The sequence below is a fragment of the Dendrobates tinctorius genome, unplaced genomic scaffold, assembly GCF_039654945.1.
Source record: "Dendrobates tinctorius isolate UK_male_01 unplaced genomic scaffold, ASM3965494v1 ptg000347l, whole genome shotgun sequence".
NCBI lineage: Eukaryota > Metazoa > Chordata > Amphibia > Anura > Dendrobatidae > Dendrobates > Dendrobates tinctorius.
Window position 1 is genome coordinate 166,578 of NW_027362013.1, and position 72,089 is coordinate 238,666.

The following is a 72,089-nucleotide window of genomic DNA, read 5'->3' on the forward strand; positions in this document are numbered from 1 at the left end:
ACCACATTCAAACAGGCAACACTCGATTTCAAATTTGCCCTCACCTCTGCTAAACAGGCCTACTTCACAACCCTCGTATCTTCCCTATCTTACAACCGCAAACAGCTATTCAAAACTTTTAACTCCCTCCTCCGCCCACCACTACCTCCTCCAACCTCCCTCATCTCTGCCGAGGACTTTGCCACACACTTCAAAAACAAGATTGACCAAACAAGGCAAGTCTTCATCACTCAACCACCACAACCCCTTTGTATACCAGACCAATGCCCAAACCCCATAACCTCACTCTCCAACATCACTGAATGGGAGCTTAGTCGTCTCTTCTCCAAACCGCACCTCACAACCTGTGCACTCGACCCCATCCCATCCCACCTCCTCTCCAACCTCACCACCACACTTATCCCATCCCTAACCCACCTCTTCAACCTATCACTAACGTCCGGTACCTTCCCTTCTGCTTTCAAACATGCCACAATCACGCATATCCTTAAAAAGCCAACCCTCGACCCAACCGCTATGTCCAGCTATCGCCCAATATCGTTGCTCCCATTCGCTTCCAAACTCCTGGAACAGCACGTCCATGCTGAACTTTCCTCCTACCTATCATCTAACTTGCTCTTTGACAATCTACAATCTGGTTTCCGCCCCCATCACTTCACTGAGACAGCCCTGACCAAAATTACTAACGAACTACTTACAGCCAAATCAAATGGACAATACTCTATACTCCTGCTTCTAGACCTGTCCTCTGCATTCGACACAGTTGACCACTGCCTCCTACTACAGATCCTCTCCTCCTTTGGCATCAAAGGCCTTTCCCTAAATCTGAACTCATCATCTTTCCTCCATCTCTCAGATCTTCCTTACCCGACCTAGCAATAAAAATTAATGACACCACACTTTCCCCAGTACCGGAAGTCCGCTGCCTCGGAGTAACCTTTGACTCTGCCCTGTCCTTCAAACCACACATCCAAGCTCTTTCTACCTCCAGTCGCCTCCAGCTCAAAAATATTTCCAGAATCTGTCCTTTCCTCAACCCTCAGTCTACTAAAATGCTTGTGCATGCCCTCATCATCTCCCTCCTCGACTACTGCAACATCCTTTTCTGTGGTCTCCCTGCTAACACCCTCGCACCTCTCCAGTCCATCCTTACCTCTGCCGTCCGACTAATTCATCTCTCTCCTCGCTACTCCTCCACTTCTCCCCTCTGCAAATCTCTTCACTGGCTCCCATTCCCTCAGCGTATCCAGTTCAAATTACGTATACTGACCTACAAGGCCATCTATAACCTGTCTCCCCCATATGTCTCTGAACTAATCTCCCAATACCTTCCCTCATGTAATCTCCGGTCCTCCAAAGACCTCCTTCTCTCCTCCACAGTTATTCGCTCCTCACCCAACTGCCTCCAAGACTTCTCCCGAATAGCCCCTATTTTCTGGAATTCTTTGCCCCAACAAATCCGACTATCAACCATATTTGGATCCTTCAGATGGAAGCTGAAAACCCACCTCTTCAAGAAAGCCTACAGCCTGCAATGACCCCGCTACCTCCTTCTCTCTCACCACTACCGGTGATCTCACCTCAACCAACACCGAAACTGCTGCAATCCACCAACCTACTGTCTCCTTGCCCACCATCCTGTAGCATGTAAGCCCGAAAAGGCAGGGTCCTCTGTATCAGTCTATGATTGTTAGTTTGTTTACTGTAAGTGATATCTGTAATTTGTATGTAACCCCTTCTCATGTACAGCACCATGGAATCAATGGTGCTAAATAAATAAATAATAATGAAAAAAAAAATAATAATCAATGACAACCTGTTTGACATATAACTTGTGAAGGGCCGCTCCTTCTCATTTGAGGGGTTTTCGCAGAACGAGGGTAGAACAATTTCTTGGTAAATACAAAAGGCGCTCTAATTTTAGGATTATACGGTCATCCCAAATCTGAAGATATGGGTCCCGAATGGACAAGGCCTGAATCTCCCCTACATGTTTTCCTGTAGTACCAGCTACCAAAAATGCTGTTTTTATGGTATGCTGTGAAATGGACATCTTTTCCCCAGGGACATAAGGATTCGAACATGGGGACATAAGGACCAAATTAAGATCCCAGGAGGGAACTGACCACCTGATTGTGGGGCACAGACGCTGGATTGCCCTGACAAACCTTATTACCCATGGGTGAGTGGCCAGAGAGTAGGCAAAGAAAGTGCTTAAGGTCGGGGTCAGACTTGCGAGAAACTTGCATGAGTCTCACATCTCAATATCCGGCACTGCCACCAGTACTCGGGACCGGAGCACTCAGCTGCATGTATTTCCATGTAGCTGAGCACTCTGGTCCCACGTGCCGGTAGCAGTGTCGGGTATTGAGATGCGAGACTCGTGCGAGTTTCTCGCAAGTCTGACCCCGGCCTAACATCGCTATCTGGACTTTTAAAGTACTGGGTCTAAGCCCCTTATTAAAACGAGCCTGAAGGAAGTCTAAAACGCTTGGGATATCGGGCTTCCCCGCAATAAAGTCAGAACTGGCACTCTAAAAACAGATCTTCCAGATCTTATAATATATTGCAGAAGTAACTGGCTTTCTACTGGCCTGGATTGTGGTTATAACCTGGTCTGACAGCCTCCAAGCTCTCAGGATGTCCTGCTCAGGGTCCAAGCTGAAAAATGAAGCCTTTCCGGATCCTCATGGAAGACTGGGCTCTGATAGATGAGGTCTTTACTCCATGGAAGCAGAACCAAGTCTTCTAATGCCATAGTTAGCAGCAGCAAAAACCAACTTCTTTTTGGCCAGTACGTGGTGATCAGAAGTACCTTCGCCTGATCCTCCTGTATCTTCCGGAGGATGGCAGGAATGAGTGCTATGGGGGGGGGAAGCGTAGGACAGGGACCGTCTCCATCTCTGACTTAATGCGTCGACGGCTTCTGGATGGTATGATGAGTTCAGCGAGTATAATCCGTCTGTCTTTGCATTTTTCCTGGTCACGAACAGATCTATCTGAAGCCTTCCCCAGAGATGACAGAAGTACAGGAACACCTCGTTTAGCTCCCATTTCGTTGCCAGACCTTTCATCTGCTCAGGTAGTCCACCACAACATTTTGAGACCCCCTCGAGATGAACTGCTGTCGGAATGTCTTCTATGCCCATGAAAAAAATCTCTTTTGCCATATCCTGGAGCATTCAATGTCTGGGACCCCCTGGAGACACAGGAAGGACACCGCCGTCACATTGTCCGACAGAATCTTGACGTGCTGGCCCCTTAACAGTGCTCGATTAAATCTTAGGGATTACCAGCCATGAAGAGGCAATCCAATGAATTCCCACTTTTACGTTTCCTGGCTGAATCCACCAAAGTAGTGACCTCCTTTCTGCCGGGGATAAGGATGTTTTTCTGTCAAGGGTAGACTGTCGTCAATCCCAGGCTGACAAGACCTCTCTCTGCAGGGCACGAGTGAAACTGTGCCCAATGAACACAGGGGATACAAGCCATCATGAGGCCCAAAACTCTCATTGTGGATATGATGGAAACGTGACCTTTCAGGAGCTCTCTCATTCTGCTCCTCACCGATTTCTGTTTCTCTACTGGCAAGAAAGATGTTCTGTGACTGGAGTCCAGCAACACCCCTTAGAAAATCTTCCTTCTCTCTGGTGCGAAATCTGATTTCTGTCTTTTTCTGCGCAAAAGAGGGAACCAGTCAGGGGCTGTGATCAGAGGCAGCGGATTGCGCACAGCGCCCTTACCCCTTCCTGCTCAGTCCTGCCCGGATTCTCCATTGCACTGCTGTTATTCTGTCCCCCGCGAGATTCAGGGAAGGCACCACCTGTCTTGCCGAATTCCGTGTTCCTTTTTGGAACGCACACCGACCTTTTGCCCCGACGTCTTGCTCTGACGTCACTGGAATTGCGACGGCCTTCTCCACCGCGCAACTTCCGGTAGTAGCGATGACTTGCCGACCGGTATCGGAGCCGAGAGCCTCCCTGTGGGAGGAAGCGGCTCTTCTGAGGAGCCTCGTCCGCTCACTGATCTCCAAGGCTGAGGGACTCCCACCCAGGGAAGTGTCAGTCCCGGATTCCTTGACAGGGGGAAGGATTGGACAAGCTGCATGATCCCCCTGGGCCCATCCGGTAAGCAAACTTCCCCTTGTGCATTCCTCCATGCAGAGACAGGAAAAACACTGAGGGAATTGGGGTGAAGAGGGGCCTTTTATCCTCTTGTGTGCTTTCCTGTCCCTGTCAGGAGGAGGAAAACCTCCATGGTGCTGTCAGGAGGAACGTCCTGGAAAAGAACAATTTTACTTTCATCAGTCCATAAAATGTTTCTCCATTTCTCTTTAGGCCAATTGATGTGTTCTTTGGCAAACTGTATCCGCTTCAGTACATGTCTTTTTTAACAGTGGGACTTTGCAGAAACTTCTTGCTAAGATATTAGCTTCACTCAGGCGTCTTCTGTCACAGTGCTCACAGGTAACATGAGACTGTCTGTGATCATCTGGGAGTTGATCATTGGCTGAGTCTTTGCCTCCTGGCTTTTCTTCCATTTCCTTTCACGTCTCTCTGGTTTGGCTTTCCATTTTAAAGCACTGGAGATCATTTTAGCTGAATGGCCTATTATTGCACTTTTTCATAAATTTAACCCTCTGCAATCAACTTTTTAATCAAAGTATGCTGTTCTTCTGAGCAGTCCCATATTTCTTTGGCTTTCAAACAGAAATACATGTACAGTGCTGTGCAAATTAATTGGGACAAAGCATTTTTTTAAAGTAAAATCGTAAGTTGGCTACCAGTCAGTGATTCAAACCAGTTTTAACTGCTTTGAACTGGCACTCACACCTGCTCAAAGCAGTTAAAACTGGTTTGAATCACTGACTGGTAACCAACTTACGATTTTACTTTAAAAAATGCTTTGTCCCAATTAATTTTCACAGCACTGTACAACATGTCCTGGCTTGACCCTTAAATAAGGAAGAAAAGGGGGAAATAGGGGAAGGGGAGTTGTTAATAAAATTGTCCTTTATTATAAATCAAATTAAAATATTAAATTTAAATGAAATTATCATACATCATAAGATGTACATTGGATCATAGTATTTATTTTATAAGCACCACTATGATCACTAGTTCCCAAGTGACTGTCTCAGAATTATGATATGATATCCCAGCCACTGATCCTATAATAATAGGCTGGGTTTCAATTTAATATGGGCATTAAGAAGATCCAATGGCTTGATGTTGGATTGCCATCATTGATGTCACACCCTAAACGTTCCCGTTATTGTATTAAATTCAGAGGCTTGTATTATGCAGCACTTGGATAATTATTATTATGTATTACCTGCAGATACATAATTGTGGCACTGTAAAGCTGTGGGCAGAGAAGTACATCGGTGTCGGCTGGGGGTATCATCGGCACTGCAACTCAAACCACTCTGCTAGTTGCACAACTGCAAACTAAAGAAGATAGGCAATTGTGCCGCCGTCTGCCAATAGTGTAGTAAGTATGAATGCCGGTGATCCCCGATCCACCTGTCGGTGTTAACTACGGGGATCGTCTGCGCTGCAATTAAGATCGCTCTTCTTCATGTCTCGTGTCAGGAGACCATGTGAGGATTGATATCAGCCCGCCAGTCCCTAAATCTCATTACCCGTGTCTCAATCAGAGATCTGACGGGGAGTAGCGTGGCGGTGGATATACGAATAGTGCCTTCATTAGTCTGAGATAATATTCTACTTGGGATGAAGTCACTGACGTGCATTTCGCCGGGGTGGCCAGCTTTCTCTAAGGGCGGCGCTCATAGCAATACGGCAGTGACAATCATAGATATCTACCGGAGACCTATGGTAGTTATGCCAACCCATCGGTGACCCGCAATCACGTGACGGGGGTCACCGATAGGCGGATTTCCGGCTCGCTTGCCGAAAGTGCGTGTTAAATGCCGCTGTCAAGAGTTTGACAGTGGCATTTAACGGGTTAATAGCCGAGGGTGGATCGCGATTCCAACCGCGGCTGTTCTGGGCACATGTCAGCTGTTCAAAACAGCTGACGTGCTGGAAAAGAAGTGGGCTCACATCAAAAGGAGGTTGTCTGACATTGGCGTATTATTATGCCCAATGTCGGAAAGGGGTTAAGGACCAGGCAGATGTGCGGCAGCTTTGCACAACTCAGAGCCTGTGAGCACAAGCCTGGATTCTAATGCAGAAATTGTGTTCTCTCATTTCCAGATGGACAATTATAAGGATCTGTTGCAACTAAGACCGTTCTTTCTATTTAAACGGTAGCACCCTCTGGTCTGGGTGTCAGCTAATTTGCCAACAGATCACAAGTTGGATTCATTTGATATATGTTCTATAGGAGTGTATAAAATCATGGGTATTCATCGTGTATATAGTCCAGCCTGATGAAGGGGCTAGACCGTCTCCGAAACACGAAGCAACGATGAAAGCTTTTATACAATGACCCCAGTGGTACATCACCTCATCATCCATGGCAGCACTGAACCAAACCCCGATTTTTCTCCCTTCCTTGGATTTCTGCCTGGATGTCAGAGTCCAGCAGGTGGAGCAACAGAAAATCAGAATCGCCTCATTATTCCTCAGCGCTGTGCCTGCTCTGACACAACAGGCTCAGGTAAAAAACAACACAAACTCTGTTTTTTCTTACTACGATCTGCGCAAGGTACGCTTTCCTTTCTCTATCATGTACTCAGATGGACACTTCTATTATTTTTGCACCACCTCAGTTCTCTGCCCGTCATACATGTGACACTTACTGCGCAGGACAGAGTATTTTAGCTTTTTTGAACCTGACACTTGGAAACATTAAGAAACACTGAAATACACCAGTTTATAGAAGCATTTTTTAATTGACTCACCTTTCCAAAATATAGTATAAAAAAAAACAAACAAAAATATTCTTTACAATTTGTCCTTCAGGTCACGTCTGCTTCATTGGCGCAGGGATATTGGCAGAGGCTTGCTCCAGGAATGCCAGAGGCCCTTGTGGCATTTCGCTTGGCTTCTTAGGCGGACCATTAATCTCCTCTAGGACTTGCTGCCAGCTCCGTAGCTTAGCCAGGTGCTTCTGAATGAGCGCTTCCTTCCTCTGCAGCTCGCTCCTCAGTTCTGTCACATCCTATCAGGAGCAAATGTAGAAAAAAAAAAAGGCAATTTATATTGTAGCAAGGGTTTGATGATGGCAAACAGCAAACAATGCTTCCTGGCAGGAGGAGGTTTGCTGTTATGTCTACCAGGGCTGTGGAGTCGGAGTCGTGGTCGGTGCTCATTTTGTTGGAGTCGGTATAAAATGGACCGACTCCGACTCCTAAAATATATAATAAATTGGGTACAGTAGTTCAATGCAGAATGTGCTGAATATTTTTTCATAGGAATTTGGGAAAGTTATGAAATGTCCTATAAATGGCTGTTCTATTCCTGATCTAAGGCTACATTCACACACAGCGTTTTTCCAGCGTTTTTTGAGGATACGTTTTTCAGTTGCAAAAGCAGATCAGCTTCTTAAAAAAACCGCATCACGAGCTCATAGATAATGTTTTCAATAGCAAAAGTAGATTAGAAATCTGCTCTATATATCCATTTATCCATATCACATCTGTACCAAAAAGAATGAACGCTGGATAGCACACAGACTACACTCCTTTTTTTAGCACCAGTCAGGTACATCTCATAGCTGCCCAAAAGGACGCCCAGGACAGGCATTGCTCGTCTTCAGTAACATCAACTGATAGTTGGAATAAATAGACTGCATTCATCACCACATCTTCTTAAGATGCAGGCTTTATTTTCAAGTGTAGGGGTGTGAAGTATGAGGTTCTGCAGCAGCTGAGGTGTGCAGTATGAAATTCTGCGGAACAGTATGAGATTCTGCCTCCCCCCCTAGGTTTGATCCTGGCTACGCCCATAGTGTGAATGAAGCCTGAGGGTCTAGGGTTTCTCTTAGCCGAGATAAGTCATAGTGTGTGTGTTTATTATATATATACACACACACACACACACAGTACAGGCCAAAAGTTTGGACACACCTCAATCAAAGCGTTTTCTTTATTTTCATGACTATGAAAATTGTAGATTCACTCTGAAGGCATCAAAACTATGAATTAACACATGTGGAATTATATAATTAACAAAAGAGTGTGAAACTACTGAAAATACTGTATGTCTTATTTTCTAGGTTCTTCAAAGTAGCCACCTTTTGCTTTGATTTCTGCTTTGCACACTCTTGATGAGCTACAAGAGGTAGTTACTGGAAAAGGTTTTCACTTCCCAGGTGTGCCCTGTCAGGTTTAATAAGTTGGATTTCTTGCCTTATAAATGAGGTTGGGACCATCAGTTGTGTTGTGCAGAAGTCTGGTGGATACACAGCTGATAGTCCTACTGAATAGACTGCTAGAATTTGTATTATGGCAAGAAAAAAGCAGCTAAGTAAAGAAAAAGGAGTGGCCATCATTACTTTAAGAAATGAAGGTTAGCCAGTCCGAAAAATTGGGAAAACTTTGAAAGTGTCCCCAAGTGCATTGGCAAAAACCATTAAGCGCTACAAAGAAACTGGCTCACATGAGGACCGCCCCAGGAAAGGAAGACCAAGAGTCACCCCTGCTGCGGAGGATAAGTTCATCCGAGTCACCAGCCTCAGAAATCGCAGGTTAACAGCAGCTCAGAATAGAGACCAGGTCAATGCCACACAGAGTTCTAGCAGCAGACACATCTCTACAACAATTGTTAAGAGGAGACTTTGTGCAGCAGGCCTTCATGGTAAAATAGCTGCTAGGAAACCACTGCTAAGGACAGGCAACAAGCAGAAGAGACTTGTTTGGGCTAGAGAACACAAGGAATGGACATTAGACCAGTGGAAATCTGTGCTTTGGTCTGATGAGTCCAAATTTGAGATCTTTGGTTCCAACCACCGTGTCTTTGTGCGACGCAGAAAAGGTGAACGGATGGACTCTACATGCCTGGTTCCCACCGTGAAGCATGGAGGAGGAGGTGGTGTGATGGTGTGGGGGTGCTTTGCTGGTGACACTCTTGGGGATTTATTCAAAATTGAAGGCATACTGAACCAGCATGGCTACCACAGCATCTTGCAGCGGCATGCTATTCCATCCAGTTTGTGTTTAGTTGGACCATCATTTATTTTTCAACAGGACAACGGCCTCAAACACACCTCCAGGCTGTGTAAGGGCTATTTGACCAAGAAGGAGAGTGATGGGGTGCTACGCCAGATGACCTGGCCTCCACAGTCACCAGACCTGAACCCAATCGAGATGGTTTGGGGTGAGTGAAGGCAAAAGGGCCTACAAGTGCTAAGCATCTCTGGGAACTCCTTCAAGACTGTTGGAAGACCATTTCTGGTGACTACCACTTGAAGCTCATCAAGAGAATGCCAAGAGTGTGCAAAGCAGTAATCAAAGCAAAAGGTGGCTACTTTGAAGAATCTAGAATATAAGACATATTTTCAGTTCTTTCACACTTTATATAATTCCACATGTGTTAATTCATTGTTTTGATGCCTTCAGAATGAATCTACAATTTTCATAGTCATGAAAAGAAAACTCTGAATGAGGTGGTGTGTCCAAACGTTGGTCTGTACCGTATACATGTACATGTATACAGTGTATTACATATTTACAATTTATTACAGTTTTTTGTGTTCTAAAGTTGTATTCCAATAAATATTATGTTCTAAATATCTTGATTATTGGATCATAGAAATGATTAAATGTCTGATGTTCACATTGTACTACAATAAATTTTTCACTTAAATATAAGCAATATATGTGGGAGTCGGAGTCGTGGAGTCGGTGTAAGGGAAATTGAGGAGTCAGAGTCGCAGGTTTGGCTTACCGACTCCATAGCCCTGATGTCTACTATGGTTATATTTAAAGGGGTTTTCTAGGATCTAAAATACATGGCTACTTTCTTCTAGAAAGTGTCATATCTGTCAGCCAGGAATGTCTGGTACTCCAGCTCAGCTTCGTGGAAATTAACGTGGACAGCTGTTTCTGGAATAAAGCAGCCATGGTTTTCTAATCCTTCTGGACAATCCCTGTAGGATATCTCCATGAATAGCAGATTTGCATTTGATTCTTCTGCATCTTATCAGTATGTAACATGAGCTGTTTTGTTGAGAAATTGAAAAAGATTTCAGACTATGCGTTGCAGAAAGTGAAATCTACAATTCCACAACACGGATTAACGCGTCAATTTCTGCACAAAAATGATCAGCAACGTACAGTTTGGTCCATATATATTTGGACAGAGACAACATTTTTCCAATTTTGGTTCTAGACATTACCACAATGAATTTTAAACACAACAATTCAGCTGCAGTTGAAGTTCAGACTTTCAGCTTTCATTTGAGGGTATCCACATTAAAATTGGATGAAGGGTTTAGGAGTTTCAGCTCCTTAACATGTGCCACCCTGTTTTTAAAGGGACCAAAAGTAATTGGACAATTGACTCCAAGGCTATTTCATGGACATTTGTGGGCAATCCCTTCATTATGTCATTCTCAATTAAGCAGATAAAAGGCCTGGAGTTGATTTGAGGTGTGGTGCTTGCATTTAGGATGTTTTGCTGTGAAGGAAACATGCGTCAAAGGAGCTCTCCATGCAGGTGAAACAAGCCATCCTTAAGCTGCAAAAACAGAAGAAACCCATCCGAGAAATTGCTACAACATTAGGAGTGGCAAAATCTACAGTTTGGTACATCCTGAGAAAGAAAGAAAGCACTGGTGAACTCATCAAAGAAAAAAGACCTGGGCGCCCACGGAAGACAACAGTGGTGGATGATCGCAGAATAGTCTCTATAGTGACGAGAAACCCCTTCACAACAGCCAACCAAGTGACCAACACTCTCCAGGAGGTAGGCGTATCAATATCCAAATCTACCATAAAGAGAAGACTGCATGAAAGTAAATACAGAGGGTTCACTGCACGGTGCAAGCTACTCATAAGCATCAAGGATAAAAAGGCTAGACTGGACTTTGCTAAAAAACATCTAAAAAAGCCAGCACAGTTCTGGAAGAACATTCTTTGGATAGATGAAACCAAGATCAACCTCTACCAGAATGATGGAAAGAGAAAAGTATGGCGAAGGCGTGGTACAGCTCATGATCCAAAGCATACCACATCATCTGTAAAACACGGCGGAGGCAGTGTGATGGCTTGGGCATGCATGGCTGCCAGTGGCACTGGGTCACTAGTGTTTATTGATGATGTGACACAGGACAGAAGCAGCCGAATGAATTCTGAGGTATTCAGAGCCATACTGTGTGCTCAGATCCAGCCAAATGCAGCCAAACTGATTGGTCGTCGTTTCATACTACAGATGGACAATGACCCAAAACATAAAGCCAAAGCAACCCAGGAGTTTATTAAAGCAAAGAAGTGGAATATTCTTGAATGTCCAAGTCAGTCACCTGATCTCAACCCAATTGAGCATGCATTTCACTTGTTAAAGACTAAACTTCAGACAGAAAGGCCCACAAACAAACAGCAACTGAAAACCACCGCAGTGAAGGCCTGGCAGAGCATCAAAAAGGAGGAAACACAGCGTCTGGTGATGTCCATGAGTTCAAGACTTCAGGCAGTCATTGCCATCAAAGGGTTTTCAACCAAGTACTAGAAATGAACATTTTATTTACAATTATTTAATCTGTCCAATTACTTTTCGTCCCTTTAAAAACAGGGTGGCACATGTTAAGGAGCTGAAACTCCTAAACCCTTCATCCAATTTTAATGTGGATACCCTCAAATGAAAGCTGAAAGTCTGAACTTCAACTGCATCTGAATTGTTTTGTTTAAAATTCATTGTGGTAATGTCTAGAACCAAAATTAGAAAAATGTTGTCTCTGTCCAAATATATATGGACCTAACTGTATAAATGAGATTTATCATGTCAGTTAGCTGGTACTGTATTACTTTCTGGATTTCCACATGCAAATCCACACGGGACATCAGCCACAAACATGCAAAGTGTGGACATAACCTTTAGTTCCCCCACAGCGCTCCATCAGCCTTACAATGGATACTATTGCCACCTGAGCGACCATGTTGTCTTACAGTAAGGTCTGTTAGGGTACACAGGTAGATAGATAACCCTCCAGGTAAAGTGATATACGGTTTTATTTCTTGGGCAGGGCTGGATGGGGCCGCACATGTCTTATATAGCGTGTTATGCCTGTAAGGCTAAGTGCACACGTACCGGAACTCTCGCGGAAATTACCGCGAGAATTCCGGAATTCCAGTCCACGGGAAAATCGCATTTTAAATTCCCGCGATTTTCCCGCGGAAAAACTAGCATTTTGCAAGCGTAATTAGCTTGCAAAGTGCTAGCGTTCTCCAAGCGATCTGTAGCATCGCTTGGAGAACTGATTGACAGGTTGGGCACACTCATCAAACATAGTGTTTGACAAGTGTGACCAACTTTTTACTACTGAGGCCGCCTATGCAGCATCAGTAGTAAAAGATAAAATGTAAAAAAAAAAAATAAAAAATGGTGTTATTCTTACCCTCCGACGTCCCGCGCATCCGTTGCCAGTAATCCTTTGCGAAAATGCCCGCGATGACGTCAGTTCTCGCGGGATCGTGACGTCTCGCGGTTATTCGCGATGACGTCGCGCGAATGACAGCGAGACTTCGCGATCCCGCGAGAGCGGACGCCATCGTGGGCATTTTCGCAAAGGATTACTGGGAACGAGAGCGTGAAGAGAAGCGGGAAGACTGCGCGGGACGCCGGAAGGTAAGAATAACAATATTTTTTATTTTTAAATTCTATTTTTTACAGGACAGTCTCCTCTACTCTGGACCGTGGGTACCATCCGCAAATGCTCTGCTTACTTTCCGCATGGTGTGCACAGCCACATGCGGAAAGTAAACGGAACAATGCATTCCTATGGGTGCGGGATCGCCGCGATTCCGCAAATTAATGAGCATGCTGCGGTTTTTACCACGAAGCGATTACGCCGCGGTAAAAACCACAGCATTAGTACAGCATTGCGGAATCCCATAGGAATGCATGGGATGCTTATTTTTCGCGTTTTCGCGGCAAAATCGAGCGGTTAAAACCGCCGCGGAAACGCGAAAACAACGCCACGTGTGAACTCAGACTTAGTGGCACAACTCCCTTATTGCAGCCCTGTACATACAAGTGTGGCGGTGAATGGGGCTGCAGCTTTGGCCCTTTCATAGCACTAATCAGTACGGGCCCTAAGGACAGGTCATGAATGTTTAAAGGGAATCTGTCAGCAGAGAATTACTATTCTGATGTGGCAAACAGTCCCGTGCAGATTCCCACCTGCTTGTTTTCCCCCATCTTCACCCCCTCTATTTTGATTGACAGCTCTGGCTTTATAAAGTCAGTAAAAGGGCGCTGATAAAAGTGAAAACAAGTATGTGAAAAGGTGCACTGAACTGTTTGGCCACACCAATGGTGCACCAAGCGCCTGTTCATGGTTGGAACAGCCTTCAGCGCCAACAGTCTCTTTTTGAGCAATCATTCAGATGGCAGACATTCCAGCCGCCTCTCTCATACACAAGAGGCGCGCGTCCCGCGTTTTCTATGAGGGAGCCATCGCCTGGCACGTCTGGCTGCAGATTATCTCAGGGAGACAATGCGATCGGCAGGCCAAAAATCAGACCTTCCATTTCATTATGCCCCCCCAACAAACTGTCAGAGGAATTCCAGACACAGACTGTGGGACAATCCTGGAGATATCAGTGGGCTCAGCTGACATTAATCAAATGTGTATGGGGTTTAAGTCCTGGAGACCTCTTTGAGATAAGCCAGTTTGCTATGGAGACATCATCCTTAGGAGTAGTGAGGAGATGACATGGTCCTCACAGTAGGATATTCACCTCCTTAATAACCTGCTCCGGCTTCTGGACAGACAGCTGTAATCTCTTCTGTAGGAAGAAACATTCTGTTTGTCTGGCCACATCCAGGAACTTCTGAATACACTGTTCAACACCTGAGGAGGAGAGAAGAAGACCGGGAACGTTTCAGACTGGTGCTACCACATAACAGACACAGCATGGACCCCTGGGCTGGGGCTGTAGACAGACATTTGCAGTAAAGCGCTTTCAAAACATTTCAGCAGTAAGGGGACCGTCTGCTACGTCTCTGTGCCTATCTGGAATAACGGACACTTTCAGAAAAAAAAAAAAGTATAAATGGAGCTCACATGAGTTTATGGTGATTTATCTAAATTCTCTCACAAATGCAGTCACATTTCCACGCTCCTGGCATTTATTCCCTCCTTGTATTGCGTCCAGTACGCTGTAATCTCCCCACCATCGAGTACAGGCCGTCACACATCATAAACCTCTCATTTCCACTGATCCCACATCTCTCCTCAGCCTCCATGTCTCTTAATGGATTGTGTTTCTCAAGCTGGGCAGCAGACTGAACAGTTTCAGTACCGGAGCTGTGTTATGTGAGTAATTACTTTTTAACTATAAGAAATGTCTGTGTGGTGGAAGAGGAATCATTGGATCTGTAGTTCTTCACATACAGTGAGGGAAAAAAAGTATTTAGTCAGCCACCAATTGTGCAAGTTCTCCCACTTAAAAAGATGAGAGAGGCCTGTAATTGACATCATAGGTAGACCACAACTATGAGAGTCAAAATGAGAAAACAAATCCAATTACGATTTCAGTAAGTCTTCACAAGGTTGGCGACACTGTTGGTGGTATGTTGGCCCATTCCTCCATGCAGATCTCCTCTAGAGCAGTGATGTTTTGGGCCTGTTGCTTGGCAACACAGACTTTCAAATCCCTCCAAAAGTTTTCTATGAGGTTGAGACCTGGATACTGACTAGGCCACTCCAGGACCTTCATGTGCTTCTTACGAAGCCACACCTTCGTTGCCCTGGTGGTGTGTGTTGGGATCATTATGCTGAAAGACCCATCCACGTTTCATCTGCAATGCCCTTGCTGATGGTAGGAGATTTGCACTCAAAGTCTCACGATACATGGGCCCCATTCATTCTTTCGTGTACACGGATCAGTCGTCCTGGTCCCTTGGCAGAGAAACAGCCCCAAAGCATGATGTTGCCATCCCCATGCTTCACAGTAGGTATGGTGTTCTTAGAATGCGGAGTTGCATACAGTCTCCTCCAAACACGACTAGTTTTGTTTCTACCAAACAGTTCTACTTTGGTTTCATCAGACCATATGACATTCTCCCAATACTCTTCTGGATAAACCAAATGCTCTTTAACAAACTTCAGACGGCCCCGGACATGTACTGGCTTAAGCAGGGGGACACGTCTGGCACTGGAGGATCTCAGTCCCTGGCGGTATAGTGTGTTACTGAAAGTAGCCTTTGTTAAGGCAGTCCCATTTCTATGCAGGTCATTCACTAGGTCCCCCCTTGTGGTTCTGGGATTTTTGCTCACCGTTCTTGTGATCATTTTGACCCCATGGTGTGACATCTTGCGTGGAGCCCCAGATCGAGGGAGATCATCAGTGGTCTTTTATGACTTCCATTTTCTTATTATTGCTCCCACAGTTAATTTCATCACACCAAGCTGCTTGCCTATTGCAGATTCAGTCTTCCCAGCCTGGTGCAGGGCTACAATTGTGTTTCTGGTGTCCTTCGACAGCTCTTTGGTCTTCACCATAGTGGAGTTTGGAGTGTGACTGTTTGAGGTTGTGGACAGGTGACTTTTATACTGATAAGTTCAAACAGGTGCCATTACTACAGGTAATGAGTTGAGGACAGAGGAGCCTCTTAAAGAAGAAGTTACAGGTCTATGAGAGCCAGAAATCTTGCATGTTTTTAGATGACCAAATACTTATTTTCCTCCTTAATTTGAAAAATAATTCTTGCCAAATCAGACAAAGTGATTTTCTGGATTTGTTTTCTCATTTTGACTCTCATAGTTGTGGTCTACCTATTATGTCAATTACAGGCCTCTCATCATTTTAAGTGGGAGAACTTGAACAATTGGTGGCTGACTAAATACTTTTTTCCCCACTATGTAATTTAGACAACAAAAGCCAAAGCAGCATCAAAAAGGTAATAATGAGTAATAACGACCTCTGAGCCATGGTGCCATCACCTGGTTTGTATGGAGAGCTATTTGGATAAATTTGGTAAAAGAAGTAAAATCCCTATAAACGACAGAGACTCAGCATCTCGGCGTATGTTACCTGTGCGGATCTCCTCCTGGTCTGTGCCGTTCACATAGTCCTGGCTCACGAGAGAAGCAAAGCAAGCCTGTAATAGAGAGGAAAACGAATTACATCTACAATGGATTATACCATTTCTGAGGCGGCCATGTTACAGCATTGCCCCGACTAGAAGTCCTTCTCTGTGGAGCAAGTGTGAGTGACAGCTGCCATCTCCAACAAGCTGCGGAAAACCATGAAACTGACAGTGGGCAGGAACATGGCTGCCCTGCAAGCACCCAGAAGAGGACGGGACATGTCTGATCTCCATGCACGGCCGGGCAGTCAGGGAAGGATTGGGGTGAAACACACCTAAAGTAGAAACATTGTAGTAAGGGATGCTGTGTATAGCTCAGGGCGCACAGACCAGACGTTGTCCCAATGCGCCGAGTACTGGAAACACTAACAATTTCTTCCGTATTTCAGTGATTTCCAGCTGTTACAAAACTACAACTCCCAGCACGCCCTAACACATTATTAATATACATTTATATAGCACCATTTATTCCAAGGCACTTTACATGTGAAATGAGAAATATAGACAAGTATAATAAACATTTGTAAGACAAGGGACACACAAGTACATAAGGAGAGGGGACCCTGCCCGCGATGGCTCACAGTCTACAGGGATGGGTGAGGATACAGTAGGAGAGGGTAGAGCAGGTCGTGCTGGTTGTGTGTCGGAACAGGTGGATCTTCAGGTTCTTCTTGAAGGTTTCCGTTGTTGGTGAGAGTCTGATGTGTTGCGGCAGAGCGTTACAGAGTATGGGGGAAGCACAGGAGAAGTCTTGTATGTGGTTGTGGTGGGAAAGAGATACGGGGGGAGTAGAGGAGGAGATCTTGAGATGATCGAAGGTTGCGTGCGATTAGGTACCGGGAGACCATGTGACAGATGTATGGGGGAGACAGGTTGTGGGTGGCTTTGTATGTTATGGTTAGGGTTTTGAACTGGAGCCTCTGGGCAATAGGAAGCTATTGAAGGGCCTGGCATAGGGGGGAGGCTGGGGAATAACGGGGAGACAGGTGGATTAGTCGGGCAGCAGAGTGCAGGATGGATTGGAGTGGTGCCAGAGTGCTGGAGGGGAGGCCAGAGAGTAGGGGGTTGCAGTAGTCGAGGCAGGAGATAAGGGCATGCACTAGTGTTTTTGTGGTTTCATGGTTGAGGAATGCGCGGATCCGGGAAATAATTGAGTTTGAGGCGGCATGAGGAGGTAAGGGCTTAGATATGTGGTTTGAAAGAGAGGGCAGAGTTGAGGAAGACCCCAAGGCACAGAGCATGCGGGACTGGGGAAAGCGAGCAGCCATTGACAATGATGGATAGGTCTGGTGTAGGAGTAGAGTGAGATGGGGGAAAGATGATGAATTCTGTTTTGTCCATGTTCACTTTGAGAAAGCGAGCAGAAAAGAAGGCTGAAACAGCAGACAGACATTGTGGGATTTTGGTCAGTAAGTAGGTGAGGTCAGGTCAGGTCCAGATAGGTAGATCTGCGTGTCATTGGCGTACAGGTGATACTGCAAACCGTGGGATTCTATGAGCTGTCCCAGGCTGAAGGTGTAGATGGAGAAGAGTAGGGGTCCTAGAACTGAGCCTTGAACACCGACAGGGGGCGCGGTGAGGAGGTGGTGTGTGAGAGGGAGACACTAAATGTTCGGTCTGTTAGGTATGATGAGATCCAGGATAGGGCCAAGCCTGTGATGCCAAGAGATGAGAGAATTTGTAGCAGGAGAGAGTGGTCCACGGTGTCAAAGGAGAAAGACAGGTCCGGGAGAAGGAGGACAGAGTAGTGTCGCTTGCTCTTGGCGGTTAGTAGGTCCTTGGTGACTTTAGTTAGGGCAGTTTCAGTTGAGTGATGTGGTCGGAAGCCAGATTGTAACCGATCACATAGGGAACAGGAGGAGAGGTGGGAGGACAGTTCAAGATATACATGCTGTTCCAGTAGTTTTGAGGCATAAGGGAGAAGAGATATCGGGCGATAGTTAGACACAGAGGATGGGTCGAGGGAGGGCTTTTTGAGGATGGGTGTGATTGAGGCATGTTTAAAGGATAATAATCTTTATTTTTATATAGCGCTAACATATTACGCAGCGCTTTACAGTTTGTACACATTAAGAGGGAAAGACACCATTTGTAAGTGAAAGGTTGAAGAGGTGTGTTAGAGTTGGGATGAAGACTGTGGCAAGGTTAGGGATGAGGTGGGACGGGAGTGGGTCAAGCGTACAAGTGGTGAGGTGTGATCTTGACCAGGGGCGGACACTGACAGCTTGGGGCCCCTGTGCAAGAAATGTGTCTGGGCCCCCCTCCTTTTATGGCGTCAAAGCTACGTGTGTATATAGCCACACACACATACATGTATATATATTACATAATCTCCTTTATTATGTATATTGCTGTCCCTTACAGTGTGCCCTCTCGTTATGTACAGTACGGTCCCTTGCATTTTGAATTATATAGAGCCCTGTTTTTTATTACTTACCGTCCTGTCTTGTTAGCTGTATAATGCAATGATGGCTGATGGAGCATGGGAAAGCTTCTTTTCTAATGGAGGAGCTGATGGACTGGTAGCCTGGTCACCGGCTCCTCGATCAGCAGTCATTTTATATCTAAAAAGAGAGGGGACTATGTAATAAAAGAGGGCAAGAATACACTATGTAAGAGACAGCACTGTACATAACAGCAGAGGAAGGTATATAATAAGGGACGGCACCATATATAACTAGAGAGGATGGTACGTAATAAGGGACGGTGTTATACATAATAAAAGAGGAAACTATGTAACTAAGGATGATGTTATACAGAATTAGTGAGTACACTATATAATTAGGGACTGTGTTAGACATAGTAAGTAATAATAATAATGTCTTCCTCCACCTCCCCCTGTTCCTAAGGCAATTATAAGTCCCCCTTCCTCCCATCCCAATCCCCCACACGCCTCATTGTTCTCCTCCCCTCACATCTCATTATTGTCCTCTCCCCCAAGCCATCATTGCCCTCTTCACCACCTCCATCATTTTCTTCTCCCCCACCACTATTTTGGCTTTCTCCCCCACCACTCCCATCATTGCCCATTCCACCACCTCCACCTCCCCCATTCATTGCCCTTTCCACCACCATCATTGCATTCTCCCCCACCACCCCATCATCATTTCATTTTTCCCCACCATCCCATAATTGCCCTCTCCCCATCACGGCCTTCTCCCCATCACCCCATCATATCATTGCCCCTCGGGCCCGGAGAAACCGGCCAAATTGCCCTCCTCATTAGCCGCCTTGCAGGGCCCCCTGGAGGCTCTGGGCCCCTGTGCAGTTGCACAGGTTGAACCGGCGGTATGTCCGCCCATGATTTTGACAGGAGGGTGGAGAGCTGATCTTCACATGCAGAGAGTTGTGATTTCCTAACAGGTTAGACACCATAGATGTAAATTGGCTGCACTTACATGTAAGTGCCCTGTTTCTCCTCCTGGAGAGCGACATGCCAGGGTAAGGAGGCTTATAGGCCATACAATGCTCCTCTGGGAAATTAAATATGCAAATTGTCTCTTCAGAGAGTAAGAGGACTTGAACTCTAGCGCCATCTACTGGAAGTAGCGATCCTAAAATTAAGTATCGACCCTTTAACGAGCCTTGCCATATGACTTTGGATAAAAGTCAAACCAAAATCTCAACTTGCAGACGTGTTTTGAGATATTACCCCTCCTCAGTGCAAAGCATGAGATCTAATTTTGCTGTATGGAGAGGCCTCTGACTGAGGTCTAAAGGGTGGCATCTCTCTTTGTGGAGAGTGACATACCTCCCAGGAGCATTGTATGGCCTTTAAGTCTCCTTACACTGGCATTCTAGACATGTCACTCTAAACATGGAGATTGTTACCCCGTAGACCCAAGTCAGATGCCTCTCATACACCAAATCAGATCTCATGCTTTGCACTGAGGAGGAGTTACACCTTCCAAACATGTGTCAGCAAACAGATTCTGGTTTGGCTTTTATCCTAAGTCAGTAACCGATCTCAGACTGCGCCAACTTGTGTGATGGAAAAAGTCTCTGTGTGGCCGCACCCAGCATCACCCTAACAAACCACTGGAAACCATTAGGACACGTTCACACAATACTTTCTTGAGTGGAAACAAGTCCAACAACTATGTTTTCAGAGAAATCTGATTTCTTCTCCTCCTGGACTGATCACTTTAAAAATAATCAATTCTTGGTTAACATCGGAATTCATTGTTACATTAATGAGACGGAAGACAGTTGGTGCCGATAAGATTCTATGTAGATGAGGGAGGAGGAGCTAAAGGCAGAGCTCCTCCCCCCTCCTCTCTACAGTGAACTGTCTTCTCCTGTCTCAGTAATGGGATTTTGAGAATAAGAAAGAAGCAGATTTCTCTGATGTATTACAACGTGTCTAATCTTCATGTGTCCTATCAATTCATGACATAGAAATGAAAACAGCAGCTACTCTAAAAGGAAAACCCTCATCATATGAACAGCACAGAGGATTTCCCATAGAAATGAATAGGAAGTTTTCCAATTGTTTTTCACTCAGTGTGAACATACCTTAGGGTGCCTTCACATTGCGTCTATCCCCCCGGTCAGCAGCGCTGTCGATGGTTACTTCACCGTCCCCCACAAAACAGGATTCGGACATATTCGCCAACAGGGCCATAGACTACAATGGTGCTGACAGAGCGAGCATGGGCTCGAACGTCCATCATTTTCGGGCGTGTACACCTACTAGACACAGTCTCCTCTGTCCGAGCGGCCGCCTCCAGTAGTCACATACACCTGAAAATGACGCACGTCAGAGCCCACGCTCGCCCTGTCACCACCATTATAGTCTATGGCCCCGTCAGCTCATGCGTCCGAAACCCGTTTTTCGGGGAGGTTCGGACATAAGCCCCAACAGGGACAAGGAACGGTGACAGAGCGAAATGTGAGCACACCCTTAGAACAGAGGGAATGCTGGTTATTGTGGTGCATAGACCCCGGTGTTCCCGACATGGCGGCCTGCAGACCCCTCCATCTAACTCCCCGGTAATACACCGGAGCCGCCGTTACAGAAGTCAGCGGGGTCTGCCATAGAGGAGGCAAAATACAAATCATCTCTTCCCTCAGACCAAGATGTTAGGTATACAGCTCCAGAGCCAGGGGGGGGGGGGCTGCAGTGCTCCAGAGCTGGGGGGGGGGGCTGCAGTGCTCCAGAGCTGGGGGGGGGGGGGGGGGAGGCTGCAGTGCTCCAGAGCCGGGGGGGGCTGCAGTGCTCCAGAGCTGGGGGGGGGGGGCTGCGGTGCTCCAGAGCTGGGGGGGGGGGGGGGGGGGCTGCAGTGCTCCAGAGCTGCGGGGGGGGGGGGGGGGCTGTAGTGATCCAGAGCTGCTGGGGGGGGGGGGGCTGCAGTGCTCCAGAGCTGTTGGGGGGGGGGGGGGGCTGCAGTGCTCCAGAGCTGCTGTGGGGGGGCTGCAGTGCTCCAGAGCTCGGGGGGGGGGGGGGGCTGTAGTGATCCAGAGCTGTTGGGGGGGGGGGTGCTGCAGTGCTCCAGAGCTGCTGTGGGGGGGCTGTAGTGCTCCAGAGCTGCTGGGGGGGGGGGGGGGGGGCTGCAGTGCTCCAGAGCTGCTGTGGGGGGGGCTGCAGTGCTCCAGAGCTGCTGTGGGGGGGGCTGCAGTGCTCCAGAGCTGGGGGAGAGAAGCACCAGTGTCCTGTGTGCATGCTGGGACTTGTAGTGAGGCTGCAGACTACTAATATACACCTGTCCCTCCTCCATCATCTGCAGTGCAGACTGTGCAGCTGCTGTGGAACTACAACTCCCAGCATGTTGACGTCATCAGGGAATGCTGGGAGTTGTAGTCGGACGGCCCCAGTTTCCAGTCTGCACGTTCCTACCTCGAACGAGGACTCCAGCTCGTCCACCAGGGTGCTGTTGGTGTTCTTCGCCCCGGGAGGAGTGGACATCAGGCCAGGCCCTGCTCCAGGCTGCATGGGCGGCGGAGGCCCGGGAGGCTGCCCGGAGAACATCCCGCTGAGAGAAGACGCCATGAGACAGAAGAACAGAACAGGGCTACTGACGTCACCGGACGTCTTCCTGCACAACCACTACTGGCATGCGCCCTACGCCGCCATCATTGATTTGGTAACTGATTTTTTTTAATGCTTTATTTTCGGAAGAGAATGTGCTTCCCAACAACAAAGTATGTCCGGAGCTGGGAATCGCCACACAGCGGCAAAGCGTGGAATAACAGCTACAGCCGTGTTTTTTTTCTAGCCACCAGATGGCGCCATAGCACAGGGAAACGAGAGCAGGGCCCGAGCGGCTCAGACTGGTGGGGAGTCATGGATACAGGGCTGGACCGTCCCGGCCTGCACTTGTGCGCATGAGCAGAAGATGACAGTCACTGCTCTACAGTCATAGATGTAACAGCCAGAACTTTTTTCCTTTCCTTTTTTTTAGGGGTCAAAGAACCAGACTGGAGTCTATATTCTACAGTTGTGATAAGATACATATCACGTCGCCATTTTCCTGTAGAGTTCTCATTTTTCGGGGGCTGAGGGTTATTCTTTGCCCCCAGGGGTTTTTATTGATGCCACTTTCCGATGTTGCAGCGACCAAAAAACCCCATAATCCTGGCGGTTTGGTTCTTATCTCGTTCCGCTGCTTTCTGAGCGGATTAGTTTCTATTTTCATACATCGTATTTTTACGAATTATTATTATTTATATAGCACCATTGGTTCCATGGTGCTGTGCATGAGAAGGGCTGACATACAGATCACAGATGTCACTGACAGTAACAATGACGGACTGATCCAGAGGGAATGCAGCAATAGGGAGAAGTGGGGAGATCCGAACTTCTGTGGTTCCCCCATATTTTTACCCCCAAGGGTGGTTTGCTCGTTCATGACCGGCCAATATTTACAATTCTGACCACTGTCCCTTTATGAGGCCATAACTCTGGAACGCTTCCATGGATCCCGGTGATTCTGACATTGTTTTCTCGTGACATATTGTACTTCATGTCAGTGGTAAAATTTCATTCATATAACTTGTATTTATTTGTGAAAAAAACAGAAATTTGGCAAAAATTTTGAAAATTTCACAATTTTCCAACTTTGAATTTTTATGCCCTTAAATCACAGAGACACAGCACACAAAAAACTTACTAAGTAACATTTCCCACGTGTTTACTTTACATCAGCACAATTTGGGAGCAGCAAATTTTTTTTGTTAGGAAGTTATAAGGGTTAAAAATTGACCAGCGATTTCTCCTTTTTACAACACCATTTTATTTTTACGGACCATATCACATATGAAGCCACTTTGAGGGGTCTATATGATAGAAAATACCCAAAAGTGACACCGTTCTAAAAACTGCACCCCTCACAGTGCTCAAAACCACATTCAAGAAGTTTATTAACCCTTTAGGTGCTTCACAGGAAGTTTTGGAATGTTCAAAAAAATGAACATTTAAATTTTTTCACAAAAAAATTACTTCAAATCCAATTTTTTTTTTTTTACCAACGGTAAGACGAGAAACTGGACCCCAAAATGTGTTGTGCAATTTGTCCTGAGTACGGTGATACCTCATATGTGGGGGGGAACCACTGTTTTGGCGCATGGCAGAGCTCGGAAGGGAAGGAGCGCCGTTTTAGGCCATGTGCACACGGTGCGGATTCTGCTGCGGATCCGCAGCGTTTCTGGTCCTGTTGGTCCGCAGCAGATTTAGCTGCGTTGTACAGTACCATTGCTTTCAATGGTAAACAGGAAACCGCTGTGCACATGCTGCGGATTTTTCCGCGCGGTTTTGCTGCAGTTTACAATCCGCAGCATGTCAATTCTTTTCATCCATTATGAGGTGTAAAACCGCAGATAAACCACAGGACTTTAATCCTGCAGATTTATCTGCAGTTTTCACTACAAAATCCGCAGAGGCAAAAAACTCCGTGTGCACATAGTCTTACTTTTCAATGCAAAGTTGGCTGGAATAGAGATCGGACGCCATGTCACGTTTAGAGAGCCCCTAATGTGCCTAAAGAGTGGAAACCCCCACAAGTGACCCCATTTTGGAAACTAGACCCCTTACGGAACTTATCTAGATGTGGGGTGAGCACTCTGAACCCCCAAGTGCTTCACACACATTTATAACGTAGAGCCATAAAAATGTAAAAATCATTTTTTCCACAAAAATGATCTTTTCGACCCCAATTTTTTATTTTCCCAAGGGTAACAGAAGAATTTGGACCACAAGAATTATTGTGCAATGTGTCCTGAGTACGCTGATACCCCATATGTGGGGGTAAACCACTGTTTGGGCGCATGGCAGAGCTAAGAAGGGAAGCAGCGCCAGATTTTACTGTTATGGTTTGCAGGTGCCATGACTCACTGGGAGAGCCCATGAGGTGCCAAAACAGCAGAACCCCCCATAAGTGAGCCCATTTTATGACTTACACCTCTCAGTGAATTCATCTAGGGGTGCAGTGATCATATTGACACCATGGGTATGTCACAGAATTTTATACCATTGGACAGCCATGCGAAGAGACTCAGGAGGAACGGAGCGCTATTTGCCTATTCAAGTGAATGGCTCTGTGCACATGTCAGTGTGTTCCACAGACCATGTGTACATGGGCAAAACATGCTGACATGTCCGTTTTTCAATGTCGTCGCTGGCCACAAAACATCCATCACACGTGCATACGCATAACACACATGGATGTCATCCATGCGACACGCATCGGCGCCGGGGAAGAAGCATTACAGCAAGTGCTGTTCCCCGGCGCCGGGTGCTGATTATAGCTCTCATCAGTCTCCCCTTCTTGTGCTGATCGCCCGCAGAGCAGGGGAGAATGACAAGATCAGCATCCGGCGCCGGGGAACAGTGCTTACTGTAACGCTTCTTCCCTGGTGCCCGTCCTTGTGGTACTGATGCTGCACACGCATGCCACACGTGTGCCGTAAGTATTACACACATGGACACTGACATCTCCGCTACCGGAAATATCAGGAAGTGTGAAAGAGGCGTTATAGCGGGTTTTTATGTTTGGCAGCTGTCACACACTAAAAGACGCTTTTTATTGCAAAAAAATAATTTTTGCATCACCACATTTCGAGAGCTATGATTGTTCCATGTTTTAGCCCACAGAGTCATGTGGGGTCTTGTTTTTTGCGGGACCATTTTTTGGCACATGACGTTTTTTGAGAGACAGAATGAGCAAAAGCCAGCAATTCATGAATTTCTTTTTTTTGGGGGGGGGGGGGCGTTTACACCGTTCCACGTGTGGTAAAATTGATAAAGCAGTTTTATTCTTTGGGTCAGTGCGATTACAGCAATACCTCATTTATATCATTTTTTGTGTTTTGGTGCTTTTATACAATAAAAACTTTTATATAAAAAATTATTATTTTTGCATTGCTTTATTCTGAGAGCTATCACTTTTATTTTTCAGGTGATGGAGCTATATGGCGGCTTATTTTTTTTTGTGGGACAAGATGACGTTTTCAGCGGTACCATGTTTATTTATATCCGTCTTTTTGATCGCGTGTTATTACACTTTGTTTGGCAGTATGATGATAAAGCATTGTTTTTTGCTTATTTTTTTACTGGGTTCACTAAAGGGGTTAACTAGTGAGACAGTTTTATAGGAGAGGTCATTACAGACACAGCGATACCAAATATGTGTACTTTTATTGTTTAGATTTTTTTAATTCAAATATTTATTTAGTGATAGAATATTGATTTTTTTTATTTTTTAAATATTTTTACAATTATAGAATATAGATTTTTTAAAAATATTTTTACAGTTATTTAAACTTTTTTTTTACTTCATTCTATCTCTTACATGTTGTCCCACCATGGGACAATCATTTTTTGCAGGCTGATCGCTTAGACTATAGCATGCAGATGAAGATCTGCATGCTATAGAAGCTGTCAGCGCTGCACTTTCTGCACACTGACCTGAGAGACTTCCTGATCATGCACTGCGCATGACAGGAAGTTTCTCAGCTCTGGTACCCGGGTGTTGTCGGATTGCCATAGCAGCGATCGTCACGCCGCGGGGGTCTCCGATCCAAAGGCAGAGGGGCTGTCAGCCCTCTGCTTGCTCCCAGGATGCTGTGATCGCATTCGATCACAGTATTCCGGGGGATAAAGTGCCGGGAGCGGTCTGTGACCAGTGGTGTGGGGGGGCCCACCAGCCCAGGGAAAATTGCCCCATTATAATCTGCCACCATAGCGCCACGCCCCCATGTATCAACCCTTCCCTCCCCCTCCCAGACCCACCGGCCACCGCAGCGCCAGCCCCTCACTGATAAATCCCTGCTCTGTGCGCACACGACCTGTGATGAGGTCACAGGAGGGGAGGAGTCAGGGGTTTCAGTAGAGGCCCCTGATCATGTGACCCCTGACTCCTCCCCTCCTGTGACTTCATCACAGGTCCTGTGCACACAGCCATCATTGTATTGTATGCGGGACTCTGCTGTGCTGGTTGTCATGGTGCTGGATGAGGAAAGTATGTGTGGGGTCAGGAGGGGTTTACAGGATGGATGTAGCTGCGTGTGTGTGCGAGGTGTACGGAGCAGACCCGCGAATGTGCGAGGTGTACGGAGCGGAGCCGTGTGTGTACGAGGTGTACGGAGCGGAGCCGTGTGTGTACGGAGCGGAGCCGTGTGTGTACGAGGTGTACGGAGCGGAGCCGTGTGTGTACGAAGTGTACGGAGCGGAGCCGTGTGTGTACGAAGTGTACGGAGCGGAGCCGTGTGTGTACGAGCTGTACGGAGCGGAGCCGTGTGTGTACGAGGTGTACGGAGCGGAGCCGTGTGTGTACGAGGTGTACGGAGCGGAGCCGTGTGTGTACGAAGTGTACGGAGCGGAGCCGTGTGTGTACGAAGTGTACGGAGCGGAGCCGTGTGTGTACGAAGTGTACGGAGCGGAGCCGTGTGTGTACGAAGTGTACGGAGCGGAGCCGTGTGTGTACGAGGTGTACGGAGCGGAGCCGTGTGTGTACGAGGTGTACGGAGCGGAGCCGTGTGTGTACGAAGTGTACGGAGCGGAGCCGTGTGTGTACGAAGTGTACGGAGCGGAGCCGTGTGTGTACGAAGTGTACGGAGCGGAGCCGTGTGTGTACGAAGTGTACGGAGCGGAGCCGTGTGTGTACGAAGTGTACGGAGCGGAGCCGTGTGTGTACGAGGTGTGCGGAGCGGAGCCGCGCGCGATGTATGGAGCAGAGCTGCGCACGCGAGAGGTGTACGGAGGGGAGCCGCGCGTGTACGAGGCGTACAGAGCTGAGCCCTGTGTTTACAGAGCTGAGCTGCACGTGTGCAAGGTGTACGGAGCGGAGCCGCGTGTGTGTACGAGGTGTACGGAGCGGAGCCGCATGTGTGTACGAGGTGTACGGAACGGAGCCCTGTGTGTACAGAGCTGAGCTGCACGTGTGCGAGGTGTACGGAGCGGGGCTGCACGTGTGCGAGGTGTACGGAGCGGAGCCACGCGTGTACAGAGCGGAGCCGTGTGTGTGTACGAGGTGTACGGAGCGAAGCCGCATGTGTACCAGGTGTACGGAGAGGAGCCGCGTGTGTACGAGGTGTACGGAACGGATCCCTGTGTGTACAAAGTGTACAGACCTGAGCCATGTGTTTACGGAGCGGAGCCATGTGTGTATGAGGTGTATGGAGCAAAGCCGCATGTGTACAAGGTTTACAGAGCAGAGCCATGTGTGTACAAGGTGTACAGAGTGTGGCCGTGTGTGTATAAGGTGTACGGAGCAGAGCCGCATGTGCACGAGGTTTACGATGTGTGTACTGAATGGAGCTGTGTGTGCGAGGTGTACGGAGCGAAGCCGTGTGTACGAGGCATACAAAGCGGAACAGTGTGTGAATGAGGTGTGCGGAGCCATGTGTGTACAAGGTGTATGATGGGGAGCATTCATACCTCCCAACCGTACCAGATTTTGAGAGTCTGCCCCACTGCCCCGACCTGGAGCTTACTTTTCCCGTGGACACAGGAGTATATGGCGGAGCCCCAAGGAGCACTTGAAAACTCGCACATGACATTCTATCGGAAGTGACGTGATGGAAAATGACCAGAGGAGATTGTGACGGAACCATGGAGGCTCTTCAGGGAATGCTTCAGATCATCACCATGTCCTCCTTTGAGAGCGCGGACAGCGGGATCGCCTTGGACTCGGGGATGTCGGCCATGTGAGTGGATCATGATATGTCCTGCACCAGGAGGCTCAGGTGGGCACTACAATGTGAGCTGGTATAGTATCTTTATAGAATCTTTCTTTCCCCTCTTTCCTTGTCTTTTTCTTTCTTTCTTTCTCTGTTCTTTCTTTCACTTTCTGTTCTTTCTTTCCCCTCTCTTTCTCCCTCTCTGTTCTTTCTTTCTTTTTTTCTCTCGTTATTCTTTCTTTCACCTTTCTCTTTCTTTCTTTCTCTCTTTGTTCCTTCTTTCCCCTCTTTCTTTCTCTCTCCCTCGCTGTTCTTTCTTTCCCCTCTTTCTTTCTCGTTCTTATTTTCTCTCTGTTCTTTTTTTTTATCCCCTTTCTTTCTCTGTTCTTTTTTCCTTTCTCTCTGTTCTTTTTTTGTTTCTCTCTGTTCTTTCTTTCTCTCTTTTCCTCAGTACCAGTCAATGTGCCCACAGTACCAGCCACTGTGCCCTCAGTACCAGTCAGTGTGATCAGCAGTGCTAAATGGGTGTGGTTGGGGCATGGACATGGGTGTGACTAATTGTGAAATGGGTGTGGTCGGGCGGCCGGTAGCCAATCATAGTGGAAGGCATCTGTTTCCATCAACTTTGTTATATGTGGGCAGTGGGCACCTCTAGTAAGGTGGGCACAAGATGGCGGGTTCTTGTCACCTGTGCCTCACACAAGTTACTATGAGATGTAAATGACCAGAGGAGATTGTGACGGAACCATGGAGGCTCTTCAGGGAATGCTTCAGATCATCACCATGTCCTCCTTTGAGAGCGCGGACAGCGGGATCGCCTTGGACTCGGGGATGTCGGCCATGTGAGTGGATCATGATATGTCCTGCACCAGGAGGCTCAGGTGGGCACTACAATGTGAGCTGGTATAGTATCTTTATAGAATCTTTCTTTCCCCTCTTTCCTTGTCTTTTTCTTTCTTTCTTTCTCTGTTCTTTCTTTCACTTTCTGTTCTTTCTTTCCCCTCTCTTTCTCCCTCTCTGTTCTTTCTTTCCCCTTTCTTTCTTTTTTTCTCTCGTTATTCTTTCTTTCACCTTTCTTTCTTTCTTTCTCTTTGTTCCTTCTTTCCCCTTTCTTTCTCTCTCCCTCGCTGTTCTTTCTTTCCCCTCTTTCTTTCTCTTTCTTTTTTTCTCTCTGTTCTTTTTTTCTATCCCCTCTTTCTTTCTCTGTTCTTTTTTCCTTTCTCTCTGTTCTTTTTTTGTTTCTCTGTTCTTTCTTTCTCTCTTTTCCTCAGTACCAGTCAATGTGCCCACAGTACCAGCCACTGTGCCCTCAGTACCAGTCAGTGTGATCAGCAGTGCTAAATGGGTGTGGTTGGGGCGTGGACATGGGTGTGACTAGTTGTGAAATGGGTGTGGTCGGGCGGCCGGTAGCCAATCATCATAGTGGAAGGCATCTGTTTCCATCAACTTTGTTATATGTGGGCACCTCTAGTAAGGTGGGCACGAGATGGCGGGTTCTTGTCACCTGTGCCTCACACAAGTTACTATGAGATGTATTTTATTCCTGCTATATTTCTTGGCATACTGAAATGTTTTGACCAGTTGGAAGTTGTACAACCTGAGGATTGTGCATGTGTGCACTGCCCGCATGTAGTAATATGTGTCTGTGTGTATATATATATATATATATACATACTTACTCCGACCCCTATATAAACCCTGCCCCTCCAACCGCCGTCCACTTTCCCATGCTCCTGTTCCAATCCTGGGGTCTTTTTTGGTCCCCCTTGGTCCTCCACATGCTGAACATCTGGGACATGACTAACATTGCGCAATGTGCGCTTGTTCGTCGCCAGATGCAGCGTCGTGTTCAGTGTGTGAGGAGACGGCGACTTGTCTGTGGCGTTAACCCCTCTGCTGCCATGCTGGACACAGCCTGTGACGAGGAGCGTCTCTTCCTGTGTATCCGGCCACAGGCTGCACATCGGAGGCTGCTTCTTCTATCTGGGGAAGTTCATGAAGCAGAAGCCTCTGTGTGACTCATGTGAAGTAACTTGTCTGACAGGTCATGGGTCCAGGTCAGCAGGTGATTGCAGGCTATTAGCTGGTTTCGATGTTAGGTACAGGTGAGTCAGGACTAGATGTTGGGTGGAAGCCTTCCACTATTTGTAAGACCTCGTGCACACGCTGAGTATTTGGTGAGTTTTTCACTCAGTATTTGTAAGGCCTCATGGACACACTGAGCATTTGGGGTTTTTTACCTCAGTATTTGTGAGGCCTCGTGCACACGTTGCGTATTTGCAGAGTTTTTTTACCTCAGTATTTAACCCCTTCCCGCCACGTATGCGTCATGAAAACTAGTGACTTCCCGACCCCGTCACATGACCGGAGGGCCTATGGAGTCTGAACAGCCCGGGGCCCTGGCTACCCTTAATCCACCCCTGTGCATCAGCATTGCTGTGTGTAGCAGAGATCACAGTCTTCTATGAAAGCCAGCCATAAGCCGGTGCTCACAGTAGGATCGTAATGGCAGGTGCAGAGGTCTTCTGCCGACCCCCGGCTGTCACGACAATCCAATTGCGCCCCACGATCACGTGTCGGGTGCATTGATGGTCAAGATGCATGACGCACTTCTGGCCGGCACGTGTTAAATCCCACCGTTAGTAATGGACAGCGAGATGTAACCGGATAACAGCCACGGGCAGAGCACCACTACACTCAAGGCTGTTAAAGGCACATGGTGACTGATTAAATCTGCCATCATGTGCGGGGAAAAGTTGTGGGTCGGTGTGCAAGCCCGCATCAAAGACAGGCACAAACTTTGACGTAAATGTACGTCAAAGGTCATGAAGGGGTAAATGATCCAGCAGCTCTCAGGAGATTAATTTTCTCCCTATATCTGAATGTTCAATAAGGCGGACAGGGAACATTATATTGCTATTAAAGGGCAGATTATTCTTCTAGCACCATTACGTCCATGACACCTTACATGTTAAAAGAGTGTAAAAAAAAAAAAAAAGTACAATAATCATGAATACAAGTCATCGACTGGTACAGGAGGAGAGATAGGACCCTGCCCGTGAGGGATCACTGTTTACAAGGGATGTGTGAGGCTACAATAGGGAGGGTAGAGCTGTTTGTGCAGCAGTATGATGGAACAAGGGTTACTGCAGGTTGTCTGAAGAGGTGAGTCTTTAGGTTTCTTATGAAGGTTCCCATGGTGGGTGAGAATAGATGTTGGGAGACTAACTCACAGCTGTATGGAGGAGACAGGTTGTGGATGGCTTTGTATGCCATGATTGTGGTTTTGAACTGGAGTCTCTGGTCAATCAATGAGGAGCCAGTGAAGGGATTGACAGGGAGAAGAGGTGGGGGAATAGGTGTATTAGTCGGGCAGCAGAGTTTAGGATAGTATTGAGGGATGCAAGTGTGTTAGAAGGGAGGTCACAGAGCAGGAGATTGTAGTCTTTGAGATGGGAGATGATGGGGGCATGCACTATTGTTTTTGCAGATTCCTGAGCCAAGAATGCATGAATCCAGGAAATATTTTTGAGTTGGAATTGGCAAGAAGTGGAAAGGGCTTGGATATGTTGTTTGAAAGAGAGATGAGAGTCAAGGATAACCCCAAGGCAGCGAGCAAGTGAGATTAGGGAGAGTGAACAGGCGTTGACTTTGATGGCCAGGTCGGTTGGGAGGCGGGTTGAGAGAGATGGGGGAAAGGTGACAAATTCTATTTTGTTCATGTTAAGTTTTAGAAATTTAGCTAAGAAGAAAGATGAAATAGACAGATGTTGGGATTCTGGTAAGCAAGAAGGTGACATCAGGTCCAAAGAGGTAGATCTGTGTGTCATCAGCATAGAGGTGATACTGAAAACCAAAGGTGTAGATTGAGAAGAGCAGGGGTCCTAGAACTGAACCTTTGGGGACATCTATAGATAGGGGGTGATGAGGTGGTGTGCAAGAGGGAGACAATGTCCGGTCTGTTAGGTATGACAAGATCCAAGATAGGGCCAAGTCTGTGATGCCAAGAGATGAGCGAATCTGTAGTAAGGGGGAGTGGTCCACTGTGTCGAAGGCAGAGGACAGGTCTAGGAGGAGGACAGTCGTGTCCCTTGGCTTAGGCAGTTAGTAGGTCATTGGTGAGCTTAGTCAGGGCAGTTTCAGTGGAGTGATGCAGCTGGAAGCCAGATTATAAGTGGTCAAAGAGGGAGCAGGAAGAGAGGTGGGAGGACAGTTCAAGATGGACGTGTTGTTCCAGTAGTTTTGAGGCATAGGGGAGAAGTGATATGAGTCGATAGCTAGATACAGAGGATGGGTCAAGGGTGGGCGTGATCAAGGTACATATAAAGCATAAGGGGGAAGACCCCAGTTGTTAGTGAGAGGTTGAAGAGGTGGGATGAAGACTGGTGAGGTTTAGTATGAGGTGGGACAGGATCAGTCAAGTGCACAGGTGGCGAGATGTGATCTGGAGAGTAGAGAGGAAAGTTGGTCTTCTATAATGGCAGAGACACTGGTTTTGGAGGAGGAGGGCTGAGTTATGAGGAAGGGCTGTAGGCCTGAGCTTTCTCAGATGTTAATTTTCTGCTTGAAGAATTAAGCAAAGTCTGCAGCTGATATGAGAGGAGAGAGAGGGGGTGCTGGGGGATGGAAGAGACAACTGAAACTACTGAATAGCTGATTAGGGTTGCGAGACAGGGAGGATATAAGATATGAGAAGCAGATTTGTTTTGCTGCAGTGAGTGTGGACTTGAAGGTGGCGTTTTCCAAGGAGACAGGTCCCCATTAACTATACAAAAGGAATCTACTGAGAACAAATGCCAGGAAGATCCCTTCCACTAATATATTCAGTAAATCTACATCAGGAGAAAACAGCATCCTGAGTGAGAAACTCCTCAACTGCTTTGTAGCGTGACCAGGAGCTGAGCAGATTGATATATAGAAGATTCAGGGAAACCCGTGACTTAATCATTTACACTTTGCGGCCCAGCTCCATACACATATGACTTGCACAGTACATGCACGGCAGATAGTAAAATATACCCAGCTCATGATGAATTGAACCCTTTAAGTCTTTCAACTTGTGGTTTTTGCTGACTTTGTTGCACTAGATTCATCAAAATGGCACATGAGACTCGAGTTTTGAGCATAACCTCAAGCTGTCTTTTTCCTAACTGGTTCTGCGAGTGCTTAAATGGGAAAAGTTGCAGCCAAATAACTGATATATTCACTCCAGGGAGGACTAGAAGAGTAGAATTGTGCCAAATTTTGCAACTTTTTTTTTTTAAATAGTCGCATTTAATGAATCTGTTTAATTCATCTGGAAAGTCACACTGACATAAAAATCAGAAACCGCTTGGAGGAAAAAAAAAAAAAGTACAAATAGTTTGATTAATTTGTCACGTCCAAAATGCAATGATGAATCGTGCCTAAAGCGTTCAACACCTATAAAACAAATGTGTGAGATATGACTGGCAGATAAAATTTTTGATTTTTTCTTTATTTTCAGACATTTCTCCACTCAGCACGTAGATGTATTAAAATTGCAGAATCATCTGAAGATGGAGGCGCAGATTCTAGATTTGCTTTGGTCGTGTTAGTAAAAAAAATAAGTGCATAGCAAGGTCATTGCGCTTTAGTTCATTACGTCCACATAGGACGAAGCAGATCCGGTAACTGATGTCCGGATTATTTGGGCTTCTTGTCCTTACTCAGCCGATCGGCGAATTCTACCAGAGTCCTTGTGGGGCGGCCGGACATGCCCTTGCGCAGATAAGGGACCTCATCCTTGTTGGACATGACTCCGGCTATATCCAGGTGAGCCCAGTGCGGGGACGTGACAAACTCCTTCAAGAAAGCCGCGGCCGTACACGCACCCCCAGATCTGCGAGAAGAAAACCTTTCATTAGTTTCTGTGGAGCAAGATACATTACCTCATGTATACTACTGATGTGGAAATTGTAGGTTTATTTTTTAATAAAATCCACATAAAAAGGAAAAAAAAAAACCCAATAATAATAATAATATTCCCATGATAGAAATTGATGACATATCCTGTAGGGGTGCACCCATGTGGTTAGGATCTCACCAATCATTTCTATAGGAATTCCAACAGATGAGCAAATCTGGATCTCCGTTTTGGTGATGGATGGAGGTCTCAGAGGCGGGGGTCGCTCTATGAGATACTTTAGAAACCTACTACAACCACCATATTTACATCCATTACCTGCTGTACTTCCCGACATTATTAAGGTCTGCGAGGGCCGACTCAGTCACTTGTTTAGTGTAATGATCAAAGAGAGGCATTCTCCATACACGATCCCCAGTCACAACGCTGGCCTGGAAGGAACATGAAACATCAGCAGTAAATTCAGCAATGTGGAGGACATCCCACAGGTCTAGAATACATACTTGGTGCCTTCCCACAAAAGGTGCAGGTGTACGGAGTTCTCTCAGGAGCTGAGCCGCCCCCATACAGAACAGATGCTGGCAGTGTTACACAGCTGGCAACTGCCTCTAGTAGCAACAACTGGAGCTAGCTCAGATCGCTGTATGACAGCTGAAATAGTGCTGAATGGGAAGGTGCTGATGGTTTCGTTGGCAGCCAGACACCTTCTGAAGGCCCTCATTGCCTCCATCTTTGTGCTCCTACGCAGCCTTGCCCTATCTTAATAGGCGACTGGTAATTTTTACTATATATTGCTGCAGTATACAGAACAAGTTTAAGTAAAGAAAAACACACCCTGACAGTATGAATTGAATTCCTTTTCCTGATCTGAATCTATTTGGCATTGCTGCAAAATGAAGGAAAAACAATGAAAAATGTTAAGAATTACAATACTGGAAAAGACAAAAAATAAAGCCAAACTGACCATTTTTTTGGTCAACATAACCTCCAAAAAATGCAGTGAAAAATCAAAACGTTGCATGGACCCCATAATTGGGTCAAGGAAAAGAAAGAGAAAAAAAAATCTCGCCATGTGAAAAACAAGCTCTTGCACAGCTATATGAATGGAAGAAATTTTTTTATTCTTTTTATTTATTACAAAAGTTCCAAATGTTTTCTTTAAGACCAAACAAAGGGGGGAGCCCAAACCTATGCAGCTTTGGCACTGTTGTAATTGCACTGACCTGAATAATTGTGTTACAGGTCATTTACTGCACAATGAGCGCTATAAAAAAAAAAATTAAAAAAAAAAGACAAATATAGTACAAAAAGTGAATGGTGTCTTTCAAAACTAGAACACACCCTCCTCTCAACCCAAAAAAAAAAAAAAAAAAAATCTCTCGTACAGTTATGTTAGTGGACAAATAAAGAGCTACTGGAATAAGGAAAGGGGGGGGAATAAAGTGAAATGAACAATGATTCAGACAGAAGAGCATGTTATGACAAGAAGATAGAAAGTAAAATGTTTCCGACCTCTTGAAGGTGATTCCAAAGCCAAGAAGAATTGGTGAAGACTCCAGTGGCTGCAGATCCCAGGGCTACGTCCATTGCACCTACACAACAATTCCCGGTGAGCCGCGCTCCTCGTGAGAAGACACAGGCAGACATCTACATACAATAACTGCATACAGCTGCAGTACAATCCCACAAAGTGAAACGGATAAAGCCGGGCTCCATCTGCACCAATCACATCCTGGTAGCTGGTTGTGTCTACTGACACTTCTTCCACCATTCATATTCCACCCAATTGCAGCCGCCATAAAGCACAGACCACCAGACAGACAATGCAAAACTAATAAAATATACAGCTAAAGAAAAAACAAACATTATTTCTCTACGACATACATTAATTATATTTTTTTGAAATCCAAATTAAAAGGGTTCTCCAGTTATTACCCATCCATAGGACTGGTGATTAGAGTTGAGCGAATTTGTTCGGGTTCCCTCTTATTCGGCAAGCTATAAGCGCTTACCAAATAAGCTGCAGAGGGAACCCGGCTTCCTGGATCACACCGGCTGAACGGCTCTGCAGCTGCATGTGTCGCGCCTGTGTCAGTCACAGCATGTGACATATGCAGCTGCGGCGGCGATCAGCTGATGGGCAGGCGTGATCCAGGAACCCGGGTTCCCTCTGCAAAGTCGCCCAAGTCTACTGGTGAAATCTTACTGATCGGTAACCGTATTGATCGGCAAAATTGGAACTTTTATCTCTGGTTAAATAGAGCGGCAATGCAGATACCTGACCGCTGCTCTGCTCATCCTATGGGGGGCTGCCCAGTGCTGCACTCGGCTTTTTCTGGCAGCCCCGTAAGAGGAGGTATGGAGCAGTAATCAAGTATCCAATCTGCCACTCAATTTTGTAACTTGAATTTAAAAAAAAAGCTCAATCAGGGACAGTTATTCCCTGGTCAGACCCTCACCGATCAGTAACGGATCATCTATTCTGAGCTGGTGAAGGGGGATGGGGCCTGGCTACACCCGCCCATTAAATTCATCAAAAGTGGGGGGTGATTCTTACTCTACAAGTGTTACTCCAGTCCTGTTTCTTGCGAGGTGCATGGATCCGCACGGCAGTGATAACGAGTTTGGGGCATCCTAAGTGGCGCGCGCCTCTGACGTTGAGACCCCACACTTAATGAATCGGAGCCCATGTGTACATTCTTCCAGCCCCTTCCATCATGTGTACGCAGCTCCCATACCTGTTAATGTCGCTGCATTTACGATCGCTCTTGCATTAAAGTTGTGTGCGTAACACAGAGCGTCCGCCAACAGCAGCCGTCCCTCCGCGTCAGTGTTATCTACCTGTGAGGAAACAGCAGCAGTCATGGATTTACTACTTTGCCATCTATAAAATAAAACAAACTAAATTGCTGTTCAGATCTGATCAGTACAGGGCAAGGGATCAATACTTATTAGAGGAGAACCCTTCATCTTGCGGTTAGATATCTGTATTCTATTGAATTATAGGACTCGCACTTTATCTATAATAGTCACAAAACTGGTGGCATTAGAGAACAATCCGGCTCTATCGTGGTCTATTCTAGAAAGATCCTGCACTGTAATAAATCTAAACCCTGAAGGACTGAATACAGCAATTTATCCACTATTGTGGGATGGGTTTATATTTTGCTCGTGTCCCCCTTCTGTGGAGGCTTCTTGCCTTGTCTTTTCAATTGTAATTTGTAATTATATATCCATCGAAAAAGTCAATATTTTAATTATGAAGCTGGAATCTCTTCCTATCTGACAGCTACTGACTATTGCAGGAACAGATATAGGTGGTGTATTGAATAGTGAAGTGTCTACCATTATCCTCCTTGGATATATAGGATTAAGCAATACCAGTGTTGCTTTATATAGGAAAAAAATCCCGCTCTCATTGGAGCACCACCATGACAGCCATAAGGAGTCTTCAGCAGACCCCCAGCTGTCATGGCAACCCATTGTGAGACCGCGAGCACCTCGCATTGGAGCCAACAGCCAATTAGAACAGCGCGCTCCTCAGGACGTGAGCTGTGAATGCCGCTGTCAAAAGACTGGCAGCTAAGTTTAACAGGTTAACACCTGTGGACAGAGCTCCGCTCTACACGAGGATGTTAGAGGCAGATGATGGCTGAATAACACAGCCATCATCTGCTGGGAAAGATGCAATCTCAGTTCCTGAGCTCGCATCAAAGACAGGGTGCCGACAGATATCAGTAAGGGGTTAAAAAACAAAAACAATTTGGGGGTTCAGTACTGGATTAGTGTAAAGGACTCTATACTAATACTACACAGCACAATGAAAACACTTGCCTTACCGGGGCCCCCAACACACGCTACGCCATTGACTATACATGACAAATGTATGGCCACTCCTCAGTGCCACTTTGAACTGGATAGCACTACTAACAATGGCTCAGGGTGGCGAGTTTTGAGCTGGTTCTCCATTGTTTGGTGGTGTTGGTACAGAACACTTTCCAGCTTCACACTGACCATGTACATCTAATGGTCCAACCCATCACAGGCCCCGCTACACATTGCCTTGGGTTACAATGAGATAAGAGCATAAACCCAGGGGCCAGATCTCCATTTATATCATGTTTACTAGGGAGCCAAAAGCTGAGGAAACCTAGGGCAAAGCTGATATTTGTATTCGTCACCCTACTAAACTCCTACTAGTCAGGATAATGTCCGTCACCACAGCCGGCAATGGGTGAAGATTACCTGGATGGTCTTCCCCGTTCTTGGCCTTCACCACATCCCCAGGCTTATTAGCTCTGCCGCTGGGCATATTTTCACACAGTGGAGCCAAACCTTACAGGACGAGATTAACACCATCATTAGTTTTACAGAAACATATTACATACAAGATAAAAAGTATCAGACAGGAGTAGAGATGCCATAGAAAACCTAGGACCAATGCTGAGTAACTACAATGGCCGCTGTTTGGGAGCCTCTTGGCAACAGGACCAAAGACTTGGCCGACTTCCTACTGTTCTGATAAGCCGCTGCGTGACGGGTGTTTTACTTTGTACCAAATTGATTTTTTTAAGTAATTTACTGCAGGATAATCAAATATAAAAAAAATGTCCTAAAAAGTGGTCCATGGGATGGGACAAGAAAGTAATCCATTATCGCATTTTGCCTGTTTTAAAGTTTATTTTTGTGTGTTTACGTGTCTATTTTTCTGTTTTTGCTGTCCCCGCCATTGTTGCCAGAGTTTGGGTGGTTTCGTGGAGTTTTTGTCCGATTCATCAATGGATTTAAAAAGAAAAAAATGCAGGTCAGCTATCTACTCCAATCTCCCTCTTCAGTTTTTTTTTTCTTTTAGAGAAACTTCACAAAAAAAAGTGCCACAATTCTGGGCAATTCTCCCCCCCTCCATGGAAGACAAAAAGCAATTTTAGAGAACTTTTTATATGTCACACTTAAACGCTTTAAGTTTTGATCAGTGAGGGTATGCGAGTTTAGCACCCCCCCACTGATCCATAAAACAAAAAGGTCAGGGGCACTATAATCAGAATTGTGCCCTTTTAGCTCATTTTTGGAGGGGCAGGGTTAGCATTGTATATGCTCACAAAAGTATATAAGTGGTCTGCGAAGGTTTCAGCACTCCGACACCATTAATCAAAACAGTTGATGTGTCGGAAGTTACCGTACTTAAATTGGGAGGGGAAAACATTTACAGCCAGATTTTTAAAAATTGTTCCACTGCATTTAAAACAAAATTAATTTTCAAATATTCCACAAATTTGTGTACACAGCTCATACCACGGTATGTGGTTCAATTGGTGGCATAAAAGTAAAAGTGAATAAAACTGTCATTTTCATATAGCCTTTATATAACTAAAATTGAAAGATAAATACTGTATTATTTTGCACTACACTCTAGGTTTAGAGAGCACAAAATAGGAAAAACATTTTTCCTACTAACTAAAACTTCCCGGGTAAAATGGAGAGGTCATGATCACTAATTTTAATGCACTAGGGTAGAATAGGAATGTAATAGATCAATTGTTAATGTGTATTATACACACACAGATCTGCTACGTATAGACACAGCTCTGAAACATTTGCACATTTATAGATGCACACAGCTCTGCTACATTTCCACATTTATAGATGGAAAACAGCAAAAGAGCAAAAAGGTTTACCGGTACAGGCCTCCAGACAAATGCACCATCAGGATGCAGTGGACCCATACAATTAACCCCTTCATGACCCAGCCTATTTTGACCTTAGCGACCTGGCCATTTTTGACAATATTGACCAGTGTCCCTTTATGAGGTAATAACTCAGGAACGCTTCAACGGATCCTAGCGATTCTGAGAATGTTTTTTCGTGACATATTGGGCTTCATGTTAGTGGTAAACTTAGGTCGATAATGTTTGCATTTATTTGTGAAAAAAACGGAAATTTGGCGAAAACTTTGAAAATTTTGCAATTTTCACATTTTGAATTTTTATTCTGTTAAACCAGAGAGTTATGTGACACAAAATAGTTAATAAATAACATTTCCCACATGTCTACTTTACATCAGCACAATTTCGGAAACAAATTTTTTTTTTGTTGGGAAGTTATAAGGGTTAAAAGTTGACCAGCGATTTCTCATTTTTACAACAAAATTTACAAAACCATTTTTTTTAGGGACCACCTCACATTTGAAGTCACTTTGAGGGGTTTATATGGCAGAAAATACCCAAAAGTGACACCATTCTAAAAACTGCACCCCTCAAGCTACTCAAAACTACATTCAAGAAGATTATTAACCCTTCAGGTGCTTCACAGCAACTAAAGCAATGTGGAAGGAAAAAATGAACATTTTAATTTTTCCAACAAAAATTTTCTTTTAGCATCAATTTTTTCATTTTCACAAGGGCAACAGGATAAAATGGATCCTAAAATTTGTTGGGCAATTTCTCCTGAGTACACCGATACCTCATATGTGGTCATAAACCACTGTTTGGGCGCATGGCAGGGCTCAGAAGGGAAGGAGCGCCATTTGACTTTTTGAATGGAAAATATACAGTAATATTTAGCGGTTGCCATGTCGCGTTTGGAGTGTCCCTGTGTGCCTAAACACTGGAGCTCCCCCACAAGTGACCCCATTTTGGAAACTAGACCCTCCAAGGAACTTATCTAGATGCATAGTGAGCACTTTGAACCGCCAGGTGCTTCACAAATTGATCCATTTGACTTTTTGAATGGAAAATTAGCTCCAATCGTTAGTGGACACCATGTCGTGTTTGGAGAACCCCTGTGTACCTAAACATTGGAGCTCCCCCACAAGTGACCCCATTTTGGAAACTAGACCACCCAAGGAACTTATCTACAGTCATGGCCAAAAGTTTTGAGAATGACACAAATATTATATTTTCACATTATCTGCTGCCCTCTGGTTTTTATGTGTGTTTGTCAGATGTTTTTATCACATACAGAAATATAATTGCAGTCATATTATGAGTAGCAAAAGGTTATATTGACAGTTAGAATGAGTTAATGCAGCAAGTCAATATTTGCAGTGTTGACCCTTCTTCTTCAGGACCTCAGCAATTCTACCTGGCATGCTCTCAATCAACTTCTGGATCAAATCCTGACTGAGCAGTCCATTCTTGCAAAATCAATGCTTTTATTTTGTCTGAATTTGAAGGTTTTTGTTTGTCCACCCGTCTCTTGATGATTGACCACAAGTTCTCAATGGGATTAAGATCTGGGGAGTTTCCAGGCCATGGTCCCAAAATCTCTATGTTTTGTTCTCTGAGTCATTTAGTTATCACCTTTGCTTTATGGCAAGGTGCTCCATCATGTTGAAAAAGGCATTGTTGATCGCCAAACTGCTCTTGGACGGTTGGGAGAAGTTGCACTTGGAGGACATTCTGGTACCATTCTTTATTCATGGCTGTGTTTTTAGGAAAGACTGAGAGAGAGCCCATTCCCTTGGCTGAGAAGCAACCCCACACATGAATGGTTTCAGGATGCTTGACAGTTGGCATGAGACAAGACTGGTGGTAGCGCTCACCTGGTCTTCTCCGAATAAGCCGTTTTCCAGATGTCCCAAACAATCGAAAAGGGGATTCATCAGAGAAAATGACTTTACCCCAGTCCTCAGCAGTCCACTCCCTGTACCTCTTATAAAGAAGCAACCGAAAAAACAGTGCATAAACATCCAAAATAGGTAGAAATAACATGAATCTTTATTAAGGACACAGATAAAAATTGGCATGACAGAAGTGACACAAGCAGAACGCACAGAGGTACAGAGATTCCCTAAGGTATATCAATATGGTATAATGTATCTCCATTAGTGGTATATACAAGCCGACTAGTCATAGTGAAATAAAGGGAAAAATCCCCAGACCGTCAGGCAACCCCAAAGAAGGGGGTTATGAGAGATCAAAATACAAACATAATACTCATACCTAAGGGGGCACTGGACCACCGGCGCAAGGAAAACAGCCCAACGTACGTTTCGGAAGCTACACCGCTTCCTTCCTCAGGGGGTGTGTCATAAAAGGCCACCGGGTGTACTATAAATAGGGGTCCAAATAAACCTGAGCGCCAATCAGGGGAGCGACCAACCACCCACCCACCAACACGTCCGGGCTGGCGCTGACAATACACGGGGCCCCGTGACGTCAGACGCCAGACCACGGGCGGATGGGGGTGGAGTTAGGAGCGCGTCACCCGCGCATGCGCAGACGGCCACAAAATGGTCGCGGCCATCTTGACTGGGGGCATAATAGATGGCAAACAGAAAAATATGATATCTAACATAGTATTTGACCAAAAAAGAGTGCCAAATGTTTTACCAGTATCTAGTGCATCACATAGCGACTATATTAGGCACCATGGATAAGTATCCAATAGCATAGGTGGATAAGGTAACCGCACATGCGCAAATGACCATAAAAAATTTATATACGGCCATCAAAGATGGAAACACACCTAATAGTAAGCGTAAAAAATACCAATGTATTTATATGAAAATTTATAGATTGTTACAAAGCATCAAAAATGATTAAACACGAGGGTTATAAGGATATAGGGTAAACCAACGTATTCCAGTCCTATACAGGTTTATGACAACAATATATATACCCCATGCATTAGTTTAGTCAAAAATTATAGCCATAAAAATGTACATAGTCCTATTATAATCTAAATGGAATAAGTTAGCCCAAAAATAATGCTATTACAATGAAATATAAAGAATAATCTCTATCAGCCGCATTATTATGCATTGCCCCCATATATATAACTACATATGCTTGTAAATAGAGGTGTATACAGCCATATATCAATGATCACCACATAGAAGTCCACCCATAAAAAATGGAAAAAAAATGGGCAACAAAGAGAACACATCTTCATCTTCTTGTATAGGAGAATGTTGATATATTCATAGAAGAGACGATCATATTTATCCAAAGCCTCCAGAAGATATTTCGGACCCAGACAACCCAACCAAAAAGATGCCAAATCTAAAAGACTAAAATAAAACAAAGTTAAAAAAGTTAAAAAAGACACAACAAATGTCACTCCAGAAGTGTAACAGTACCACAACGGGGGAATAGGTGGAGGAGAAGAGGGAAAGATAAATGGAAAACTCACAAAAATGGAACGAATGAAAGACATTCGTTAAGGCCATATGGATGGACTGTTTTCAATTTCCAAATCCATTTAGCTTCTAATTGACTCAATCTTTTAGAGAGACCCCCACCTCGAATATCAATTTTCAGGGCCTCAATGCCCCATACCATAAGTGAGGTGGAATCACAGCCATGGTGCTCCTTGAAATGTCTAGGTATAGTCCTCAGGGTGGAAGCATCCGTGTGGCCACGAGCCGCCTGAATCCCCAACACGTGCTCCCTGACTCGGACCTTGAATTGTCACGTAGTAAGGCCTACATAAATAAGGCCACAGGGACACGTAGCATAGTATACGACATACCTAGTCGTACAGGTAATGCGTTGTCTAATACTGAAGACCTGATCTCCACTCGAATTGTTAAATTCAGTACACCGCATAATGTTGGGGCAGGCGACACAGTGGCCACACGGATAACAACCAACCCCGAGAATGTGACCATCCAGAAAGGTAGTTTTAGAGCCCACAGCGTAGTGGCTCATAACCAGATGATCCCTTAAGTTTCTAGACCGTCGGAACGCCATGGCTGGTCTCTCTGTTGTGATCCTGTTAATGATCGGGTCAATGCGGAGGATAGGCCATGCTTTATCAAGGGCAGAACGAACAGCCTCTGATCTAGAGCTAAAAGTAGTAATAAACCTAACAGTTTGGTTACCCCTAGATGTATTGGACATCCCTGATCTATATAATAAATCCTGCCTAGTAGCATGCTTAGCTCGATTGAAAGCAATTTTGATGGATCTCCGGCTATATCCACGTTCTAGAAATCGTTGACGAAGCTCATCCGCCCGATGAAAGAATGTCTCATCTGTAGAACAGATACGGCGCAGTCGTAAAAATTGACCTATGGGTACCGCCTTAATGACATGTCTCGGATGTGCGGATGAGGAGTGCAGCAAGGAATTTGTCGTGGTAATCTTTCTAAATATGTCTGTTTGCACCATCCCATAGGGGTCCCTCCTTACGGTAATGTCCAAAAAGTCCAATTCATTAGCATCAGATGTGAACGTAAGGTGGCCCTGAGGAAGGAGCCCTCTAGCTCCGAAACGCGCGTCGGGGACAGGACCGACCCTGCTGCCTCCCCCCGTATTTCAGGTATAGCAATGCAGTCTTTTCATGCCATCGCTATCATGCTTATTATGCACTAATTCTATCTATGCACTTTGCATTTTGTCAGGGAATGTTTCCTATGAAGGATAGCGGCACTTGCTATATGATTTATATTATACAGTTTTTACATCCCCTTGACCGTTACTGGCTATATTATCCAGCTCTGCGTTCTATTGCCTTGACGGGGTGTTTGCAGCCTCGTTGGCCCTTCATGACCATTGTGTTCATCTATATGCTGTTCCTTTCCCCTTTCCAAATACTGTGTGTCCATATTTATCAATATTTTATTACTATTTTCAATAAACATTATAGTTTTATGGACTTTTGACTGTTTTTTCTTTTGGTAACTTCAAGACATAGGTAAGGAAGTATTGTTAGAGGTTGTCAGTATAACACAGTCGCTATTTATCTCTAGGTTCCTGGATGCTACAAAGTCATTCAAGGAAAACATAAAAAGTCCTGTACAAATTAGAGAAATAGGGATTCAGTATGGGCCCATGGTCAACACAATTGGGATCCATGAAATATAGATACCATAGGAGAACAATCGCAGGAAAACCATGTGGAAATATTTGAATCTTGAAGTCAACATTCACATTGTTGGTGCTGCAGACATGGACATACCTGACGAGGATGTCAAGATGGTAATATCATCGCCTCTATCATATACAGAAACAGATTCTTTCTGCCTGTTTGGAAGAAGAAAAATGTGTAAATCACAAGTAAACTACGTTTTATAAAGCAGAGCGTTAAACAACTACCAAGAATGTCTGGCATGTAATACTACATCTCTCCTACAGTGTGGGGGACAGCACTAAAAATGCTTGACTGGCCGCAATCATGGGCTGTTATCACCAGTGGCTTCTACAGCCAAAAGCTCAATGATGCTAACAATGGGGTGGTGGATGCTGCATGTGATATTACGGTATTTATGTCCTATATTTGGTGTTGTGCACATATATCAGCCTGGAGCTCCCAGTAATGACCCCATAATCTACTCACATTTCTGAGATGTCAGTGTTGGATGTTGAGGTACACTCTGGAGGGGACTTGGGATCCTCATCATTCTTCATCCCGATATCGGTGGTAGAGATCTAAATGAGGACAACAATAAGATATGAAATATTGTTTTTACTCAAATATTTTTTTACCTAACTTGGATTTATTGATCACACACTTACTTTAGCATGCCTTTCAGAAGATGACATAAAATTTAGAAAGTCAAGACTCTCATTGTCCACACTAGTGTCCTCCTCATCCTGTGAGACCAGCTGGTTGTTTATATCAGAGTTATCTACAAGACATAAGTAATGAAGTGTTATTAGAGGTTGTCAGTATAACACAGTCTCCATTTATCACTAATATTGAAGGGAACCAATGGTTACATATTAGGGAATAGGAGACAATCAGACACGTAGTCTATATGACGTCTCATTCTACTTACTGATGAAGCAGCTGGTGTCCATGTCTGATAAAAACTGAGGGACATACTCCGGCTTCTGACTTAGGAGGTTGTCAAAGTCTATGTCATTAAGGAATGGATGATCCTTGATCTGAAATGCTCCTCCTGGAAATTGAAAAACAAAAGTGATGCCGATATTGTCAGCCACTGCTCCATATCTGAGCAGTATATCATAATCTGAACTAATGATATAACAGAGCCGACATGAAGGAAAATGACTGAAAGTCTTAGTGCGGAGATCAAGAATTGGAAGAGCAGATAGAGAAGAGCTGATATCCTCATAGACATGAGCGATATGTCCTTGGTGTAACAACTAAATATTAACTCTATTATTTCTGTTACCTGTCCCAAGTCTATGCTCAGGATTTGTTCTGAGCAGCTCAGTGATGATGTTCTGAGCATCCAGGGGAGGAGCGCCGTCACAATCCCAAACTATTTCTCCTGTTGTATGGAAAATTATAGAAAATAAAACCTCTTTAATGAACTGCAATATAAAGCAAAAGAAATAACTAAACCAATATAAACAGTCAAAAATTATTACATTATTCTACTTACCAAGAAGAACATTTTTATATAGCTTATTCAGGGAATCTTCATCAAATGGTACACATCCCAGAAGAAATTCATGAAGGATGATCCCCATTGCCCACCAGTCAACAGGTCTTCCATAGCCTTGTTTCAGGATGACCTCGGGGGCTGTGTAATATAGGGTGCCACAGACCTGGAAACCAACGGAAAAAAAGATCAGATTGATGAAACTATACTGTAGTTATTACAAGTTCTCTCCATGAAAACACAAAGAAAGAAGGTAGCATCAATGGAAAAGTTCTCTAGAAATGAAGAACGTAGAGAAGAGACAGTACTGTGATGAGATTTATAAAGAACTAGCTGAGTTCTTGTAAGTAACGCCAACCTCACGGTCCTGGAACTCTCTGCTGATGTCCTCTGCTGATTCCTTGTAGATGTTGGCGTTTGATATCATTAGACCAAATTTTGACAGCCCGAAATCGGTGATTTTTATGTGTCCAGAAGACGTTATCAGGAGGCTGTGAAAGAGAAGATGGGTTTAGTCTCACAGACTGTGAGATAATAAATGATAACTCTCCCTCTTTACTACACTACAGGTATTCACTTACTTATCCGGCTTCAGGTCTCTGTGCACCACACCGTAACTATGCAGGTATTCCACACCAAGGACCGCTTCTGCAAAGTACAAGCGGGCCAACGGGACAGATAAAGGACCTCTGGTGCTTAGAAGGGTCCCACAGTCTCCACCTATAGAAGAAAGGAAATATGACCGGTGAGGGGTTTATACAGCAGATCACCACGATGTATGATGAGAAGTGAGTAAATGCTGTGTGGGGATGTAACCGTCCACGAGGACAAGTCTTAATGATATGAGAGGTGATAAGATGTCAGCAGACTGGGCTGAATATAATACAATGTACGTGTCCTACCTCCTACATACTCCATGACCATACACAGGTGAGATTTAGTGGGGAAGGAGCAGAGCATGGAGACCATGGGCTAGCTATATACGGCTAAGATATCCCACAGGTAGCAGTAGCAGAACCAGAACACAGGAAGGGAATGGACCCTCTTGATATATGCAATGCTCTATATACACACATAAAGTGCCTGCAGGCCCGGCACTGATGTGTATACAGCGACGTACACTACCCTGCCTGCCTAACATTGGAACCTATATTCTCCGGAATCAATTCTTAGAAGGACTGTTGGTTTACCTGGATGTGATTAGTTAGGATGGTAGACCCCACACTCACTAAGAAATCCCCAATTCTGACCCTATCAAGGCAGCCGCTCTCCCTACACTCTCTCAATCCGGAGCTGAATGCGCTGAGCAAGACGGCATCCGGTCTTTTATACCCCTGATGATGCTGTGTGGCCAGCCAATCACTGCACGACCATAACAAAGATGGCTGCGGCGCTTCAATGCCTGGCAGACAATCCCTTCAGCGTGAGTGGGTCTCTAAAGTCCGTCAAAAGTGCTGGGTGGAGACCCGAGTTCCCGCCGAGTAATCCCAGAAATGCTCGGTGCTCACCGTGTAAAGTGATACTCGGGTGAATACCGAGTAGTGGCAAGCACATTCGCTCAACACTTGTTACTATATGTCCTGTACACACTTTGCTGCATTATACATGCTTTTATCACTTCCCTGGAATATGCAGCACACATTTTTCTATTAATTGATACTCGTCTATATAAGATTTTTATAATTATCAAGAGGTTGATAGTTTATATGTAGGATTATTATTCCACTATATATATATAACCATCATATTGATGTGATATGAATTACCTATTAGATTAGATTCTCACCTTCATATTGGGATACATTTTGAGTGCACCATTTTAGCTCTACATTTGGAGGCTTCATGTATGGTTATTGTATGTATGTTTATGTCTGACAATCTTTTAAATTTGATTTTGATATTTGTGTAATAAAGAAAATCTTTCCAGTCCCCTTGGCTAGTGATCCTGTATCTGTCTTTATAGGTTTTCTGTATTTAGTGGGAGAGCTCATTCCGGTGCTCAAAAAAATACCGTATTGTATACTTTATATTATGGGGAAAAAGTTTTTTATAGTTCCAGCACACGATGTGAAAAAATTAAGAAAAGCCTTTATTTAATCCATAATTAAAAAATGCAATTCCAGTGATGATAAAAGCATGTGTAGGCTTACGCGTTTCGGATCATATTTGACCCTTAATCATAGCATAAAATACTGAATAAATGTTGCACTTATCAAGGAAAAGCAACCAGAGAAGGCTGCCTTGGGTAACACCCACCAAAATCAGCTGTGAAACTGACATCACTAATTCAAAGTTAACAATAGTACCTAACTGGTTTAACCCTATGATGCATTCATCTTATGCAAACATATTACAATGTGAATTCTCACTTAATAATAATCTGATGATTAAACCAAAAACAAACAAACTTCAGCCTCCCAAGTAGCTGGGATTAAAGGCACATACCACCGCACCCGGCAAAAGAAAAAAAAAAAAAAAAAACATATTAATATAGATACATCAATTCATGCTTCAAATTTAATCCTGCTGGATATCTAGTATTAAGTTTTAGTATCCATCGAGCTTCAATCATCTGGAGTAATTTAATTCTATTGCCACCACGCCGAGGAGCAGGAACAAATTCCAAAGCACTTACTCGCAGGCTATTCAATTCTCCCTTATGTTCATGCAAAAAATGTTTAGAAGCCCCCGAAAGACTACGGGTAGTAATATTATTGATGTCATAAATGTGTTCCGACAATCTTTTTCTTATGCTACGACTTGTGGATCCTACATACTGTTTTCTGCATGTCGTGCAAAAGATGATATAAACACAGTAATCAGTGGCACAATTCATAAAAGTTTTGAGCTTAAATACTTGACCCTCATTACTTATAACAGACTTATTATTATTTATCATGAATTTACATAAACCACATAACTTCTGCCCGCATCTAAATGAACCTTTAGTAGATAACCATGTACAACCTATTTTATCTGTGTTCTCACTGAGTTCACTAGGAGAGATTATATTTCCTATCGTCAAAGATTTTTTGGGGACAAATTTGCAACCATTTTTCAAAATTTCCCTAAGTGTACTATCAGTAGTTAATAATGGTAGATGTTTACGAACAACATTAATTACTTTGTAATAATTACTATGATATGTAGTAGAAAAAATCATTTCATTAGAAAAATCTTTCTTATCTGATTTTTTCGACTGGAATAAATACTGATCTCTGCTTTTTTCATTGGCTTTAGTTTCAGCTTTTTTAACCATTTTAAGATTATAACCCTTGTGTTGTAACCTTTTTTTAATATTATCACATTCTTCCTTATACTTGCTGTCATCGGTACAACACCTACGGGCTCTGATAAATTCCCCTGTGGGGATATTCCTAATCACATGTTGTGGATGTTGACTAAAAGCATGCAAAATGGAATTTCCTGAAATTTTTTTACGAAAAAGCTGACAATCTACTTTTTTCTTCAGACTATCACCACCCAATTGTATGTCGAGAAAGGAAATCATATCCCTATTGGTATCTACTACGAAAGACAGATTTAGATTATTATCATTAATATAATCTTTAAAGCTGGACACTAGGTCAACTGATCCTTTCCACACTATCAAAATATCATCTATGAATCGTAAATATTGTTCTATATAATCTGAATAAGGATTAAATTCAGAATAAATAAATTTCGACTCCCACCAGTTCATGTACAGATTAGCCAGGGATGGGGAGAATTTAGCTCCCATGGAACAACCCTGACACTGCACATAGAACTGGCGGGAGAATCTAAAGTAGTTGTTTTGAAGCAAAAATAGAGTAACATCTAAAATTTATTCTTTCATTACATCAGAATAATTGGAATATATATTTAGTTGATCTGTCAATGCTTGCATAGCTAAATTATGTGGAATGCAAGAATACAGTGTTTTAACATCACAAGTCATCCACATGAAATTCTCATCCCAATTCTGATTTGACATTACTGATAGCACATGTTTGCTGTCTTTCAAATAACTAGGTGACATAACTACCAATGGTTGCAATCTCTCATCTAACCAAGAACCTAGTCTTTCCAATAATGAATCCACACCTGACACTATAGGTCTGAAAGGAGGAAAAAGCCCTTTATGGGTTTTAGGTAGGGCATGAAAAATGGGAATTTTGGGATTTACTGGTAATAAGAATTCTTTTTGTTTTAAATTAAGAATGCCTAGATCAAATCCTTCTTGTAAAATTTTTTCCAATTTAATTTTTATAGTTTCCGTTGGATCTCCATCTATTTTCTTGTAAGCATGACTTTCATTTAAAATACTATTAACCTCTCTTACATATAGGGTCTTATCCAATATTACCACTGATCCCCCCTTATCAGCATTCTTCACTACAATGTTTGGATTATTTTGTATGTTTTTTAGAGCTTTTCTTTCTCCCTTAGATAAATTATCCCCCTTGTTATTATCAGAAAATACAGATTTTAATTCCCGTTCCACAGAGAGCTGAAATTCATCGATAATGGGGACTCTTGATTGTAAGGGATAAAAATCCACATTTGGCACTCTAGAGACCACACTATTGTCACTGACAAAATTGTCCCTTTGTGAAGAATCAGATAAGGAATTAAGTTCAGTCAAGGCAAATTGTTCTCTGAAGGTAAGTCCTGCATATTCATTAACTGGTAAGAGAGGAGTGTTGATTTCAGCAGCTGATTGATCCTGATCAAAAAAATGTTTCTTGATAGTTAATCTTCTCACAAATTTGTTGACATCCAAAATTGTAGAAAAAAAATCTCCATTATTCTTAGGCACAAAATTGAGCCCTTTGCGCAGTACTTTCAATTCATTATTAGTAAGGATACATGCAGATTGATTTAGGACCGTAAACTGATTTATTTGCGATACCTCGTTCTGTAATTGTATTTTCTGTGTTTTAACTCTGTGCTTACGCCCCGCTCTTCTATAGGATTTTGATTTGGATCTCTATTTGGGGTTACACCGTTTTTTGCCCCACTAGATCCTTCCCCTGAACTATAGCGATCATTTTCATCTTCTTCCATTTCTCCATCAGTCGTTTCAAGTTCAGAGGAGCTGAAAGTAACTCGTGATGTTCCTCCACCTTCTGAAATCCTATTAACTCTTTGACCTTTCAAAATAGATTTTGGTTTCTTAGAAAACCTAAAATTTCTATAAGGTCTTTGCGGGGGTCGCCAGTCATACACATGTCCGGTCTCAAAATCTTTGACATCTCTTTCATATTTTTTCTGTTTATTTTCAACAATAATGTCCTCTAATTTATCCAATCTATCCATAATGTCAGATCTCAGTTTCTTATATGTGGCATTATCAAAAGATTCTGTCAAAGAATTTTCAATTTCTTTAATTTTTAAATCAAGATCTTTCACTTTTTTTTGTTCATAATCTATAAGAAGCTCCATAAGCTTAAGGGAACATCCCGTCAAAATGTCATTCCATTCTTTTTGGAAAACTTCATCAAATCGAACAGTAGACTGTTTTTTTATTCTCAGTCCTCTGGGAATCATCAAATTTTCTACATACTTTTCAAGCATGATATGATCCCACCAGGTTCTCAGGTGTGTAGACAAGAATTTTTCCAATTGTTGCATGTTATGTCTTAAATCTGCCTGACCTTCCATATTGGGATTTCCCTTATTTTTGGAGACTATATTTGCCACTTTTTCCAATTTGGATTTGTCATTTAAACTCAGGAATAAAGTGTCCTTGAAAGTGACTTCCATTTTATCAGAAAATATATAATTCAAATGAAAGGGGAATTAGGAGAGTGCAACAAACACTTATAACTCCTATGGGCAGCTGTAACGCTGTTATTGATGAAGGATAAAAATTTCCTTCAGCGTTAATAAACCAGGGAGCACGAAAAAAGTTCAGACAGTAACAATATCAAACAATGTAGGATAGATCTTCAGCTCACCTGGTTCAGCCTGCCCAGTCCTCCTTTCCATAATCTCGGTGCACGGAGTGGATCCATCCCCATCTGGGAGAAATGCTCAATGAAAAAAAGTTTTTTATAGTTCCAGCACACGATGTGAAAAAATTAAGAAAAGCCTTTATTTAATCCATAATTAAAAAATGCAATTCCAGTGATGATAAAAGCATGTGTAGGCTTACGCGTTTCGGATCATATTTGACCCTTAATCATAGCATAAAATACTGAATAAATGTTGCACTTATCAAGGAAAAGCAACCAGAGAAGGCTGCCTTGGGTAACACCCACCAAAATCAGCTGTGAAACTGACATCACTAATTCAAAGTTAACAATAGTACCTCACTGGTTTAACCCTATGATGCATTCATCTTATGCAAACATATTACAATGTGAATTCTCACTTAATAATAATCTGATGATTAAACCAAAAACAAACAAACTTCAGCCTCCCAAGTAGCTGGGATTAAAGGCACATACCACCGCACCCGGCAAAAGAAAAAAAAAAAAAAAAAACATATTAATATAGATACATCAATTCATGCTTCAAATTTAATCCTGCTGGATATCTAGTATTAAGTTTTAGTATCCATCGAGCTTCAATCATCTGGAGTAATTTAATTCTATTGCCACCACGCCGAGGAGCAGGAACAAATTCCAAAGCACTTACTCGCAGGCTATTCAATTCTCCCTTATGTTCATGCAAAAAATGTTTAGAAGCCCCCGAAAGACTACGGGTAGTAATATTATTGATGTCATAAATGTGTTCTGACAATCTTTTTCTTATGCTACGACTTGTGGATCCTACATACTGTTTTCTGCATGTCGTGCAAAAGATGATATAAACACAGTAATCAGTGGCACAATTCATAAAAGTTTTGAGCTTAAATACTTGACCCTCATTACTTATAACAGACTTATTATTATTTATCATGAATTTACATAAACCACATAACTTCTGCCCGCATCTAAATGAACCTTTAGTAGATAACCATGTACAACCTATTTTATCTGTGTTCTCACTGAGTTCACTAGGAGAGATTATATTTCCTATCGTCAAAGATTTTTTGGGGACAAATTTGCAACCATTTTTCAAAATTTCCCTAAGTGTACTATCAGTAGTTAATAATGGTAGATGTTTACGAACAACATTAATTACTTTGTAATAATTACTATGATATGTAGTAGAAAAAATCATTTCATTAGAAAAATCTTTCTTATCTGATTTTTTCGACTGGAATAAATACTGATCTCTGCTTTTTTCATTGGCTTTAGTTTCAGCTTTTTTAACCATTTTAAGATTATAACCCTTGTGTTGTAACCTTTTTTTAATATTATCACATTCTTCCTTATACTTGCTGTCATCGGTACAACACCTACGGGCTCTGATAAATTCCCCTGTGGGGATATTCCTAATCACATGTTGTGGATGTTGACTAAAAGCATGCAAAATGGAATTTCCTGAAATTTTTTTACGAAAAAGCTGACAATCTACTTTTTTCTTCAGACTACCACCACCCAATTGTATGTCGAGAAAGGAAATCATATCCCTATTGGTATCTACTACGAAAGACAGATTTAGATTATTATCATTAATATAATCTTTAAAGCTGGACACTAGGTCAACTGATCCTTTCCACACTATCAAAATATCATCTATGAATCGTAAATATTGTTCTATATAATCTGAATAAGGATTAAATTCAGAATAAATAAATTTCGACTCCCACCAGTTCATGTACAGATTAGCCAGGGATGGGGAGAATTTAGCTCCCATGGAACAACCCTGACACTGCACATAGAACTGGCGGGAGAATCTAAAGTAGTTGTTTTGAAGCAAAAATAGAGTAACATCTAAAATATATTCTTTCATTACATCAGAATAATTGGAATATATATTTAGTTGATCTGTCAATGCTTGCATAGCTAAATTATGTGGAATGCAAGAATACAGTGTTTTAACATCACAAGTCATCCACATGAAATTCTCATCCCAATTCTGATTTGACATTACTGATAGCACATGTTTGCTGTCTTTCAAATAACTAGGTGACATAACTACCAATGGTTGCAATCTCTCATCTAACCAAGAACCTAGTCTTTCCAATAATGAATCCACACCTGACACTATAGGTCTGAAAGGAGGAAAAAGCCCTTTATGGGTTTTAGGTAGGGCATGAAAAATGGGAATTTTGGGATTTACTGGTAATAAGAATTCTTTTTGTTTTAAATTAAGAATGCCTAGATCAAATCCTTCTTGTAAAATTTTTTCCAATTTAATTTTTATAGTTTCCGTTGGATCTCCATCTATTTTCTTGTAAGCATGACTTTCATTTAAAATACTATTAACCTCTCTTACATATAGGGTCTTATCCAATATTACCACTGATCCCCCCTTATCAGCATTCTTCACTACAATGTTTGGATTATTTTGTATGTTTTTTAGAGCTTTTCTTTCTCCCTTAGATAAATTATCCCCCTTGTTATTATCAGAAAATACAGATTTTAATTCCCGTTCCACAGAGAGCTGAAATTCATCGATAATGGGGACTCTTGATTGTAAGGGATAAAAATCCACATTTGGCACTCTAGAGACCACACTATTGTCACTGACAAAATTGTCCCTTTGTGAAGAATCAGATAAGGAATTAAGTTCAGTCAAGGCAAATTGTTCTCTGAAGGTAAGTCCTGCATATTCATTAACTGGTAAGAGAGGAGTGTTGATTTCAGCAGCTGATTGATCCTGATCAAAAAAATGTTTCTTGATAGTTAATCTTCTCACAAATTTGTTGACATCCAAAATTGTAGAAAAAAAATCTCCATTATTCTTAGGCACAAAATTGAGCCCTTTGCGCAGTACTTTCAATTCATTATTAGTAAGGATACATGCAGATTGATTTAGGACCGTAAACTGATTTATTTGCGATACCTCGTTCTGTAATTGTATTTTCTGTGTTTTAACTCTGTGCTTACGCCCCGCTCTTCTATAGGATTTTGATTTGGATCTCTATTTGAGAAATTTAATGCGCATGAGACCATCCACACAGATGCTTGCTCAAGCAGGGTCTGAGCAGCCCCTAATACGTGGGCCAACACCTCAACCCCTTCCTCCCCCTACCCATTCTTCTATTCCACAGCCCCAAATGTCTTCATCAAGCCAACCCCACCAATATGGCCACTTGTACCCACCCAGTGTTGGAGGCTGGTCCCAACCTGGTTGGGGACGATCTGGCTATCTTGGTGGGTATGAGCCACGGGCCTACCAGAGCCAACAAGAAGCCCCTCACCATCATCATTATTACTCTGGCCAGTATCACTAACAGGCCCAGGAGGCTGGACAACAACAACATCATGGGCAACAGTATGGCCCCACACAGGGCGATGTTGCCCACAATGTCCAGCAGCACCCACAGGCTGTTCCTCCCCATTCCCCTTCCCCTACATATGAGGATTTATGATTCAAAATTTTGGAGATGTCCAGTAACAGGTAACTGGTGCTTCTAATCTAGACAAAAAAACAGGTGTTCTCCTTCACCAACATTTGGAACATAATTTAACACTCACATTTTTAAACAATGTTTTCCAAACATATGAAACAATCCATCATGACAGGCAACGCTACCTCACGCCTTTCACACAGATATTACATGTGTGTATAAAAGAGAAGATTTAAATGCGCTATACTGTTAAATGAAAGGATGAAAATACACTAATCACTTGCTATTGCATAGGAAAGGTGTGCTTGCCTTTAGTTAAGTAGTCAACTTTGTTATTAGCATTCTCTAGTAAGCCAATTTGAGGCGACCAGCATTCACAATATCACGCTCTCTCTATGTCTTAACAAGTGAGTTTTGTATTTTCATCCTTTCCAGTATAGCATGCTTAAATATTGTCTGTTCTACAGACAGGTAATATCTGTGTGAAAGATGTGAGGTAGCCTTGCCTGTCATGGTGGAAGATTTCTATGATTGGAAAACATTATGAGGAAATGTGAGTGTTATCTTATTGACTTTATTTTGGTGATGGAGCTCACCCTTTGTTGCCTAATCAAGGTTAATGTAGGCATGCAGCAATGTTGTTATTGCATAATGGTTGTTGCAGTTTTTTTCTGTAATGTTAATGTTACACCAAGTTAAAGAAGGCCCAAAGGGGCATTTTGGCCATTGCCAAATTTGTGTTATGGCAAAATTATGTTTGCCTTTAAACAAAACAGAAAAAAAAAAAAAGGCAAAACTAAAAATTTGTCTACTCTAGTTAACGTCTCTGTGTGATTTCTCACTATCCCTCACAACATACTAACAGACACCAACCAATGCAATGAAACAGTCATAGAATCATAAGGGCTTGAGTAATATATATTTAGACCCACTTTGAAACAAAAAAATTATAACATAGACACAGCATTCTCTTGCCAAGAAGTTGCCCCCTCAGGTGAGATAAAGTAATTCGTGAATATATCATGCACATTGAGGCCAGAGAGCGGTCTATGTTGAGGGATGATAGGTGGTCTCACCCTGCGCACATTGTCCGGCCTACGCACAACACCATCAGAGGAGGAACAATCATGTATCCTGGTGAAGTTATGCAGAACAAAACAGGCTTTGACAACTTCATTCACATTTTGCTCACTCAACTGAATGGCAGACTGGAGTACCCGCCATTTGGCACAAAGAATCCCAAAGGAACACTCCACCAGTCGCCTAGCACGTGATAGGCGCAAGTTAAACATTCTGCGCCTGTGGTCAAGGTTGCGCCGGGGATATGGCCTCATGACATTACGTGATAACTGAAAGGCCTCATCTGCCACAAGGACATAAGGGACTGATTGTTCGGGGGAGCCTGGTAGCTGGCGTGGTGGTGGGAGATCCAACTGGTTGGTGCGTAGCCGCCGACCCATTATGGAAGTATTGAAGACTCTAGAGTCTCCCGTCCTTCCATAGGCCCCAATGTCAACAATTATAAACTTGTATTGAGGGTCTACCAGAGCCAACAATACAACAGAAAAGTATTGCTTATAATTGAAGAATTGGGAGCCTGAGTTCGGCGGCTTACGCACCCTGATATGTTTGCCATCCAGGGCCCCAATACAATTTGGAAACTGGCAGTCCTCCTCAAAGTCCCTTGAAATCCTTAACCAGTCTTCCATCCTGGGCTCGGGTAGGACCACCTGATGGAGTTTTGTCCAGATTTCTGCACATGTAGACCTCACTATGCCTGAAATGGTTGACTTTCCAATGAGAAACTCATGGTGGAGGGCGGCATAAGACAGGCCAGTGGACAGGAAGCTGTCGAACAACAGAAATAGTACAGGTTAGAATGGGTAAAGTAAAAAAAAATCAGTTACATGCCGACCAAACTTGGTAGGGAATGGACATTGCAAAATGGACATATAATGGAGCCCTATGACAGGGTTTCTAAAAGACACCTGGTGCGTATTTCTCGCAAGTCACATGTGTGGTCCGTGTGTAATCCGTATTTTTTGCGCACCCATAGACTTGCATTGGCGTACTACGGGCGTAGTACGCTGACAATCGCAGCATGCTGCAAGTGGCACGGAGCGTAGGATACTGAGGAGAAATATACGCCTGGTACGAGTGACCCCATAGAAAATCATTGGTCTGTGTCTAATGCGTGCTTTTTGCGCCTCTCACTCTCCCGTATTCCTCGCCAGTGTGACTCCGGCCTTAGGGAAATTTTGAAAGATGGTTGCAAATTTGTCCCCAAAAAATCTTTGACGATAGGAAATATAATCTCTCCTAGTGAACTCAGTGAGAACACAGATAAAATAGGTTGTACATGGTTATCTACTAAAGGTTCATTTAGATGCGGGCAGAAGTTATGTGGTTTATGTAAATTCATGATAAATAATAATAAGTCTGTTATAAGTAATGAGGGTCAAGTATTTAAGCTCAAAACTTTTATGAATTGTGCCACTGATTACTGTGTTTATATCATCTTTTGCACGACATGCAGAAAACAGTATGTAGGATCCACAAGTCGTAGCATAAGAAAAAGATTGTCAGAACACATTTATGACATCAATAATATTACTACCCGTAGTCTTTCGGGGGCTTCTAAACATTTTTTGCATGAACATAAGGGAGAATTGAATAGCCTGCGAGTAAGTGCTTTGGAATTTGTTCCTGCTCCTCGGCGTGGTGGCGATAGAATTAAATTACTCCAGATGATTGAAGCTCGATGGATACTAAAACTTAATACTAGATATCCAGCAGGATTAAATTTGAAGCATGAATTGATGTATCTATATTAATATGTTTTTTTTTTTTTTTTTTCTTTTGCCGGGTGCGGTGGTATGTGCCTTTAATCCCAGCTACTTGGGAGGCTGAAGTTTGTTTGTTTTTGGTTTAATCATCAGATTATTATTAAGTGAGAATTCACATTGTAATATGTTTGCATAAGATGAATGCATCATAGGGTTAAACCAGTGAGGTACTATTGTTAACTTTGAATTAGTGATGTCAGTTTCACAGCTGATTTTGGTGGGTGTTACCCAAGGCAGCCTTCTCTGGTTGCTTTTCCTTGATAAGTGCAACATTTATTCAGTATTTTATGCTATGATTAAGGGTCAAATATGATCCGAAACGCGTAAGCCTACACATGCTTTTATCATCACTGGAATTGCATTTTTTAATTATGGATTAAATAAAGGCTTTTCTTAATTTTTTCACATCATGTGCTGGAACTATAAAAAACTTTTTTTCATTGAGCATTTCTCCCAGATGGGGATGGATACACTCCATGCACCGAGATTATGGAAAGGAGGACTGGGCAGGCTGAACCAGGTGAGCTGAAGATCTATCCTACATTGTTTTATATTATGGGGCTATGTAGTTTGGGTTATGTGCAATAAATGAGGGTCCGTGCCATATCCAGAAGTCATTTAATATGATGTTTTATTTCATTGCTGTAAATGATGGTTTGCAATGTCAAAGATGTTAAATTATAATTTCTGGCATAAATAAAGAATAAAAGAAGAAAATTAGGATAGAAGGATGAGAGTCAGTGGTCACAGGTAGCTGGTGAAGGTCCTTCTATACAACTCCAGTGCTGATGGTGGATCTGCTGGTCTTCAGGGCGCTGGATGCTTAGGTTTCCTGTCCTTTAGATGGTTCTAGGGCAACAGTAACAACAAGCAAATATGCGAGCAGCCCTGGATAATCCGCGCCGGCAGGATGCTAATGTCCGGCGGAAGATGGAACCTATGAGAAGAGAAGTAAATATAATGTAAGTGATGGGACTCCATATGACATGATACTACTGTGCGGTCACTGTAGCCGGACGGCAGAGGAATATTATCACACAGAGGTCCGGGGTCATTGTCAGCCATCATACATGTGACAATCCCATCACTGACAGATGACATCAGCTCCACACGAATGATTCTCACTGACATCACATAACATGGAGCTGATTCTCACACTTGCCTCGTCTCTTTTTCCCCTTTTCTGGTTTTTCTGTATCATTACTCAGATTTGTTGCAGATTTTCTTTCTTCCTGAGCTGGAAATTCTGATCAGAAAATAAAAAAAGTCAGCAACGATTTGTCCTTATAGGATCTGCTTTGTCATAACATGGATGACATAGGAAACCTATAGTATTCTATAAAAACCATCTGGAAATATTTGAGCCTTGAAGTCAACATTCCCATTGTTGGTGCTGCAGACATGGACATACCTGACAGTGTGGACGAGGATGGCAAGATGGTAGTAACGTTGTCTCTATCAGGTTCGGGGACAGATTCTTTCTGCCTGTTTGGAAAAAGAAAAGCACGTAAATCACAGGTAAACCCAGTATAAGGGGTTGTCTCACTATAAGAACACCGACTATAAGGCCTAATAGGACATGTGACTGTCATAGTGGGGAAGGTCTAATGCTCAAAACTAACTTTTATAGAGCAGAGAGGAAAACAGCTACCAAGAATGTCTGACATGTAATACTACATCTCTCCTACAGTGTGGGGGGCAGCACGAAAAATGCATGACCGGCTGCAATAATGATGGGCTGTTATCACAAGCACTTTGTAAGGGCAAAAGCACAATGACCGCTAACCATGGGGCTGTGGATGCTGCATGTGAGATTATGGTATTTCTGTCCTATATTTGGTGTTGTGCACATATATCTGCCCGGAGCTCCCAGTAATGACCCCATAATCTACTCACATTTCTGAGCTGTCGGTGTTGGATGTTTGGGTACACTCTGGAGGGGATTTTGGATCCTCATCGTTCATCGTCCCGTTAATCTCTGGAGGGGACTTGGGATCCTCATCGTTCATCGTCCCGTTACACTCTGGAGGGGACTTGGGATCCTCATCGCTCATCGTCCCGTTACTCTCTGGAGGGGACTTGGGATCCTCATCGTTCTTCGTCCCGTTAGTGGTGGTAGAGTGCTAAATGTGGATAACAAAAAGATATTAAATATTTTTTTTCACTCTTAGAGGTCCTTTATTTTAGAGGTTTTTTTTATATATTTTGGATTTACTGATCACATACTTACTTTAGAAAGACTTTCAGAAGATGTTATTTTTAGGAAGAAAACATTCTCCTCATTCTTACTTTTGCCCTCCTCATCCTCTGTGACCAGATGGTTGCTCTTATCAGAGTGATCTACAAGACATAGGTAAGGAAGTATTGTTAGAGGTTGTCAGTATAACACAGTCGCTATTTATCTCTAGTTTCCTGGATGCTACAAAGTCATTCAAGGAAAACATAAAAAGTCCTGTACAAATTAGAGAAATAGGGATTCAGTATGGGCCCATGGTCAACACAATTGGGATCCATGAAATATAGATACCATAGGAGAACAATTGCAGAAAAACCATGTGGAAATATTTGAATCTTGAAGTCAACATTCACATTGTTCGTGCTGCAGACATGGACATACCTGATAGTGAGGACGAGGATGTCAAGATGGTAATATCATCGCCTCTATCATATGCAGAAACAGATTCTTTCTGCCTGTTTGGAAGAAGAAAAATGTGTAAATCACAAGTAAACTACGTTTTAAAAAGCAGAGCGTTAAACAACTACCAAGAATGTCTGGCATGTAATACTACATCTCTCCTACAGTGTGGGGGACAGCACTAAAAATGCTTGACTGGCCGCAATCATGGGCTGTTATCACCAGTGGCTTCTAAAGCCAAAAGCTCAATGATGCTAACAATGGGGTGGTGGATGCTGCATGTGATATTACGGTATTTATGTCCTATATTTGGTGTTGTGCACATATATCAGCCTGGAGCTCCCATTAATGACCCCATAATCTACTCACATTTCTGAGATGTCAGTGTTGGATGTTGAGGTACACTCTGGAGGGGACTTGGGTTCCTCATCATTCTTCATCCCGATATCGGTGGTAGAGAGCTAAATGAGGACAACAATAAGATATGAAATATTGTTTTCACTCTTAAATATTTTTTTACCTAACTTGGATTTATTGATCACACACTTACTTTAGCATGCCTTTCAGAAGATGACATAAAATTTAGAAAGTCAAGACTCTCATTGTCCACACTAGTGTCCTCCTCATCCTGTGAGACCAGCTGGTTGTTTATATCAGAGTTATCTACAAGACATAAGTAATGAAGTGTTATTAGAGGTTGTCAGTATAACACAGTCTCCATTTATCACTAATATTGAAGGGAACCAATGGTCACATATTAGGGAATAGGAGACAATCAGACACGTAGTCTATATGATGTCTCATTCTACTTACTGATGAAGCAGCTGGTGTCCATGCCTGATAAAAGCTGAGGGACATACTCCGGCTTCTGACTTAGGAGGTTGTCAAAGTCTAAGTCATTAAGTAATGGATGATCCTTGATCTGAAATGCTCCTCCTGGAAAATGAAAAACAAAAGTGATGCCGATATTGTCAGCCACTGCTCCATATCTGAGCAGTATATCATAATCTGACCTAATGATATAACTGAGCCGACATGAAGGAAAATGACTGAAAGTCTTAGTGTGGAGATCAAGAATTGGAAGAGCAGATAGAGAAGAGCTGATCCTCATAGACATGAGCGATATGTCCTTGGTGTAACAACTAAATATTAACTCTATTATTTCTGTTACCTGTCCCAAGTCTATGCTCAGGATTTGTTCTGAGCAGCTCAGTGATGATGTTCTGAGCATCCAGGGGAGGAGCGCCGTCACAATCCCAAACTATGTCTCCTGTTGTATGGAAAATTATAGAAAATAAAACCTCTTTAATGAACTGCAATATAAAGCAAAAGAAATAACTAAACCAGTATAACCAGTCAAATATTATTACATTATTCTACTTACCAAGAAGAACATTTTTATATAGCTTATTCAGGGAATCTTCATCAAATGGTACACATCCCAGAAGAAATTCATGAAGGATGATCCCCATTGCCCACCAGTCAACAGGTCTTCCATAGCCTTGTTTCAGGATGACCTCGGGGGCTGTGTAATATAGGGTGCCACAGACCTGGAAACCAACGGAAAAAAAGATCAGATTGATGAAACTATACTGTAGTTATTACAAGTTCTCTCTATGAAAACACAAAGAAAGAAGATAGCATCAATAGAAAAGTTCTCTAGAAATGAAGAACGTAGAGAAGAGACAGTACTGTGATGAGTTTTATAAAGAACTAGCTGAGTTCTTGTAAGTAACGCCAACCTCACGGTCCTGGAACTCTCTGCTGATGTCCTCTGCTGATTCCTTGTAGATGTTGGTGTTTGATATCATTAGACCAAATTTTGACAGCCCGAAATCGGTGATTTTTATGTGTCCAGAAGACGTTATCAGGAGGCTGTGAAAGAGAAGATGGGTTTAGTCTCACAGACTGTGAGATAATAAATGATAACTCTCCCTCTTTACTACACTACAGGTATTCACTTACTTATCCGGCTTCAGGTCTCTGTGCACCACACCGTAACTATGCAGGTATTCCACACCAAGGACCGCTTCTGCAAAGTACAAGCGGGCCAAAGGGACAGATAAAGGACCTCTGGTGCTTAGAAGGGTCCCACAGTCTCCACCTATAGAAGAAAGGAAATATGACCGGTGAGGGGTTTATACAGCAGATCACCATGATGAGTGATGAGAAGTGAGTAAATGCTGTGTGGGGATGTAACCGTCCACGAGGACAAGTCTTAATGATATGAGAGGTGATAAGATGTCAGCAGACTGGGCTGAATATAATACAATGTACGTGTCCTACCTCCTACATACTCCATGACCATACAAAGGTGAGATTTAGTGGGGAAGGAGCAGAGCATGGAGACCACGAAGGGACAATCTGCGATTGCTAAGATGTCCCTCTCCAGATAGGCCCATTCCACTTTCTGTGGAGTATCCAGGTTCCTCTTGGCCATTTTCTTCATAGCGAAGATCTGTTGTGATTCTTTATGGCGCACTAAGTGGACGGACCTGGAGAGAAGGAGAATCCATGGTTTATAATGAACCCTTATTAACAGTCTGTATATACAAGTCATTATATGATCGTTTGCACTAATGTTTAATACCAGCAGTCCGGCCATCACTAGAAATCCATGAAATAACACTACATAGATCACCTATGGGGGTCTGCACAATGCCACGTCTGCCGGACCCTCACCCAGGTCACATTATAGATGAGAGAATCTACCGAAACTCATCTTGGGCAGATTCACTATAACCGACCAGTAGATACGATTCAGTCAAAATATACTGTAAATTGGTGTAAATTGAAAGTTCTCTATTTGCTGGAAGAAGACGCTTATTATGTTCTCCACACCCTAAGGCAGAATAAATGGGAGTGAAGGAGTCAAGTCCTCCATCCTCTGCGCCCGTCTTTGGTTGTCCTCCCTTCTGCTGCTGAGGCCAGTGATCGGAATCACATGGTCATGGTGGAGGGTGGGGGTGCAGATGTCATTGGCGTCAATATCGTGTCACCCTTCACGTGACCGTGTGCAGCCAATCATTATTCTAAGCTTCATAATGGGAGCCAAGAAACTCAGAAGATCGGTTCGGAGGACGGGGAAGCGGTGGTGGAGGCGGCAGCATTAGAGCAGATGAGGTCTAGGACCAGTGGGTGTAATGTATTATATCATCCCTTTCCTTACAGGCTGATTTGTTACAGATCTGGTCACTCAGCTGTATATAACTGAGCTGAATAGTGACATTGAGATGTGGACAGTGATGTGGACTCTGATCGTTTCCCTATGATAACACTGAATGGCAGAGCACAGAGGCAGCAGCATTGTCATAGGGAACCCTGAGAAATGGGGATTATGGGAACAGAAATCTCACCCAAAAGCTCCACTGCCGATCAGTTTAGATGTCTCATAGTCGCTCATACGCGGCTCTCGTGCCGGGATCAATGATCTGATCATGTCCTAAAAAAGAATAAGAAATTATATTAAGATATAGAAGCTGCAGGAAAACATCTCAGGATGTAAAATCTTCTCCTATATTATGTCCCAGCCGATTTACACTGATGCGATGTAGGGGACGATACAAGCCGGACGTTCCTCATGGATGTAATATAAGGGAGATCCTCTATACACCGGTATTATTGTAAAGTGCTGGATAATACGAAAGATCACACAGGCAAGAACTTAATAGAAATCTGTCAGCAGGTTTTTCTATGTAATGTAAGAGCAGCATGTTGTAGGAGTAGAGACCCTGATTCCAGCTACGTTACTTAATATGCCATGTGCTGGTATTTCAATAAAATCAGTGTTTTATCAGCAGAAGAATGTCACAAAAGGACTAGCTATATTGTGTCATGTAGTCCCATTGTTCTCTGTAACCCTGCCCCCATCAATGATTTGCAGCTTTCTGTCTATACACAGTGTACACAGAAAGCTGCCAATCAGTGGTGTGTGCGGTGTTATGCAGAGATCAGCATTCAGAGCACTGCTAGATCTGCAGCATAGAAGACAGTGATTTTATCACAATTTTTGTACCCAATAAAGTAAGTGATACATCGCTGGATTCAGGGTCTCTGCCCAAAACATAATAATGCTCTTAGATTGGGTAGCAAAACCCAGGGACTGACAGGGAGTCCTGTAAAATGTAACACCAGATCTTGCCATATGTAACTGGTGATCTGTAGAAGATAGAGAGGATGAAGGTGCAGTGGCGTACCAGTCCAGTGGCGTATCAGTAAATGTGGCAGACTACGCATCCTGGATTCAGATACAGTTGAAAGCAATGATGGAAGAGGGAGCTGGCAATTGCCAGTGGGGGCCCTGTTTCAGGGCCCTAAAAGAGTTTACGGGGCGATACGTTGGCCATTATACTATTTAGAGGTCTATGATGAGGTCATTATACAATATGGAGGGTTATGTTGGGGCTATCATACTGTGTATTAGGGTTCTGCAGGGGCCATTATACTGTGTGGAGAGGAGTAAGGGCCATTATACTGTGCTGGGGTCACTGTGGGGTATTATACTTTGCGGAATGGGGGGTAATGTAGGGCCATCAAACTATGCGTCTGGATGTTGGTATCTTAGAAATCCCCGGGGTATCATACTGTGCTTAGAGGGCAATTTTGTCGACTTCTGCTATGGGGCCCATGATTTCTATGCATGACCCTGGATGGGTCCTTACCGGTTGATCCAATGGGCGGGTCGGACATTCTATTACACACAGGACTTCTTCGGCCAGTTCTTTAAGAAAAGCCAAATCTCCATTTTGATATTTTATTTCAGCCTATAAAGAAGAAAAAATAAAATCCTGAGATTATGAGAAGGGACATAATGGGGGCGGCCATTGTATGTGACATCTGCTCCTCTCTGCAGATACAACGACTCCATATCTGGGGACTCGTCGTGTTTTATATTGGAGGAAAGAAGAAGCTTCTCTCCCACCATTATTCTCTGTGATTATGGAGAAGTTTTGTGCAGAGCGTCCGCCATTTACCTGGAGAAGTAATGTCCTGATGTTGTGACATAAATCCGTCAGATACTCTGACGTTAGACGACGTTGTCGGTGTTTCCTCAGGCAATCCCTTACTAGCTCCAGCACCAGCTGGTGAGTGAAGCTGAGGACGCCATCGGGTGGTAGAAGCAAAATGTCCGGGCGATTATTGATAACAATCTCCCACAGTGCTTGTACCTGATGATTTTCCAAAAGTAATTCAGCCATAGTGAAAAATTGCAAATGCTCTCAGTCACTATAGAACCAAAAATGGCGCCGGTGACCCAGTGTACATTCTAGAAGTAGTGACTGAGCTGTGATGTCACAATGGCCAAGAATCACCAGTGATGTCATAATGGAATCTTGTGATAGAATCTTCGTGCTGAACTAACGCCAATGGTGAACATACCCTAATGATGCGCTGCGTCATATCATGGGAAATATTGGACATATTTTGCACCTCACGTGTTTTTTTCACCATAGATCATTTATTTCACTGTTTGCAAAGTTTACTATTAAAAACTGCTAAACCTACAGAGCGAAGAAGCAGCAAAATATCCTGTCCTAAGATATTAACGCAAATAGAAAATGACGGAAATAAAAAATGCCAGATAGGGAATACATATAAAATATTAGAAAGCTTTATTGAAAAACCATTAAAAAAAGAAATAAGAGACCCAAGCAGACAAAAAAATAAAACTAAACAGAAAGGATGGTATAGATGGCAATAATGGCTGCAATGATCCATGAATGAGCTGCTTCTCACAAAATTAAAATATCATCAAAAAGTTCATTTATTTCAGTTCTTCAATACAAAAAGTGAAACTCCTATATTATATAGAGTCATTACAGAGTGATCTATTTCATGTGTTTATTTCTGTTAGTGTTGATGATTATGGCTTACAGCCAATGAAAACCCAAAAGTCATTATCTCAGTAAATTAGAATACTTTATAACACCAGCTTGAAAAATTATTTTAAAATCCAAAATGTTTGCCTACTGAAATGTATGTTCAGTAAATGCACTCAATATTTGGTCGGGGCTCCATTTGCTTCAATTACTGCATCAATGTGGCGTGGCATGGAAGCGATCAGCCTGTGGCACCGCTTAGGGGTTATGGAAGCCCAGGTTGCTTTGATAGCAGTACCAATACCTGGTTTATAAACAACAGTATCACTGTCCTTGGTTGGCCAGCAAACTCGCCTGACCTTAACCCCATAGAGAATCTATGGGGTGTTATCAAGAGGAAGATGAGAGACACCAGACCCAACAATGCAGATGAGCTGAAGGCTGCTATCAAAGCAACCTGGGCTTCCATAACACCTCAGCAGTGCCACAGGATGATCACATCCATACCACGCCACATTATTTATGACTTGTGTTTTGAAACTGTTAAACTGCAAAGCGCTGCGGAATATGTTGGCGCTATATAAATAAAGATTATTATTGTTATTGATGCAGTAATTGATGCCACAGGAGCCCCGACCAAGTATTCAGTGCATGTAGTATACATACAGTACATTTCAGTAGGCCAACATTTTTGATTTTAAAATAATTTTTTGAAGCTGGTGTTATAAAGTATTCTAATTTCCTGAGATAATGACTTTTGGGTTTTCATTGGCTGTAAGCCATCATCATCAACATTAACAGAAATAAACACGTGAAATAGATCACTCTGCGTGTAATGACTCTATATAATATATGAGTTTCACTTTTTGTATTGAAGAACTGAAATAAATTAACTTTTTGATGATATTCTAATTTTGTGAGATGCACCTGTAAAGTAATAGATCAAGGGACATCGCCAAATTGATTTTGAATAAAGTGTATCACAAAGATCATTATACATGAAGCTCTATGGGCAGGAGCAAGTAACTTGTACATAGTTGGTAAAAGCCAAGTTAGCTGAAAGATGTGAGAAATATATAGGCAAATGGAATAAGATATCAGAAAGAAAAGGAGTCCACTGGCGCCAATACTCAAATGAATAGTGGTGTTAAGCAGCCTGCTGGGAGGACAATAACCACCTATTGTATAGTTACAATACACGTACAGAGATCTTTGGAAATATCCCCACGCGGTAACTCAATTTGTTTGCCGATATTTGATCACAGCAGCCATGAATCTGTTTTTATTCATGATTCAATCAAAATTTCTGGATTTTATCTCCTGGAGCTGGACCTTTCTTTTCTTTTCTTTTCTTCCATATACGTCTTGGCAGAGACGTGTCCGTGCTCGGAGCTTTCAATCAGTTCTCATGAACTTACTAAAGGTGAGCTGAAATTTATCCTTCACAGTACTTACGCTCTGCCAATGTGACATGGCACCCTCAAACCATTCCAGCAAAATCTGAACTCCAATATGGCGCTTCTTCCCTTCTGAGCTTTGCACTGTGCCTCAAACATAGTATTCCCCCACATTTGGGGTATGGGCGTACTCAGGAGCAATTACACAACAAATTGTATGGTGCAATCTCTCCTGTTACCCTTATGAAAATGCTAAATTTGTGGCCAAAATAACATTTTTGTGGGGAAAATGTGATTTTTTTTTTTATTTTCATGGCTCAAGGTTATAAGCTTCTGTGAAGTACCTGGTCTTCAATATGCTCACCACACATCTAAATACATTCCCTGAGGGGTCTACTTTCCAAAATGTGGTCAATTGTGGGGGGTTTCCACTGTTTAGGCTCATCAGGGGCTTTCTAAATGAAACATGACGTCTGTTAAGGATTCCAAGAATTTTTACTTTCAAAAAGTCAAATGGCGCTCCTTCCCTTCCGATCTCTGCCGTGCACGCAAAGAGTAGTTTTCTCCCTCATATGGGGTATCACCATGTTCAAGAGGAATTACACAACAAATGTTGGGGTCCAGTTTTTCCTGCTACCCTTGTAAAAATAAAAAAGTTTCAAGCAATTTTTTTGTGGAAAAAGTTAAATGTTCATTTTTTTCCACATTCCAAAAATTCCTGTGAAGCATCTGAAGGGTTAACAAACTTCTTGAATGTGGCTTTAAGCACATTGAGGTATACAGTTTTTAGAATGATGTCACTTTTGGGCATCTTCTAACGTATAGACCACTAAAGGGACTCCAAATGTGATGTGGTCCCTAAAAAAATGGTTTTGCAAATTTTGTTGTAAAAATGAGAAATCGCTGGTCAACTTTTAACCCTTATAACTTCCTAAGATAAAATATTTTTGGCTCCAAGATTGTGCTGATGTAAAGTAGACATGTGGGAAATGTTATCCGTTAACTATTTTGTGTGATATATCTCTGTGATCTAAGGGCATGAAAATTCAAAGTTTGAAAATTGCATTCTATAATGCTGTAGATAAGCCCCGCTCTGACCTGCAAGATAAGAAAAAAAAGTTTTATTATACTCACCGAGGGGGGGGCGGTCCGATGCGGTCTGGTCTTAAGGGTGTCGCAGTCCGGGTCCGGCACCTCCCATCTTCTTGTGACGCCGCCCTCCTGCTTGATTCATAGCTCCCCGGCATTGAGCTCCAGCACAGGCGTACTTCTCTGCCCTGTTAAGGGCAGAGCAAAGTACTGCAGTGCACAGGCATCGGGAAAGGTCAGAGAGGCCCAGCGCCTGCGCACTGCAGTACTTTGCTCTGCCCTCAACAGGGCAGAGAGTTACACCTGCGCAGGAGTGCGACACAAAGCAAGCAGGAGGACAACATTGCATGAAGATGGGAGGTGCCGGACCTAGTCCTGCGACACCCATTAGACCGGCCTGCAATGGACCGCCTACCCGGATGAGTATAGTAAAACTTATTTTTCTTATCTTTCAGGTCGGAGCGGGAGCTTATCTAGAGCATTATAGATATATAGCGCTAGCGGATTGACCCTAACGCAATGTGAACCCAGCCTAAGCCCTGAAAGGCGGTGGCCACATTTTTATAGAGGCAAAAAGAGGTGACAGGTTCCCTTTAATTATCAAATCATAATAATTTTGTCTAAGGAGGTAATCACTCCAAAATTAAAATGGCTGCCATCCTCTTAAACTGACAGAAACCTGTCCTAGAATGTGAGGACAGGTACCTGCGAGCATGTGCAGCAGGACGCTGCGCCCTCCTTCATGTATAGGAAGATGTGCTCCACTAATACTACTGGAGATCCCAGAGGTGCTGCGGTAAGAAAAGGCCACTAAAACTTGTGTGTGTCCTATCTATGTGATCTTACACTGGAGATACCAGGGTTGATTCAGAAAGAGGAGACTGCTCACACTGCTGTCCACCATGTCTATCTGATCTAATACTAAAGATACCGGAGTGCTAAGGTCAGAAGAGGCTGTCTATGGATTTAATAGCATAAATTGATGCCATGGGATATTCTACCAAACGGGCAGGTGACAGGCATTCATAAGGATGGGTCTGTAGGTCTTATGGTAAGATTTTATCAATACCGACCTCCAGGCCCGACCACTGTCTTCATTGACCAATTGTCTACCTGGCTTCTTCATTTTCTTTCAACTGACACCCCCACTATCATCATGGGCGACTTCAACATCCCCACTAATACCCTTCAGTCAGCAGCCTCCAAACTCCTGTCCCTTACTTCATCCTTTGGACTTACTCAGTGGTCCTCCTCAGCCACCCACACAGACGGACACACATTAGACCTGGTCTTCACCCGTCTCTGCTCTCTTTCTAACTTCACCACCTCCCCTCTCCCTCTAGCTGACCACCATCTACTCACTTTCTCATCCCTGTCCTCCTCACCAGGCACCCAGGTCCAGCAACATACGCACCCCCGCAGAAACCTTGCGCACCAAGACACCCACGTGCTCTCTGACTCTATTCTACCACTGGCAACCATATCCTCACTCCATGACACTCAGTGCCACTGCTTTCTACAATGCCACTCTCGCATCAGCTATTGACGCCGTTGCCCCTCTCGTTCATGGCAGAATGCGACGTATCAACAGACAATCCTGGCACAACAACACCACTAAAAAGCTCCAGCAAGTGTCCAGGATTGCAGAGCGGTGCTGGAAGAAAACAAATTCGCAAGATGACTTCACCACATTCAAACAGGCAACACTCGATTTCAAATCTGCCCTCACCTCTGCTAAACAGGCCTACTTCAGAACCCTCGTATCTTCCCTTTCTTACAACCCCAAACAGCTATTCAAAACTTTTAACTCCCTCCTCTGCCCACCACTACCTCCTCCAACCTCCCTCATCTCTGCCGAGGACTTTGCCACACACTTCAAAAACAAGATTGACCAAACAAGGCAAGTCTTCATCACTCAACCACCACAACCCCTTTGTATACCAAGCCAATGCCCAAACCCCATAACCTCACTCTCCAACATCACTGAAGGGGAGCTTAGTCGTCTCTTCTCCAAATCGCACCTCACAACCTGTGCACTCGACCCTATCCCATCCCACCTCCTCTCCAACCTCACCACCACACTTATCCCATCCCTAACCCACCTCTTCAACCTATCACTAACGTCCGGTACCTTCTCTTCTGCTTTCAAACATGCCACAATCATGCCTATCCTTAACCCCTTTAGCCCCAAGGGTGGTTTGCACGTTCATGACCGGGCCAATTTTTACAATTCTGACCACTATCCCTTTATGAGGTTACAACTCTGAAACACTTCCATGGATCCCGGTGATTCTGACATTGTTTTCTCGTGACATATTGTACTTCATGTTAGTGGTAAAATTTCATTCATATAGCTTGCGTTTATTTGTGAAAAAAATGGAAATTTAGCGAAAATT

The 72,089-nt window shown here is 43.5% G+C and overlaps 2 protein-coding genes across 4 annotated transcripts; both read right to left on the reverse strand.

Moving 5' to 3' along the window:
* Window positions 1–6,842: 6,842 nt before the first annotated feature.
* On the reverse strand, window positions 6,843–22,401 carry LOC141074991 (mediator of RNA polymerase II transcription subunit 28). Of its 2 annotated transcripts, none has more exons than XM_073562315.1 (4): window positions 22,060–22,401; window positions 16,169–16,235; window positions 13,871–13,983; window positions 6,843–7,131 (listed from the first exon to the last, which is right to left on the reverse strand). In XM_073562315.1, exons 1-4 carry the CDS (start codon window positions 22,210–22,212, stop codon window positions 6,934–6,936), a joined length of 531 nt encoding a protein of 176 aa, XP_073418416.1. In that variant the 5' UTR covers window positions 22,213–22,401; the 3' UTR covers window positions 6,843–6,933. The 2 variants fall into 2 exon arrangements, 1 of the variants encoding a protein (XP_073418416.1); XR_012227251.1 differs by lacking the exon at window positions 6,843–7,131 and adding an exon at window positions 18,661–18,787 and having other exon boundaries at window positions 13,963–13,983; window positions 22,060–22,197.
* An 11,391-nt stretch (window positions 22,402–33,792) lies between these two features.
* On the reverse strand, window positions 33,793–38,659 carry LOC141074992 (cytosol aminopeptidase-like). Of its 2 annotated transcripts, XM_073562317.1 has the most exons (5): window positions 38,467–38,659; window positions 36,960–37,062; window positions 35,734–35,813; window positions 34,540–34,652; window positions 33,793–34,197 (listed from the first exon to the last, which is right to left on the reverse strand). In XM_073562317.1, exons 3-5 carry the CDS (start codon window positions 35,806–35,808, stop codon window positions 34,002–34,004), a joined length of 384 nt encoding a protein of 127 aa, XP_073418418.1. In that variant the 5' UTR covers window positions 35,809–35,813; window positions 36,960–37,062; window positions 38,467–38,659; the 3' UTR covers window positions 33,793–34,001. The 2 variants fall into 2 exon arrangements, with proteins under 2 accessions (XP_073418418.1, XP_073418417.1); XM_073562316.1 differs by lacking the exon at window positions 38,467–38,659 and having other exon boundaries at window positions 36,960–37,555.
* Between the last annotated feature and the right edge of the window lie 33,430 nt (window positions 38,660–72,089).

Bases quoted from the DNA above. Each gene is read 5' to 3' on its own strand.
- LOC141074991 (XM_073562315.1), bottom strand. From the start codon at position 22,212: ATGGCGTCTTCTCTCAGCGGGATGTTCTCCGGGCAGCCTCCCGGGCCT. The intron at 13,984-16,168 runs GTAACATACGCC...TCTCCTCCTCAG, and splicing joins CCAGGAGGAGATCCGCACAG to GTGTTGAACAGTGTATTCAG. The intron at 7,132-13,870 runs GTGAATATCCTA...TGCTCCTGATAG, and splicing joins CGGAGCAGGTTATTAAGGAG to GATGTGACAGAACTGAGGAG.
- LOC141074992 (XM_073562316.1), bottom strand. From the start codon at position 37,086: ATGACTGCTGCTGTTTCCTCACAGGTAGATAACACTGACGCGGAGGGA. The intron at 34,653-35,733 runs GTCGGAAACATT...TGTTCCTTCCAG, and splicing joins TTTGGAATCACCTTCAAGAG to GCCAGCGTTGTGACTGGGGA. The intron at 34,198-34,539 runs GTAATGGATGTA...TTCTTCTCGCAG, and splicing joins AATGTCGGGAAGTACAGCAG to ATCTGGGGGTGCGTGTACGG.